Source organism: Mus musculus, chromosome 1, assembly GCF_000001635.26.
Source record: "Mus musculus strain C57BL/6J chromosome 1, GRCm38.p6 C57BL/6J".
NCBI lineage: Eukaryota > Metazoa > Chordata > Mammalia > Rodentia > Muridae > Mus > Mus musculus.
The window spans coordinates 91,601,477-91,673,565 of NC_000067.6; the positions used below are offsets into that span (position 1 = coordinate 91,601,477).

The 72,089-nt window shown below is 48.1% G+C and overlaps 1 long non-coding RNA gene across 2 annotated transcripts; it reads left to right on the forward strand.

Annotated features, from left to right (window-relative positions):
• Positions 1-9,734: 9,734 nt before the first annotated feature.
• Positions 9,735-23,037, forward strand: Gm28380. 2 transcript variants are annotated; one of them, XR_001779202.2, is made up of 3 exons: positions 9,735-9,759; positions 10,281-10,346; positions 22,846-23,037. It is a non-coding gene; the product is annotated as a predicted gene 28380 (long non-coding RNA). The 2 variants fall into 2 exon arrangements; XR_001779198.2 differs by lacking the exon at positions 9,735-9,759 and adding an exon at positions 9,838-10,069.
• Positions 23,038-72,089: the final 49,052 nt, after the last annotated feature.

The window sequence follows — 72,089 nt, forward strand, 5'->3', positions numbered from 1 at the left end:
TTACCAGGGGCCTGAGGAAAGCCAGTTTATAGAGCCCTGTGGGCTTGCCTTGCTGACAGACAATAGGGCTTCCTCCTGGGGCAAGGGTGTTATACACAGGGCACCACACCTGGGCCCTGAGTCAGAGTGTGGGCCTCATAAGGACTGACTTCAGTGAACTTAGCCCACCTGCTAGTTTGTCCTGGGGTTAGGACTTTCAGAGGACTTTACCCAGCATCAGGGCTGAAGCATTCTCTGCAGAAGTGGGGAGAGCTGGGGTTTCTTGTCTATACGCCATAGTTTGGATCACTCAGAAGTCAGCCAGCATGACTATGGAGGACATCCAGGTGGCAGCTGACACTCACACATTGCTGTCACTGACAAGAGACTTGGCTTCCAGGCCTGGCACACCTGGTTCCATCCCATGCTTGGCCCAGGTGGGTTTTCTGTCCTTGTCAGAAACAGCTGGGGTTGGGAGCTGATGAATGGGTTGTCTGAGGTCACACAGCTGGCCAATAAGAGCTTCGAATCTAAGCCTCCTGACAACCAACTGTGGCACTTTCCAGAATCCTTGTCTCCTGAGACCTCAAGCAGTCCAAGCCCTTTCTCAGAAAGCCATCTTTCTAAAATGCTGTTTGGGTCCCATCACTTTGCACTTTAAAAGCTGGCAGTAGCCCTGGTCTTTAGAGGTTCTTTTGGAGACTGGGTGACAGTCGACCAGGGTTCTGTAGAAGTTCATGGATCAGCCCTCAGTGAGACATGGCAGAGGCAGGCTGTTCATTGGCCATGTGTGTCTTGTCAGCTGTCCGGGGTCCTGGGTGTGTCTCCTTAGGGCTCAGGCACTGGGTGGACCCTGATTGTACGATATTCTAGCCAGACCACCAGTAGGAGGCGCTGCTGTGGGGGTGAGGGTGGGTGGGTGGGTGGAGAGAGGTGGGGCTTCTCTGACGCTGTTTCAACTATTGCTGGTGAGGATAAGACTGGGCAGGATAAAGCTGCAAGTCAGGCAAGTGGAGGGAGCACTTGCTGAGATTTCTAGGGACACCTGTTTCAGACCCAGACTGCATCCTGCCTCCCTCCCTTAGGTTGGATCTGGCATTCTGAGGCCTCCTTAAGCCTCTATTTTCAGAGCTTTGGGAAGTAGAGCCTCATTTCCTGGTTTATTTTCTCATTTTAGCGGGATTTGCATCAGGGGTTATACACTCCTTAGTCTGCCACAGTGAAACAGAAGTCAACTGACTGTTAATGTCAGGGGAAAGATGCAGTGTAAGTGAGCACCCGTTCAGATGCATTTACACAGTGACTTTTTTAATGGCAAGACAGTGAGGCTGAGTCCGTCTGCTCTGTGGTTCCTGTTGATGCTTGCACGACGGACTTTCTCACTGCAGCAGGGAGAGCCAGGGGGTTAGCAAGAGAGCGGGTGCATCTGATCTGGGAAAGTGGAGCTCTCTGTACAGCAATGGGCACTGGCTTGGGGCTTCCTGTGCAGTAGTTGACTGTAGTGGCATTTGCCCTTCCCCTGCCCAGCATCCTTGGTGGACCATGGTCAGAATCTGGTCAGGGCCTGGAGCTGGGCTGGGGTTTTCCAGTGTAATGTCCCCAGTGTTGCTGTGGCTGGAAGGATATTGTTTCTTGGTCTGGTGCTTGGATTCCTAGGTGCTGATGGTGACGGGCTTCTGCCTAAGATGTAGAGGCTTCCCTCCCACAATGCTCATCTTCTCTCCAGTCTTGTTCCTTATATGGGGTTGGCCTTTCTCAGGAACCCTTTGTTCCCCGTGAGTCCTGACGCTTGGTGTTTGCTTGTCGTAGGCTTCCAGACCTTCTGGAACACACTGATTTGGAACAAGCTTCCTATCCATCGGGATAATGGAATGACCAGACAAAACCTCCTTCAGATGTGCTGACCCTCTCAGCATCTCAAATCCAATGAATGCAGCCATCAAGGAAGCACAGTTCACAGGGGCTGGCATGGATGGGGATACACGCTTGCCTAAAGGTTAACGTTCCTCTGCCATTCCACACCTATAGCAGCCAGCAGAGTAAAGTCTAAGAAAGGCAGACTGAGGAATTCCGGAGGGGTATGTGGGGAAATGTTTTCATCCTTTTTTTTTTTTTTAAATATAGAATAGAGCTTATTCAGGGCATGGGGAGGGGAGTTAAGAGTTAAGAGGCTAGTAGAGGCAGAGAAAGGCAGAGAGAGGGAGAGAGTAGAAAAGTAGAGGTTGGCCATGAACTCGTGGAGAGAGGGGGAAGAGAATCAGAAAGGGAGGGGGGAAGGGAAGAGCCCAAGAGGCAAGAGAGAAACAAGGGAGCAAGAGTAAGAGCTGTTTTCGTCTTCTTGAGGAGCAGAAGATATTTTGATATCTTGGGCCTTGCTTCTGGCCCAGAAGCAGTTGATATTAGGAATGAACCAAAACATGGGATCTCAGAGCTTACTTTGAGTTAGGTCTATTTCTTGTGCTGTGTGCTCCATGCAGGGAAGCACAGACTCTATGTAGACACACAGGGCCCCACATTGACTGAATCTCTACTGTTTATGATGGCCCAGTTGGGGAAGAGACATGTGGAGGGTCACATGCTAACTTTCTTATGTCTTGACTCCTATAGAATCTGTATCTCTTCCACCCATTGGTTAGAACTAGAACTGGTCATGTAACTCAACTGTATGGCAAGGGGATGGGGCAATGTAGGAATCCAGTTGAAAATTTATGAACACTATAGTTCCTATTACAAATTCTATGTCAGGGCACTAAAACACATAAAAGTAAGATGGAATGAATGGCTTTCTTGGAAGTGTAAATCAGCATAACTGACCTGAGTTGCAAATTAAGATGCAGAAGGAACTATGGGGGAAGAGTAAAAATCGTGTACCTGTGAGGACTGGATCACCTGGAACACCTCATGGTATTCTTGGATGGATTCTCTCTCTCTCTCTCTCTCTCTCTCTCTCTCTCTCTGTGTGTGTGTGTGTGTGTGTGTGTGTGTGTGTGTGTGTGTGTGTGTGATACCCAGCTCTAGAGGTCAGGGAGGGGTAGTACTGTAGGGAAGGCATGATACCCTGTGCTGTTCTCCAGGTCTATCAAATCTAGTAAACATATACTCAGTTCTGGTCCTTCTGGCCAGGAATCTCATTCCCTGGGATTGTCTTCTTAACACAAGAATGCAACAGGGAGGAGGCAATGCCTCACTCAGGAAGTAGGGTGCTGTTACAGTGGGGGAAAGACATGCCTGCAAACCAAGAGGAACCCCCAATGGCCACCAGACTGTGGAAACTGTTGGAGAATGTGACAAAGAGCCACAATCAGCTCATTTGTCATTGTAAGAGGCTGAGGGCATCGCAGGACAATAGATGTTATGATTTAGGCCTGGCAAGTGCATGCCAGTGGTCCCAGGTACTTGAGAGACTGAGGCAGGAGGATTGCAAAGCCATCCTGGGCTACATAGCAAATCAATCGCTGTCACACCGTCTTTAAAAAGGAAGTAAATGCTATGTAGGAACAAATATCTTTAGTTCCAGAGTTTATGATCAGGAGTCCATTACTACGTGTATTGGGCAGGGGGGTGGCATGGCCATATTTGTTTACATAATCACAGTGTTGAAGAAGCTCACCTTCATAGCAGGGGTCCTCGGCCCTGAGCCTAGTAGCCATGTCTGACTATGTGGGAGTAGAGAGGTGACTTAAGCATCTTCCAGATACAGAAATAGACAGAACGACATCTTAAAGGGGCAGGTGAGGTCAGCCTGCCAGGGAATCTGGAGCAAATGGTGTGTCACAGGATCTAGACTGACAGAGAGCAGAGAGCAGAGGTTTGAAGAGTAAGAGGTGCATTTCAGCTCTTCTTTAGAGGGGCCGGCAGCATCTTCTTTAACACCAGTCTCAGAAGGGCCTGGCTGGTAGACAGGTCTCTCTCTTGGAGCTTGCTGTTAGCTAGGCTTATACAGAAGCCCTGGGATCTTCATGATGAAACACACTCCTCACTTCCTCCCATGTTTCTGTTCTCAGAGGCTCCACCACCTCTGTACTATTCTACCAAAAGCAGAGAGAGATGACATCTAAAAATAAGTCTCCATCGAGCTGGTTGACTGGGGATAACAGAAAGGCCTGGAGAGGCGGGCAGGTGACCGTGGAGACTGATCTATGTCAATTCAGTCAGCAGCAACTGGGAACCAGAGGCTGTCCACGAGTTCTGTGCTGGAGTGGCTAAACACACGGCCACTTCTTGTTTGTCTGGAGACCTAGCTGTCTGCAAAACACGGTGGGGGCCCACAGCAAAGAGCATTCCAAATGCACGCGGTGCCTCTGAGTTGATTTGTCTCAATTGATTCCAGTTATACGCGAGCACGGCGTGCTTATACATCTCCTGCTGGCTGAAGCCCACAGCCCACGTGGTGGGGAGAGCGTGGGGGTGGGGAGAAGCATTTCCTAGCTCCATCTAATTTAAAGCACCTTTCGCTGGGTGAGACAGTGGAAAGGATGTGGGTAAAACCAATAAAAGTCCTCGCAGGATCAAAGCGCATGCACAAATGTATTCCTTCTGGAAAAGCAGTGTCTCCTTCTCCTTCTCTTTCTCACTCCCCCGAGTCTTCATCTCTCCAGTCCTAGTGGTTCTTGGTGGCAAACAGCCAGGACGTCTTTGCTCCTCAGAGCCCCAGCACGGTTTTGATTCTGACTAACGGAGCAAGCAAGGGTACTGCACGGGCCGGTTTGAAGGAGATCTGAGGCCTTCCTAATTCCATGGTGGGCGTGAATAAAGAGTGTGAAGTGTCACACTGATTAGAGCTTTTTATGAACAGTTCAAAGACGGACATGCTGGTGAGGGCTTGTTTAAAGGCCAGAGCCCAGGGACTTCAGGACCTGCAGCTGCTACCCTCTGTCTTCAGCACGGGGTGGCATTCAGTGCCTGGCCACTATTAGATGGGATTTTCTGTGAGGGTCTCACTGTAGAGGAAGGTTCTGATGCCACCCCATTCTGATTTCTGGGTTGCCAGCAATGTGACTAACTCATCACCAGGGCTCCCGCAGAGAGCGCACCTCATGGTCTCCAGTGGCTCAGGCCTCTGGTTACTGTGATAGCTCAGGTGGGGCCAGGAATGTTTGTACCTTTGATGAGAAGCCATGGAGTAGACCTTGTTGCAGCTAACATTTTCCCCCTTCCTGCCTTGTGCTTCTGTCCTGACCCTGCCTGCTGGTGACTCTTCTTGCAAAGGCCTCAGGCTGCTCAGGGCCTCAGAGTTATCACTCTCTCTCCGTAGAGAAATAGACATCGTCTCACCAGCCGCTATGTAGTTAATCTTAAGGCAAGACTTGGATTGACCATGCTCAGTCATGTGTCATCTTAGATCAGTACTGTGCTCAGAAACATGGAGTCTATGATTGGCTAGGTTGGATCACATGCTCACCTGGAAGCATACCTAGCAGGGCAGTGGGGAGCCGTGATTGGCGGTGAGCAAGATCATGTGTGTCTGCAGTGGGAACTGTGGTCTAGTTACAGGAAGGGCTGTGGGCTGCATATTGGCAGTGGTCAAAGGCTTGGAGGTTGTTCCACGGGAGGGCTAAGCCAGCAGTGTCGATGCTCTCTGAAGAAAAGGAACCTGGAGCCAATAGGCTGGGGTTTGCCTCTCTGAACTCCTCAGTGTATCACCCAGGGTTTTAGTCCATAGTCAGTTGGCTCTGTTGCTGTGGGCCTGCAATGAGGCAGGAGCCACTTTTTAAGGGGCGTGATGGGGCTCACACTGTGGTAGCCAGGATGTAGAAGGATGGGGAGGAGAGGCCTACAAACAGGACACATTCCTCTTAGCCCCATCCCTAGTGATCCACTTCCTCTGCCAGAGCTTCATTGTCTAATGGTCCATTCAGCTATAACCTCATCAAAACTGACTTCATTGATAAAGCTAGGGCCCTCATGACCGATCACGCCCTTTACCCTGCGTGTGTCTTGGGAGGGGTGAGCATTTCCTGCACTTCTTGAGGCTCTTTGTCTTTCTAAGCACTGGGAGGGAAAACGAGCCTCTTAGATACATTTTATTGGATTTGGCTAAACTCGAAAGTTGCCTGACTTGGAGGATTCAGGAGAGCCTATTCCAAGGCTGGGTACTCCTACCCCATGTCCCAGTCTGACCCAGTGTCCCATGTCCCAGTCTGACCCAGTGTCCTATGTCCCAGTCTGACCCAGCGCGTGGACTCCCTGAGGCTGGGATGGGTTTGTTCCGGCTCTGGTGCCTGAACTCCTGCCTCTCCATGCACACTGACCATTCATCCTGTCTGTCCCAGCCTGAGCATACAAATGATGGAGAGGTACGTGCTGTGGACAGGCATCCTGGTGTGTTCCTGAGAACCTCTGTTCACAGAGCACCGCCTGTGTGGAATGTGTTACCTTAGCCTGTCTCTTTCCTTCTAGACTCTTCGATGACAAGGGGCATGTTTTCTTTTTTCTTTCTTTTTCTTTTTGTGTGTGTATTGATGTCTGCTACCAGCAGCAACAGAGCCCGGAACTCAGAAAATCATCAATAAATATCAGAAAACATCTCTGCAATAAGGGTCGATCATTTTAGCAGGCTAAAAATCATAACAGCTTAACTAGAGTGACCAAAATTATTTTCAGAGCACACTGATCAAAAATAGGGAGATAATGGGGCTAGAGAGATGGCTCAGTGGTTAAGAGCATTTGCTGTTTATCCAGAGGACGGGGGGTTCAGTTCCCAGCATCCACATGGGAGTTCTCAACCGTGTGTAATTCCAGCCCCAGAGGATCTAGCCTCCTCTTTTGACTTCTGCTGGCACCAGGCATGCATGTGGTATCGAGACAAATACACAGGCAAAAAAATTCATACACACAAAATAAAAATGGACACATCTTTAAAAAGCAGGCAGATGAGGGAAATCATTCATGCTTTTAAAAAAATTTTAGAACAGCATTCATTCAAAACAGACAATCTATTGAAGATATGAAATATGTATAGTTAAAGCAACAATGACGGTGTCCTTTCAGTGTATGCGGGAGGAGAGAAAGCAGACAGCCTAGTAAGGCACAAGTCGCAATGCAGAGGGAACCCCAGGAAATGTGGGCATAAGAAGGCCAGATGAGATCACGGGAGGGAAGCCCAGTGTGCCAAGGATAGTAACCCGGATCCCACCGTCCCTGTTGCTTTCCCTGTGCTTTGGCTTGTCCCACAGACTGCGTCTACACTGCCGTTCTTCTGCTCAGGACTCAACAGCAGGAGCAGACACAGGGACGTCTGCCCAGATGCCCCTCGCTCCCCAGCCACTGGGAGTGCGAAGCCTGTGGCTTCCATCCGATGGTTCTTTGGGGGTCTACTCAACGAAGAGATCCACCTGCAGAACTCATGGCCCATTACGCGTGACCATCTTTGAATTAAGGCAGAAGACGAAGACCAGGTCTCCTCCATCCAAAGTGAACACTGAGACCAGTGTGGCCTGGCCTGGAACTTCATGGGAAGTAGTCAGGGCTTGGCCAGATGGGCATCGATTTGATTTCCATTCTCTCTCTGCTCAGTCCTGCCTTCCTCCCTTCCCAGGATCCCCTAAGAATCCTGTGCCTTGACCTTTAGCTTAGCTTCTGTTTCTCAAGAGCCCCATGTATCAGGATGGCCCTCTCTCTCCAGGTTCTCCACCTGTGAGCCTTCCCCACCCCAGATTCTCCACCTGTGAGGCTGGCTCTCTCTCATAAGGCCCTATACGTGTGAGGCTCTCCTCACTCCATCTCCAGGTCCTCCACCCACACGGCTCTCTCCCCAGATTCCCCACCTGTGAGGCTCCCCCAGGACCCTACCTGTGAAGCCTGGTATGAAACAGAATATGAGCATGAAATGTCTTTCTACATGTTTTCAGAAAGCAATGTGCAGGAGTGGCTGCTTCCTGCTAGAATCTCACTACCCTCTTATAGGGCTAAGTTAAGGACCATGGTCCTGGACAAACCCAGTTCAGGAGTCCCTGTGGAAGAGGGGCCTGCTGGGATGCTGTCCATGTGCATCCCTTGTTGGCTTCCTGGGTTAGTCTTTGGGGGAGGGCAGCAGAGCTCCCCCAAAGGGAGATCCCCATGATATACTTACAAAATACACCCCCAGGATTGTCTGGCTAATACGTTCTGGGTAGACACATGATCAAGGTACCACACCTGGCCCTGTGTGAATAAAGACTTGCTCACGGGGTTCACAGCCTTTCCACAGAGGTAGATGACATTCGCAGCAAGGAGACATAAGGAGAATGGGGTACTGGGCATGAAGAGAAAGCTTTCCCATAGGGTAGTTTGGCCCTAGGTCACAGAAGCCCTTAGGGATACAGCTAGCTTGAAGAAAGGGTGATGGCCCCCATTTCTTGTGGTTTTCCAAGGGTGCTAATGGTTTAAAAGTAGGCCTATATTTTGGGGAGTGGGGACAGAAAAGAGGCAGTAATAGGAAGGAGCTGTGGGCTGGATATGAATGTAGTCAGGGCTAGGCAGTGTCCCTAGAAACAGGCCATTGTGGAAGGGCAGGTCAGGGTGGTCCTGGCCAGCTTCCTGACTCAATCAGAGTTCATTACAGGTCAAAGAAATCAGGTTAGTGTCTTTATTTACCTTGGCGAAGGGTGAAGAGTCAGCAGTGAGCTGAGTATACTCATGGTTCCCACTTCTCACTTTCCTGCCTCCTCTGGCCTCCGGCAGATTGGCCTACTGAGAGAAACGTTTCTGTTTTGGGGTGCAGAAGCCAGACGTATGGCCTGCCCAGCCTCACTCCCTATGAGAACTGGGCTGTGCTTTCTGTATCTTGTAAAATGGATACTCTCCAAGGCTCCAAGCAGACTAGCACTTCTTACCCATAATTCTAGATTACCTGTCGGGCTCAGGCGGGGATCACACCACCCATACCTGCTTCTTGCCAGGCTCCATGGCTATGACAGGGCTTCACTGTAGTGGGGGGTGGGGAGCTAGGGCCTCAGTTTGTGGTTGGACCTGGTATAGACAGCCTGGGGGCCAGCTCTGGCTGCATTCTTTGGGTTAGACCTGCTCCTTTGACTTTCCTTCAGGGAAATGTTTTCTATACTTGTCCCTTGTCAGGGAGTGAGAGCCCTGCACCATTCCAGCCGCTTGGATAGGACCCTTGCTTTGTACCTGGCTGAGGTTGACCACTTTGCAGGGTCAGCAGACCCCTTGAACGTGGGACCACAGTGTTTCTAGCCCCCAGCACAGTGATCGGTCTTCTCTGTGGCCTGAAGTAGCCTCAGGTGAGTTGACCACATTTTCTGTGAGAGCCATTAAACTGTAGTGAAAATAATGTGGATGTGAACTTGGGATTCCCCCACACCTTTAGAGGCGGTCTTAAGCTGAGGACAAGAAACTGAAATCAATCTCAAATTTTACCCACTGGTTGAGGCTTCTTCTGGGAGATGGAAGTTTAAGACTATCTGCTCTGCCCCACCTGGATCTATGTAAATTAGGGTCCCCGGGTACATTAGTGACCTTTTTCATCACTGCCTGCCCTAAAATACCTGGCACGCAAAATACCTGGCACAAGCCACTCAGGAAAGGAAGTGTTTGAGGGTACAAAGGCAGCTTTGGCTGCGTGGTGGTGGTGGTGGTGGGCAGCTGGCCACACTGCACCTACAGTCCAAGCAGAGAAAAAGGAGCAGCGAATGCTAGGGTCAGCTTGCTTTCTCCAGTTTTCTTTCTCTTTCAGTCTGGCATGCCTGTGTGGGGGTGGGGGATTGTGCCACCCACGCTCAGGGTGTGTCTTCTTTCCTCAGTTAAAGCTCTATGGAAACACCTTGGCAGACGCGGGAGAAGGTATTGTCTCCTTCATCCTAGGGGATTTTGAATTTCATCGTTACCAAGGAAGATTCACCATCCATGCATGCTCAAGTGCTTTAGGCTGAGCTGAGGAGAGAGTCTGATAGGGAGGGGCCTCAGAGCTCACCACTCCAACCCCAGCTCAGCCAAGGGCAGGGGGGCCCGGCGAGTGGCTTCAGCCTCAAGCCCAAGTGTGGTTTCTCAAGGTCTACAGTGAGGCCCACCGACGCGCTGGGGATCTGTTCTCGTGGAGAAGGGGGAAGGGTCTAATCTGGGCTGCTGAGACGCAAACCAGAACGGGCCCCCGGTAGGAGCTGCTGCTTGCTTAACCTTGGGGAGACTGAGGCGTGGGACTTGCCTCACGGTGCTTAAATTTGTTGCACTAAGTGGTTTGGGCTTTATATGCTCTGGGGCTCTCGGTCCGGGAAGAAACCTTTTAATAAGTCATTACTAAGACCATTTGCCTTTCGACTGTTTGCGTGCGCGATTCTTGAAATATCTCCTTCTTAATTCTCCAGGATATTGATCTTTAGCAGTGCTCTTGCTCCGTTGAGGCCCATCACCCGCGTCGTAAAGCTGCCGTGGTGAGTTGAAGGCTCGAGCAGGCACGGAGGGCTGCGGACCCCTCCTCCACCATCCGGGCCCACCCTGGAGGAAGGGGAGAGGCATTCCTGTCTCTCTGCCAAGCCTGGAGGGCCGGGAGCTGTAAAGTATCCACGTAAAGTTGGAGAGAGAGTTCTTGGAATGTCAGAACTTCCCATGGCAGTGTGGGGTGGGGCTGCGGGGCTTCTCTGACCATGGCTGGGGCTAAAATCCATGAGCTTCTGATGCCTTGATAGGGGATACCTGGTACAGATACCTGGCCTGACCTAGGGTTGGGTAATGGTCCCTTGTGATGTTTCTCGGCCCCGGGCAGAGTGTTTGTGAGCCCCAGGGGAAAATGCACGAGTGTGGCCCCATCACAAGGTTGCTGATCTCTCCGGATGGTAGAGTGGCTTTTAGTCAAGTTCAGATCCTGTCTGGCCATCCAGGTAGCACATTCTGGTCACTGTCCTAGCATACCTGTGCCCTATCTTTTGTTGATGTTGTTAAGGCATCACAAACTAGGCTTGGAACCAGGTGACCCCAAAGTAGATACTGACCCTGAGAGTGTTCTTGGGAAGTCTGGGAGAGTCTGGTGGCTTGCTGCTGTCCTAGCATTAGAAGCCCAAAGGAGTCCTGTGCCTTTTGGGGCACATTTTGGGGCCCTGGCTTATCTGGGATGAGCATTCTCCATTGCTGGCACTGGGCATTGGTAGTCCCAGGACAGGAGGCAATAAGGTACCCACTGTGGTTACATGTTAGGTGCTTTTTTAGTGTAAGCCATGGCTGGAAGCTGGGCACAGTAAAAGAGGTAGAGGTGGTTGGTTCCTGTTCCAGGGAGCACCTGTCTCACATATTAACCATATATTCTTTAGAACTCTGTGTGTGTGTGTCTTTCTTTTGCACAGCTGGCCTTTTGATCTACTTCCAATCTGTTATGGAACATGGTTTGGTCAGAGTTAAATTTAAAAGGTGGTGTGAGTGTGAGTGTGAGTGTGTGTGTGTTGTTCCAGGGGCACATGCATGCATATGTGTGTGTGTGTGTGTGTGTGTGTGTGTGTGTGTGTGTGTGTGTGTGTGTGTGTATGTGTATGTGGGTAGGTGTGTGTGGATATCTGAGGAGACTACAAGACAACCTTGAGTGTCAGTTTTTAAAGGGGATATCTGCTTTGTTTTTTTTAAAAGACAGGGTCTCTCATTGGCTAAGTAGGCTAGGCTGACTAACCAGGGAGCCCTAGGAATGTAGTGCACTGTTGCCATGCCTGGCTTTTTATGTGGGTTCTGAGGATTGAATTCAGTGTCCTCATGTGTGCAAACATGACTCACTGAGCCGTTCCCCAGCCCTGTGTTAGTTTTTTTTTTTTTTTTGCCCTGAGAGGCCCATGTGGCACTTGGTAGGTTCCTGGTTGCTCATTCCTTTTTCGCATGTTTCTATGCTGAAAGTGTAGCATGACTAGAAACGTCTGGAGGCTTAATACTCCCCCTGTGGTGAGAGAATCTTTGGGGCTCAGGAGTCTAGGTGCCATGCTATCATCTGGAGCTTGGGGGATGTTTGGCCTGCTGAGAGGTGAGAGGGGTCTTCTCCGTTGAGGGAAGGAAGGGGCCTCCAGAATCCGTCAGCAATGTTTGTGAGTTCAGCCTAAGAGCAGAAGCAACCTTCAGAGGTCAGATGGAGCCTCAGCTCCAGGAATGGAGGTATTTGAAGTCTGGGAATTTTGTTTTCTGGCAACTTTAGCTTCCTAATATGTGGGTGGCCTTCCTATACACTTACACATAAAACCCAAGCCACCCTTAGGTCTCTTAAAGGGGAAGGGGTGTGAGGTGAGAGGAACTGCCTGTGGAGTGTCTCTTTCTTCTGGAACATTCCTTCTAACAGTCTCGGTGTTTTTTAAGGAAGAAGGTGGGAGGAAGCAATGGTGGATGGAAGGTCTAGACACTGAGGCTGCCCAGGATCTGTGGTTGACGTAGAGGGAGAATGGCCTTCACGATTCTGGAAAGAACAGAGGATTTGAGGTGTCCATTTTGCTCTTACTGTTTTGAGGCAAGGTTCTGCGGTGTGGCTCAAACTCACAGCAGTCCTCCTGCCTCATGTTCTCAGTTGCTGATGTTACAGGCATGCACCACCATGCCTGGCTGGAGTGTCTTCCTTCTCATAGCCTTAAAGAGTCCTGAAGTACCCGCATCCTGCTGAAAGATCACCCCAGGATTGGCTCCCTGTACATGCAGCTGAGTTTCCTCTTGTGTCTTCTACTGGGGCCAAGTGTGTCTCAAAGAACTCATGAGCTATGGGATTGGCAGCCCACAGTCTTCTGATGGGTCTTGCTGCTGATGGAAACATAGCTTTTTTCCTTCTGGTTCTCTGCCCACACTGATAGTAATTGACTGTTACCCGTTATGATTCCCCGCAGAAATGGGAATAGCAGCCCAGAGTCTTAAAACAATGTCCTTTGATCTGAAAATTCCAGGAAATAAAACACCTTTGCAATTGTGGAGTCCAGACGGGACCTTGTTTCCAGAGGGCCTGGGGCTGCTGCCCTGAACCTGCAGGACTTGGGTATAGTCTGGCTCCTTCCTGCTTGGTTGCCTGGCAGTCAGGCTGTGAACGAGGCAGGCCCTCATGACAGTGACTTGGTAGTCTTAACAGGACCCAGGATTAAGAAATAGGCTCTAGGGTCCCCTTTCCCCACCTCTCCCAGGGCTAAGCCACCTTCCCTACATGGTAGGCATCTGTGTGATGTGTGAATTGTCTGCTAGAATCAGCCATGCAGGGACCTAGGGTGCAGGAAATCTGCTCACGCGCACTGTCAGTTGGGGAGTACCCTGCACTAAGTACCCTGACCCAGCCTGGCAGCTGACCAAATGGCCAGTTGGGTGGATGAATTGGAACCTGTGGGCTAAGTTAGGTCCCTACCCACTTTCATATATTCAAAATCAACTTCAAAATTGTATGGATTTTAAGTCAAAATGAGGTTATCAGGGTACCCCAATCTGATGTGACTGGTGCCCTTATAAAAAGGTAGAGACTGAGACAGAAATGCAGTGAAATTCATACGAGGACAGGGAGAAGATGGGGTCTACAAGCCAAACAGGGAAGTGACAACCGTGGGGACACCATGGCTGTGGACTTCTGGCCTCCAGACTGGGGCTCCTTTTTGTTGATTGGAGGAAGCTGCTGTGGTGTTTGAGGGGCCTTGCCTTAGCAGCCATGCTGAGCGCTGGCCAGGGAGCCCATCGTCCCCCCACCCCAGACTCCTAAACTGATCACAACACAAAGCGCCAGCGGAGACTGAACCCCAGAAAAGCAGGACCTAGATGTGAGCATTTAGAACAGTGGAATTCAGAGCACCCTCTAGTTTGGAGGCCCTGACCCCGCCCTGGAGTCTTCTGGATGCTATAATAAACATGACCCCTAGGTATGGCCTTGGAGGGGTTGACAAGTGGTCCTGGCTGGGACACAGATGATAACAAGACATTCTGCATGCTGGGCGTCTGCTCCAGGTCTCCACTGTGGAGCCTGCTAGGTTTACCCTTTGGATGCCATGGAGTCTTGCCCTGATGAGAATCTTTTTTGGGGCTCAGCAAGTGGATTGCCTGTTGGTGGGCAGGCTCATTTCCTGTGCAGCGGGAACAATATTCTCCTACTGGGTTTCTCCACGGAGGAAGCATTTTGAAGTTGAACTTGGATATATGAAAGTGGGTAGGGACCTAACTTAGTCCATAAGTCACAATTCAATCAGCTGGCTGGCCGTTTGGTCAGCTGCCAGGCTGGGGCAGGGTACTTTGCACCTGGCAATGCACGTGAGCAACTTCCAGGCTCCCAGAGTCCTGCATGGCTGATTCTAGCAGATGGTTCACATATCACACACACGGCACACTTTCTGTTTCTTGCTCTTCCAAGTATGTATAGTATTTTCTCATGCCCAGGCTTCCTTATGAATCAAGGCTCTGTAGATCCTGAAAACACAAACACACTCCAGTGTCCAGAAGATAGACCCAGTCAGAAACTGTGGCTGGTCAGGGCTCGTTTCCACCTGTCTGGGTTAGGTTGAGAAGCCACTGCGCTGCTGAGCTGCTTGGGCTCTGTCTGGCATAGGTGGTGAAATGTCAAACCCAGCTCCCCAGGTCTCTTTTGGTCTCTGTGAACAGCTGGTGTTGACCAGGCTGGGTTACAGTACTGTGGGTGCTTGGAGGGCTGGAAGCCTAGGTGTCCAGACTCTGTGCATCCCCACCAGGACCAAGACAGTGAGCAGTAGGACGAAGACACAGCTGAGCCCAGGTGGCTTGAAAGCATCAATCAAGGTGAAGGCAGAGAGGGTGGAGGGCCACAGCATCAGGAGCATCAGCTGGGTGGGTGGTGCCAGCTGTGTATATGGGAACAGGCAGTGTCTGGCTCATTATGGAAAGAGTGCAGGCAAACGACTCCCCGGCTACAACCCTAGGGAGTGCCAGTCCCAGGCAGCCACTGCAGCTGCAGAGATTGGGTAAAGGGTGGGCACAGCGCCATACCCTCTGTTCTGCCCTGCTCTGAATCCATCCCTAACTCTAACCCTGCTGGGTGAGGACTCTGGCCTGAGGTGGGCTGGGAGAAGGCCTCACTGCCTGAGAAATTCAAGTTGCTACTTAGAGAACCCACTCCTCAGGAGTGAGGAGAGCCTGGGAGAGGGTAGCGGGGCTGTTCTCTGCCCTCACAGTTCAGGGCTCTCAGGATCTAGTGGCTCCTGAAACTCCATGGCTGGTGACCTCTCAGACTACCCATCTCTGGAAGCATAGAGTCTCTAGGCATCCCTGGGATTCCTGGGGCTTGCTTTTCCCAGCATGCTCTTGTCCCTGCAGGTGCAGATGTGGACCAAGCACCTCCTCATGCCCCAGAATGCATCACAGCATGGTATGTAAATGTGGAGCTCATGCTCACAGAGGGGCCTTACAATGTCCCCTCCTGGGCAGTAGTGTGTAATAGGCCATGGAGAAAATCCTCTGATCACAGACACTCATGGCAAAGAGAGGCTGTGGCTGCTTTGGGCGATATCCGACCAATGGCAGGAGAGGGAGGCACTTAACGTTTTTTTCCCTCCCCAGACTACATGGTCCCAAAGTCTCAAGTGTACAGTGCTTAGGTGACCTCACAGTGCTGACAGCCAAGGTCAGCCAGGAGATGGAACGGCCCCAGGCTGTTCTTCCCCTCTGGTCCTCCTCTCCAATCTGACTTCTTCCTTCCATCCCCATGAGCTCTGCCTCAGGCTGTGATTACAGTGGGACACTGGGGCGGTGGTCCTAGTCCTGTAGGCTACCATCCCGGTGTCCTATCAGCATGGAGGTCCTGGAGTTCACCTGTTCATTAGTGACAGCCACAACCTTTCTGGGTTCATGGTAGCTCTACTGGCAGCTACCATGGGGCTGAGAAACTCTGCCACTCATTTCTGTACCTATAATTCTTTTCTTTTGCTTTTCACCATCATTAAATTACTTACAAATCACACTGTGCTTCATTTTCACAAAGTGGTGAAGTAAAAACAAACAAACAAACAAACAAAAAACTCATATTCAAGTGTACACATGTATCCACATGTATCTGTATACACACAAATTCATGCATATCTGTCCACACATGTATCTATGCATATCTGCACACACATGTATGCATGCATGTCTGTATACACTTGTATCCACACATATGTGTACACGCATGTATCTACACATATGTGCATACACAAATAAAAAATAGGCTCATGGAAGCCAGGTGACTTATATCGTACCACATAGCGATGAGTCTGTGGAGGTTACATGTCAATCCTTGTGGCTCCAAAGTCTGATTTATCTATATCTATCTATCTATCTATCTATCTATCTATCTATCTGGGTACTGGCTCCCCTGGGACTAGTGTTTTAGATAGTTGTGAGCTACTGTGTGGATGCTGGGTGCTGGGAATCAAACCTGGGACTTTTGCAAGAGCAATAAGTGGTCCTAGCTGCTGAGCCATCTCTCTAGCCCTTTCTGTGCATATGTATGTATGTATGTATGTATGTATGTATGTATGTATATTTGTGTGTATTTTTTTTTGAGACAGGTTTTCTCTGTGTCACAGCCCTGGCTGTCCTGGAGCTCTCTTTGTAGATCAGGCTGGCCTTGAACCCACAGAGCCCTTTCTGCCTCTGCTTCCCTAGTGCTGGGATTAAAATCATGTACCACAAAGCCTGGCATTTCGGTGCATTTTAAAAGGAGGTAAAATTACCTGCCCATTGGCACAGCCATAAGGACTAAATTGGATAAGATGCTCCAGGTGCCTGGTCCAGAATGTGACAATCCAATTGAGACAGTTATGGGGATGGCAGAGGTGCCAGGAATACTAAGCCAGAAGAAAGCACTGGGAAAGTAGGCACCAGTACTTGGGTCCCATCTGAGTCTTTAAGGAATGCTGCCAGGTGAGAGCCTTTAAGTCCCTTGGGTGATTTCTTCTGAGGACAAACAATGTATGAAATGGGAGAAAGAACCCTCCAGAAACAGCCATAGAGGCCGGTTCCTTCCACGCTGGCACAGGCCGGTGCCCGCTTCTGAGCTGACTTGGCCCTCACTCCTCCGGCCGCTCACACTCCAGCCCACTGAGAGGAAGGCAGTGTAGTTGTAAAACTTGCTTTTTGGAAAGCTAAGAATTATGGGGAATGACATTAATTTAAAACCTTTTAAGGAGCCAGTTCACCTGTGAAAGTGCTCCCCTGGCGACGGCCTTCCTGTGTGGAAAGCTGCCCGGCCTTTAAAAGGATTTTAATTAATGTTGCTGAGAAACACACGGATGGCATTTCAGGCTGAAGAGAAGGAGCAGAGGCAGCAGCCAGGAGTTTTACGGTGTGAAGCTCGTTTGCTTAAAGGTGGCTAAACCGATCCCACGTATTTAGCCCCTGGCCACAGCCAAGAATAAGGTGTATGTGTGTGCGTGTGTGTGCTCGTGTGGGTGCGCTGTTGACCTTACCCTCACCCTCACCCTCAGGATGGAGTGGCTGCCTCCACCAGGACCTTCACCGTTGGATCTTAGTGACCTTTCAGGAACTCCTTGCACACCTTACTGGGTGGCAACCCTCTCACTGCTTGCCCAGTGTGCTGTGACCTGAACTTGAACTCCCCTCTCCTTGAACAGATGCCCAAACCTGAGGGGTGTGTGGGAAAGTGGGTGGAGGCCAACTGGGCAGGTGCCATGGGCATTGCTGCTTCAACAGTAAGCCCAGACTGCTGCTGATGGCTGAGCCAGCTAAGGACGGATGCATTGTGGCTTACTGTCTCCTGCTGCCTTAGACACGCTTAATGAACACTCTTTACCAAACCACTCACATTTGGCAGTGCCATGGAGGTCACACCACCATCTTTCTATCACTGTATTTTGGATCCCCTTGTCCAGTCTTGCAACATCCTGACCTTGCCCAGCACAGCTGTCAGATCTTCCAGCAATATGCTGCCTGGTATCACAGGAGGCCCTGCGCATGTGGCTGGGCCTGGAGCAGGAGCCATTGGTACCTACAGCCCCTCAGGCTGACAAGGGGACTGCTGGTTTCTGTATCAACATCTGCCTTCATTGTCCTTTCAAATGCAGGTCAGGAAAAGGCCTGTACTCCTACCCTCTGAGTTGGTGCCCCCACATAGTTTTAGACAATCTAGATGTTTCTCTCATGGACTATCTCCTTATCTTGGAGGTTCCGGGCCTTACAACTTGGAGAAGGGTATGTGTGACTAGACACCAGCCTCCAAACTGTAGTCCTTCTTGTTTCCTCATACCACCATTGTTTGAGGCTAGTTGCCCAGGGACCCAATAGGTACCCAAAGACCCAGGGTCTCCTGAGCCTGGCTCCCTGAACAGGTAGCCTCCTTCCTGGGGAGGCAACTTCTCCCTCCCTCTGCCAATCTGGCCAAGGCTTCCTCCTTAACATTCCCAAGGCCCCTCCTCTTGGTTCTCTTAAAGTCACACCACACCTTTTCCAAGCCTGGTTGTCTGGGAAGCAACCCAGTTGGGAGTCTTTTTCCCTGATGACTTTCACTGTAGTGCGGCAGAGAAGGCCCTTTCCTGTGAAAAGTCTGTCTTTTATTCAGAAAACCTTCAAGCCAGGGTGAAGTTCGAAAGTTGACAATAACCAAGACTTAGCCAGCAGGATGAGCCTTCGGCAAGGCTTTCCCATCTCATAGCAAAGATGTGCAGTATAGTTTTTCCTGTAATGTGGTCTCTCTCTCTCACCCTCCTCAGTGTCTATGTCCAGCTGTTGAGGAGGCACTATCACCAAGTCTTTGCATGTCTGAGGGGACAGAAGGTGACTGTGGGCCATGCCTGTGCCAGTTAAGAAGATAGAGTGAGCCCACTGGCCTCTCTTCCTGTGTGTGCATCAAAGTAGGGAAGTCCTTGCTATTTGGACACCATAACCATTGTTGATGTCCTTTGTCTATACGCTCTGCCAAAGGTCAGCCTGGGGACGTTTTCTGCATGTTAGTTGAAGATTTTCAATGTTTGAAATACCCAAATGAGGCAGAATATGGAGGAAACATTATCACCATGTTCAGAAGCTAAATTTCTGCAGCCAGTGTCTGTCTACACACACTTATACCACAGAAAGCAGATTGGGGAAGAGCAGGCTGTGTATGAGAGGCAGATCCTGCCCTTCCAGCGTGATAAACACTGTGTGGGATGGGAGACAGGGAAGGGATCTGGCAAAAACCAAGTTACCAGGGTGGTAAACAGGACACAGCTCTACCCAAAGCGTCCATGACAGGGAGTCTTCTAGAAGGGCTAGAAGAAAGGCACTGTGAAAGACTTCATAGGATGCAGAAACCAGTGTAGGACCCCCAGTAGACCCCCATGAGCAGCCTACAGAGTGGTGGGAAGGATGGCTGGATGCCAGAGGGACTACTGTGGAGAACACTGTGCTCAGAATAGCACTCCTGAGGACTCTTGGGAACCCTGGCCTCTCTGTGATAGCGATAGGGTGGGAATCCTGGGACAGCATTTGAGAAATGCTGTATTCCCAGAATGCTTTGGGGCAGACAAAGAGACCCTGAGCTGTGGAGAGGACCAGCTTGAGGCCAAATAAGACCTGATGGACCACTTCAGCAGAAGGGAGTTAGATGTGGAGCCATCAGCCTAGGGCTGAGGTGAGAGGACATGCCACACCTTTGAGGACATCCTTTATGCCCTCGTCCTGGCCAACAGTGGGACTTAGCTCTTTACCTCCAGCGTGCAGGTTCTGGGGATCGAACTCAGATTCTTAGGCTTAGCTGCAAACACCTCTACTTACTGAACCATCACAGCAGCCCTTAGTTTTTTGAGATAGGATGTGACTCCATTCTCCACAAGGCAAACGTTTGTCAGGTTTTTTGTTTTTTGTTTTGTCTGTCACTTGACAAAATAACTGCCTCGTTGCTTTCATCCATGGCCACTTGGCTCTGTTGCCCCGGAGTTCATGTGTGGTAAGGCAATTCAAACATCATAGTGAAAGGCATGATGGGGGAGCTTCTAACCTCACCCCAGACTAGAAGCAAAGGCAGAGAGGAAGTGTCTCAGTGCCTTTCAAAGGCATGCCCAGTCCCACTTCCCCCAACTAGGCCCCACCTCCTACTAATCCCCCATTTAAAAAATAGATTTGTTTTCAAACAGTTTAAGGTTCATGCAGTACTGAAGAGAAGCGCCCAGGAAGTCCATGTACTTCTTGCTCTCCTCCTGCCGACCTCCTCTGGTCTTGTCCCTTTTCTCAGATCATCTTTATGCCACTTGGTGTAGGATTCGAGGTGGTATTGAATTCTCAGACCCAAGGGGAGCTGATTTATTTACACAGTAGTTTCTCAGAGGCTGTCGTCTCTCTTCTCCTCTGAGTGAACCTTAGCCTTCTGTTTGGCTGGCAGGTCTCTTCCTGGAGGGTTGTCAGTACATCAGGTGCAAAGGCAAGGTCGTGGTAGATATTTATTTATTTATTTATTTATTTATTTTTTTTCCATTTTTTATTAGGTATTTAGCTCATTTACATTTCCAATGCTATACCAAAAGTCCCCCTTACCCACCCACCCCCACTCCCCTACCCACCCACTCCCCCCCTTTGGCCCTGGCGTTCCCCTGTACCGGGGCACACAAAGTCTGCGTGTCCAATGGGCCTCTCTTTCCAGTGATGGCCGACTAGGCCATCTTTTGATACATATGCAGCTAGAGTCAAGAGCTCAGGGGTACTGGTTAGTTCATAATGTTGTTCCACCTATAGGGTTGAAGATCCCTTTAGCTCCTTGGGTACTTTCTCTAGCTCCTCCATTGGGAGCCCTGTGATCCATCCATTAGCTGACTGTGAGCATCCACTTCTGTGTTTGCTAGGCCCCGGCATAGTCTCACAAGAGACAGCTACATCTGGGTCCTTTCGATAAAATCTTGCTAGTATATGCAATGGTGTCAGCGTTTGGATGCTGATTATGGGGTGGATCCCTGGATATGGCAGTCTCTACATGGTCCATCCTTTCATCTCAGCTCCAAACTTTGTTTCTGTAACTCCTTCCATGGGTGTTTTGTTCCCACTTCTAAGGAGGGGCATAGTGTCCACACTTCAGTCTTCATTTTTCTTGAGTTTCATGTGTTTAGGAAATTGTATCTTATATCGTGGGTATCCTAGGTTTTGGGCTAGTATCCACTTATCAGTGAGTACATATTGTGTGAGTTCCTTTGTGATTGTGTTACCTCACTCAGGATGATGCTCTCCAGGTCCATCCATTTGGCTAGGAATTTCATAAATTCATTCTTTTTAATAGCTGAGTAGTACTCCATTGTGTAGATGTACCACATTTTCTGTATCCATTCCTCTGTTGAGGGGCATCTGGGTTCTTTCCAGTTTCTGGCTATTATAAATAAGGCTGCTATGAACATAGTGGAGCATGTGTCCTTCTTACCAGTTGGGGCTTCTTCTGGATATATGCCCAGGAGAGGTATTGCTGGATCCTCCGGTAGTACTATGTCCAATTTTCTGAGGAACCGCCAAGGTCGTGGTAGATATTTAAATTCATTCTTTAATATTATTATTGTGTTCGTGAGCTCAGTCTGTTGGGCTTGCTACCTTCCCAGGCCACCTTTGTTTGCTAAGAACAGGCAGTCTGACATGCAGCTCCTGGAGTGAGGGAATCCTTCTCTGGCATTTTCCGTGAGAAACTGTTGGATAAAACCTCACAAAACTGTCAGGGCTAGGGCTGCAGAGATGGCTCAGCAGTCAGGAGAGTTGGCTGCGCTTGTCGGAGACCCAGATTTGATTCAAGCTGCCGTGCTGAGGCTCACAACCATCTGTAACCCTAGCTTCAGGAGATCCAATACCATCTTCTGAACTCCATGACTACTGCACACACACACAGTGCACTTATGTATACATAGGCATAGCACTTGTACACAGAAAATAAAGATGAATCAAATGCTTTTAAAATGTCAGGGCGCCTGATGAATGGGCTCAAGCTTCTGCTCTGAGGCTTGCTCACACAGATCCTCTAGCAGTTTGCCAGCTCTGGGGTAGGTTTCCCTAGCCTCGGACCAGTTCTGAGGTTGGCATTTGAGTCCCTCCTTCCCACCATTTGTCTCTCTAGTTTTGGAGGCAGAAACTTGCTTCGCTGAACATTTGCTGTTTATCTGTTTGATCAGGTTTTTACTTCATAGAATAAAGTTGACTTCCAAGTTCTTGCTATATGTAAATGGAAGTCTGAATTCTGACACAGTTTTAAAATTTAAGTTCCTTTAGGGGCTGGAGAGATGGCTCAGTGGTTAAGAGCACTGATTGGTCTTCCAGAGGTCCTGAGTTCAAATCCCAGCAACCGCATGATGGCTCACAACCATCTGTCATGGGATCCGATGTCCTCTTTTGGTGTGTCTGAAGAAGGCAACAGGGCACTCACATAAATAAATTAAATAAATAAATTTAAAAATGAAAACAAATAAGTTCCCTTTCTATGTGGGTTGTGTTATTCTTGTAGCAAAACAGTTACTTTAATATTGAATACTCAAGGGGGCAGATAGGACTTACACTCTATGTAAAGGGAGATGAGCTTTATGGGCCAAGATGCCCATGGCAGTGGTGTAGAATGATCTGGAAGGAGCAAGGGTGTCTGATGGAAGGAGGAAGTGTGCATGCATTAGGCTCAGGGAAGACAGCTTAAAGGGGTTGAAACAGGCACAAAGGGTGTGGCTTGAGCTTATAAACAGTGCTTCCAAAATTTTATTGATTCCAAATTTTCCGTAATATAAATATTTGTTCCGTTTATGCTTTGAATGCATGCTATGCAGTGCCACTAAGCAGAAGGTCCGCTGACTCTTCCTGCTTTTCTCTCAGGTCCCCACTTGCTGTTTCTTGTGACCAGACTTGGCTCAGAGGTCTCTGCTGGGCTGCACTCCCCAGGGGAGGGCTCTCTGGATTCCTGTCGCAGCCATCTGTGCTTGGTGGTCCATTTCCCAGTCAAGTCTGCTTTTCTGAGTCCTACTGGCCTCCGTGGCTGCCAGGTCTAACTTCTGTCTTATTTAGTTTAGCAGGCTTCCTCATTTCCTGCTGCTGTCCCTTCGGCCCAGACTTCTCATGGATCCAGGGCATTCGCCCTCTTCCTACATGGTCCAGGAACCTCAAGAGGTCGGATTTCAGAACAAATAGGAAGCCACAAGAATCTTGCAGGCAAGACAAACAGGCGTCAGAGACGCTGATCTTCCAGTGACTCCCCAGGGCAGGATCAAGCACAGGGTGGGTGGGTGCATTGGGGGAAGCCTCCACCTTGAGTTCACTGATTGACACAGTCTTCTCCCTCATGTGTATCCAAGGCACTGCAACAATGTTTCTGTTGCCACAGCATGCAATCGCAGCTGGAGTGGAGTCAATGGTGGATTCCCTTCTGCGGATGCCTCTTTTCAGCCCAAGTACGGTCAATTCCGCACAGCTTGGATCTTGGAGCCTCGAGAGCTGTCCACACAAATCCCTTCAAACATGAAAAGCCAGCATGCTGGCCTCTGGCTTGCATCTCAGAGCTTTGAACTAGCAGTTTGCCCGCCAAGAACGTGTTCCGAATGGCTGTTTTGCGTGGCAGGGGAGAGCTCTTGCAGACTCAGAATCTACATCACTACCAGAAAATGGGAAGCGCCTGGTGATTTTGGAAGTAAATCCTTCCAGACTTAATTTTTTAGGACCATGTGACATCCCACACTACAAAGAGCACATTTTAGCTGTTGAGTGTGGAGCAGGCAGCAAGAACCACTTCTACCAGCTTCAGCTGCCCTGAAAGCAGGCATTGCTGTGGGAGGAGGGCCAGGGCAGGAGGTTTGCTTGGAAAGAGGAAGGTTCCTGTGGGGAAAGAGGATGGAGAGACAGGGCCTGGGCTGGGTCTTGTGACTGGAGCTCTGGAGCTCTTGGAGGAGCAGTGGTTTCCGAGGGACTTGAGGGCAGGGGTGGGGTGTCTATCCTTTGACTACATCTTTCAGTGTCCCTGGCTGCAAATCTCTGGTACTTTCTGAGCTATTCAAGCGAGAACTAAATAGCCTCCTACAGTGAGCAAATACCCATAGGAAAGGAGGGAGCGAGGGTGTCAGAGGTGGACATGCACAAGTACTATCCAAGGACACAGTGTGGGGCACATGTGGGGGCAGTTCTGGGTCTCCAAAATAAAAGGCTGGAGACACACCAGGGAGCAGTTCCGGGCTATCCAATTCCAGACTCATGTCAGGTGTACAGCACCAGTCCGTTTTCACGCTGTGTCCTGGAGGCCTGGGAAACAGTCTGGAGTAAGGCACTGAGGTTCCTCTCTCTTCCATCAGGAGGATAATGAATATGAGACACAGACCTAGAGGTGGCACTGAGACTGACTAGAGAGAAAGAACAGAAAAACCCAGGCGGCTGCAGGTCAGAAAGTGGGGGGAGGGCTTTTGAGCCAGGACTTCACAGTCTTATCACAAGCCCATTTGAGGGGCTCTTGGTAGCAGCTGTTGATCATGAGGTGGGGTCTCCTGGGTAGCTCAACACTACCTGTCTGTGGAGACCTACAGAGGGTGACTTCTCTCTGTTTGAAGATTCACTCCTGAGTGCAGGAGACAAAAACTGGCTTCTGCAGGGCTGTCCTCCTTTGGCCTCTGGAGATTAGCCTGACTCCCTACACTTAGCCCTACTGCACACTACACATCACGAAACCCAGGCCTGGATTCCTTCTATGGGCTCTGATCTTCCTGGAACCTAGAGTTTGGAAAGCAGCCTTTCTTCATCCATGGAGGGGAAAGAAATGGATAGGAGCAAAGCCACGCTCCTCAGCTCCAGTGAGCGCATCTCCACCTCCCTCTTGGCGCCTCGATTTCCCTGTCTGCCCATGGAAGGAATGAACAGTCTCTGCTTTCCCCACTGTGCCTACATCAAAGATGCAATAAAACTACAGGCAGAAAGCTTTGGAAGTCACGAGGAGCTTTCAAAGCCTCCCCGAGCCTTGCTGGAACTGAGGCCGCTTAGACAGGAAGTGGGAGGCATCTGCTTCACCTAATTCTTTGATGATTAAACATGACAGCCCGCGTGACAGAAGTGACACAGCACAGGTGCTCAGTTATAACAACGCTTCGAATGCTGTCACATCTCCAAGACAGCGTTTGGTGTGTAAAACTTTCTCATATACACATAGGAAGAAAAAGTATAAAACACACACTTAAGCAAAAAAAATTTAAAACTATGTTAAACACGAGATAATCTATCCTTGACATCTTGTCTTAGCTCATTTTAGAGATTATTTATAAAATATCACATACTTATTTGTACGAAAATCAGATCAACACATATTTTGCACCATTATTTTTAGCAAATGCCCAGAATTTAACTCTTATACTTTTGGTTGTGAGCCTAGCCTTTAGTAGCTGAGCCATCTCTCCAGCCTTAGAATCTAACTCTTTATTATTAAATACTTAATTTTTTTAAAGTTCTTTTCTGGCCTGGTGTGGGGACACACCCTATATTCTTAGCATACACTCTAAGCCAGGAGTAGCAAGAGTTCCAGGGCAGTCTGAGCTACAAAACCAAGTCTGAACAACAAAAACACTTCTCAAAAATAAACAAAGGATAACAAGTCTTTTGTTTCAGCTTTAATTCTGATAGGTACAGGTGCAGCCAAGTCCCTATAGTTTAATCAGGTGAAACAACCAGCAGGAGGCAGAGAGGATGTGTTATACCAAGTGTTTCTTTTATATGTTGCAAAACCCCAAGACATCAAATCTACCCCATGCCTATTTTTAAGTACATGGCCCAGAGATGTTAGGTTTCCATCCCCCAAGGAGCATCCACCTCCCCTAACCCTCCATCGACAGAGTTCTTTGTCCCAACATTTGGAGGCTTTGAACTTGTTGGGCAATGCCCCCTTCCTGCCTTACCCTCCCCAGCTACCCTTTGGCGATCTTTGTGGATTGACTTGCACTGCAGACCCAGCTTGAGGGGCATCTTGCAGCGATCGCCTGTGTGGATGGCTTCATTGAGCACAACGCCCTCTAGATCCTGTTAGAGGTTGTCACCATGTCCTCCTTTTCAAGGTTGAGTGACTGTCCACAATGCATGCCTACTACACAGTGTATCCATTCACTGGACAGGTAGCTTATCCCTCATTCTGCTGTTGGTGATAACGCTGTTGAGCTGGGTGTGCCGGGCTCAAAGCCCTGTTCTGTTCTTTGGGTGAATGTCCAGATGCAGGGTTGCTGGAACACAGTGACACTCACTATATTTAACTCTGGGGACTGACCTGCTGTTCTCAGTAGCTACTCTGATGTTCATTCCTGGAGTAGCGCACACGCCTTTGTTATCTCCCCATCCTGGTCAACACTGGATGTTTTCTGTGTTTGGATAAGTAGCCCCCTAGTGTGCACAGTGGCATTTTTTTAAAATAAAAATAAACCATCAAGCAATACATCAGACCCCCACCCCCCAGAGCTCCCAGGGACTAAACCACCAATCAGAGAGTACACATTTATTAACCCATGGCTCCAGCTGCATATGTAGCAGAGGATGGCATTGTTGGGCATCAAGGCCCTTGGTCTTGTGAAGGCTCGATGACCCAGTGTAGGGGAATGCCAGGATGGGGAAGCAGGAGTGGGTGGATGGGTGGGGATCATCCTCATAGAAGTAGGGGAAGAGGGGAGGAGATAGGGGGTTTTCAGAGGTGAAACCAGGAAAGAGGATAACATTTGAAATGCAAATAAAGAAAATAATTTAAAAAAAGAAATGTCATACTGTGCACTGTTACTAGCAAGTGTCAGAATTTATTATTATTATTATGTGCATGTGAGAATTTTCCCTATATCTCTGTGTACCATGTGTGTACCCTGTGCCTGGGGGATCCCCAGTTTCCTGCAGTTTCAGATAGTTTTGAGCTGCCACGAGGGTGCGGGGAACCGAATTCAGGTCTTCTGGAAGACCAGCCAGTGCTCTTAACTGCTGAGTCCATGTGTTTCATACCACAGGCATGAGCTTGAAGTGCAGGCAGGCAGGCAGAGAGAAGGGGGAGATGGCACCTTCTCAAGGCAAGTAGACAATAACTGTGTTTTGATTTTGAGCCTGAGTTATATTACTCAAAGGACTTAATTTACGAGGGTTAAAGATTAAACAAAGTTCGGAAATTAAATAAAAATGTATGAGCCGATTTATTTGGTTTTCTTATCTTAAAGAATTTCCTTTTGCAAATGACGTTGTCAGGTGGTTTTACGAGGTGCGCTCTCTAATGTAGGGGTGGGAGGAGCGCTAACATGGCCAAGTTCAAGGCTCCAGCCACTCTGGTCCTCAGGCAGCACAGCTTGTTTTTAATACCCATGCTGACATGCGAAAAGACCCTGGCGAGACAAGGCCTCTCTGCACTGTGACTGTGACTCACAGTACTTCCCTGTGATGTGCCCCCCCCCCCCCCAAGAACAGTCTTTTTTTTTTTTTTTTACATATTTTATTTTTAATTAGCATACAAAGTGACAGGCTCACTCACAGCATTTTCACATGTATGCTAGGGTTTCCTCTGCCTGGTCCTCAGGGCTCCCTCTCTGCCTGTAGTCTCTTCCCCAGCTCTCTTCCCTGACCATTTTCTCATCACGCACGAAGAACAGCAATTGTTTAAGTTACTGAGAGTCTAATATAATCGCATCTTATCTTAATACCTTGATTTTTCACCCACACCCCCTCCCTCACCACCTTTTCCATCTTGCTTTATGACCAGAGGCTTGTAGGGACATCAAATTGTCTGTCAGTCTACTGTGGGCTCTGTCTTCCCCAGGTCAGCACCCAGTGACTTTATGAACCGTTGACTCCAGAACCAGGCGTTGCTTTGTTGGGACCGATGCTTGTGCGGTCGAAGAGTGTGGAGGAAGTGTTTCACGGTTGGGTGGTGTGATGGTTGATGGTGGTTGTCAGATTGACACAAGCTAGAATCATCGGGAATGAGAGTCTCAGTGAGGGATCCTGTAGATCAGATGAGCCTGCAGGCATCTCTCTCTGTGTGTGTGTGTGTGTGTGTGTGTGTGTGTGTGTGTGTGTATGTGTGACTGTCTTGATTGCCTTAAGGCAAAGGGTCAAGACCCCCCCCCCGGGGGGGGGGGATTGAACCACCCTTTCACAGGGCCGCCTAAGACCATTGGAAATATCAGATATTTACATTGTGATTCATAGCAGTAGCAGAATTACAGTTATGAAGTGGCAACGAAAATAATTTTATGGATGGGGGGTCACCACAACATGAGGAACTGTAATAAAGGAAGGCTGAAAATGCTGCTCTAGATGGCCGTGGTATGTGCTGCAGCCCCAGATGACATCAGTTGGGCTCTTGCAGGGGACTCCTGTTTGGTCTTGCTCACCGTCCTTGCTTCCAGAAAGCATTGGATCCTATTTTAAAGACTCACGACACTTCAATGAAATGTTGCATATATTATACAGCATACAAATAACTATTTTACTACAGTTAGAAGAATTCAGAAAGTTATAAAAGGTCGGGGAGTTCCACTCTTGGCTGGCACTGGTGATGACTTGACTCCTACTAAGACCAGAGATTTCCTGTTGGAATGAGAGCAACCCCTTCTCCAAAGGGACCACTTGGCTTCGTTCATACCTAGAAAGGCACCGTTGGCCTAGGAGAGCTGCAGCGTCCCCTACAGGACCCTCTCCTCACAAATGTGAGCTAGAGGTTGAGTAGGGGGTGGAAAAGGTGCTGGGTTCACCTGGGGTAAAGTGCGGGTACCTGGGCAAACATCACTCGTTCTTGTCCCCACTCTCAGACTCCTGATTGCCTTCTTCATTAAAATAACAAGGCCAGAAACACAGCACGTGCCTTTGCCCTTCATGGAAACCATATCTTTCTTTTCCCTCCAAAATGCAGATGGGGCTGGAGGAGGCATAGCCTCCCGATCCAGGCCAGGGAGGCAGTACCACTCTTGAAGCAGATGGCTGTCTCCAGGACCTCTGCTGGCTGGGCAGAGTGAGCCCAGTGGAGAGACATTCATGTTCCCTCCTGGCCTGGCATCTCAGACTGTGCACCCCGTGGTGCCTTTTCCCAGGCGGTCCTGGGAGGTTGTTATAAACCCTCCCCGGTGCCAGAGCCCGCGAACGGCCCGTTCCCTCCGTGTGCAGGAATGCATTTGCAGCAAAGCTCATCACTTTGAAGATGAGTCCAAACGTTTATTCACATTTATTGACAGGAAGTTGTTTTTCAAAGCTGCAGGCGGCAGGTGGGCCCTGCGCCAAGTAGCTTCTGCACCTTCTTGAGCTGGCGTGCACTGGGGACCATAAATTGCACCCCCCAACCCTCTTCTTTTTCCTGCAAATTTGTCCAGAGGTTGAACATTACTTTTTCCATTCATAAAGTTTCCCCCCTTTAAAACTTTTTTTTAATAGAGAAAATCATTTATTGGGAGTGTTAAGGTTTCCTTCTTCATTTTTCCTCCAAAATTCTTCAAAATGTCAGCGGATGTTCCCCGCAAGTGTCCCCCTCCCTCCCCCTCCAGCTGAGCAGCTCCCTGAGCTGTCTGCCACAGTTCTCATGGAGTTGTAGCAAGGCTCTGCTGTGCACAGCCTGGGACAGGCTGTGAGACAGGAGCCTTTCTAGCTCATTCTGAGGCCCAGGTTCTCTTTCCTGACGTTTCTTTTGTAATGTCCAAGCTGCTGAGAGTGGGGACCTTTTGCGGTGGTAGTGGTGGTGTGTCCCCAGCCATTTCCTGGTACCTCTTACCTGCACGTGGCCTGTGAGGCCAACCTGGGTGTTCCTGACCATGAGGCCCAGGCAATATGTGTTTGATCCTAGTGAGGCAGATCCTCCCACATGCCTGCCAGGGCACTCCTCTCCTTCAGTAGGATCCCCTTTCTAGCCTTGAGCTTCTCACTACTTTGATGTGGGACTCCAAAGCTCCCTACCCTAAAGGGGGCACTGGTTTCTGAGAGTATGGAGTCCCTCTTCGCCACCTGCTCTGCCGCACCTGTTTTCCAGCGGTTGCTGGGTGAGATCCACTTGCTGGCAGGCAGTGGCCTGTTATGAGCTCTAGGAACTGACTGCAGGATGGTTCTGCTTTCTTAAGTGCCAAGGGCCAGGAAACCACTCACCACTGCAGCTGGTTTCTGGGCCACTGTACTTCACAGGTCCCTGGGACCTCTCCAGGGATGCTCGGTCTACAGCTGGCTGCTCGAAGAATTCACTTTGCTCTTCCCTCCCTTGGCCAAGTCACAATCTCTCTACCCTTCTCAGAATCACCTTGGGGACTTCTGGACTCTCCATTGTCCCCTTTACCCTCCCTGCTCAGCGCCCTTCCCAGGCTTTCTCTGACTCAGACATTGCTGTTTTTCCAGGAGGATATGAGAATGTGAGTTCCTTCTGGGTTTGCAGACTGAATTGTGGCTAGAGCCCACATCAGCACCAGTGTGCAGATGACTGGTCCTGGCATAGCTGGGGTCCTCCAGTGATGGTCACAGGTCTAGGTGCCCCATGGTGGAATCGTTTGGAAAGTTTTGATTCTATCTATTGATGGGTTAATCTTCCATTTTATCTATGTATCTATCTATGTATCTATCTAAGTATCTATCTATGTATCTATCTACCTATCTATCTATCTATCTATCTATCTATCTATCTATCTATCTATCTATCTATCTATCTATCTATCTATTTATCTATTAGCTTTTTTGCTTTGTTTTGTGTGCATATTAAATTTTTTTATGTGCATCTGGGTTGGGTATGTGCCTCTGTGTAAGCAGGTGCTTTCTGAAGCCAGACGGTGTTAAATCTCCAGGAGCTGGAGGTACAGGTGCTTGAGAGCTGTCTGATGTGTGCGTGTGCTCTAGAAACAGAACTTGGGTTCTCTGCATTAGCAACACTTGCTCTTAACCACGGAACCATCTTTCAGGCTAGGTTTCCTGTCCTCCATGAGGACCCAGACTCCCAGATAAACAGCCTGTGTGCTGGCCTACTTCTAACATTTTCACAAGCTAGCTCTGTGCTGGACTGGAGAGGAAGGAGGTGTGTGTGTTTAATGCGTTGGAAGGCGAATGGATCTACTTTGTCGTGGAAGAAGTAGGAAGGGCTGGTATAGAAGAGGGTGGCCAGTTTGGGGGTCCGTGCAAGGGGTCTGGGTAGCTACCTTTCAAGGTCAGTGTGAGAGTTTGCATCATGTACTGCTCTCAAGATGGAGTAGTGAGGCGAGCTCTCGGGTGTTCACACTGGCTCTCCTGGATTCTCAACTCTTCTTGTGGTTCTATGAACTCTGTGCCCACACCTGACCAAGAAGACCACTGAAGGCTCAGGTTGCCTGCAAGTCACATGCCCGAGAGGAAGAGCCACTGAAGATTCTGGCAGCTAGGCATGCTTAACTATCTATTCAAGCTTTGGTGTCTCAACCAGGAATTGGCAGCTGGACCCAGTGGGTTTGTTTGGAGCTCTGGGGGTTCCTGGACAGTCTCAGCACCTACTGAGGCTATGCCACATGGGTGAATCCTTGAACGTGTCACTGAGGGACTGTATGCACATTTTGCTGTCTGGATGAGAGCCAAGGGTCTGAGGCTCTGGCCAGCTCCTAGGGTCATCCTTACCTACGAGAATCCAAATGACAAGATTGTGTAGTGGCCCAGCCATGAGCCCAGCCCTTCAGTTCTGCTGTCCTCCAGTGGACTCTTGTTGCAGGGGGTGGGGGCTCAGGGGGTGGGGACTCTCTGGGCTCAGCAGAGAACTCCTTCTGCACCCCCCCCCCCCAATCAGGGTCTTCTCACTCCCTCCTCCTGGCATGTGCAGGCCCGTTCTCGGGTAGCTTTCATCGCTTTGGGGGGTGTTCCTTCCACATTCTCAGGTGGAAGTGTTTAAGCATAGTCCCAGCCACCACCCCTTTGGATCGGCTACCCCGGCGTGGTGCCCCTGCAAATGGGGCCCACATGTATGGCGGTGCCGGAGGGAGACAGGCCGGCTTGCCAGGAATGTGGCAGGAGCCTCTGGGTGTGGGGACACATTGAAGAAGTGATGCGGTGAGCCCACAGGGAAGCAGCGGCTTCCTCTGCCTAGAAACACTGGGGGAGACCTCCTCGGAGAGGGTGGGTCTGCCAGCTGCCAGCTGCGGAGAGGCGGCCCTGGAAGATGGCGGGTGTTCCTGTCCTGGGGGTAAGGGGGCTTCCCTCTGATGGTCTTGGCTCCAGGAAAGGCTGAGTTGGTATCACCTGACTACTATCTTGTGTTTCTTCTGGAGACATCACAGTGGCTTGTGTGGGAGCTGGGTGTGAGAATGGCTCTCCCTTCCTAACTGCTCAGCTGCCTTGAAGTTCCTTTTGTGAGAAGTTGCCGAGTCCCTTTTACCCCAGCCTTGGACCCGCTCTTGAAAACAAGCCTTATGTCCAAGCATGAGGCCCTTGATGATAAAGTGACTCCTTGTGTTGTGTCAGTGGCCACACCACACCCACTCTCTGCTTGTTACCGTTCCTAAATATGCTGGCATCACGGGCCAATTCATCTACACCAGCGGCTCTTGTTCACTCGTGTGTCTAGATTTGGGGTCAGACGGCCCTGGGGTAGGTGTGAAAATATGCAGAGCTCAGCTTGAAGTTACTGGAATCTGGAAGCTCTGGGACTGGACAGTCTGCTTGTCCCTGATGGTGCTCGGGAGTGGGGGTGGGTGGGGCTGGCTGGAGTCCATCCCACAGTCTGCTCTGAGCAGCACCCCAAGCCCTTTCTACTTGAAGGATACACAGGGGATGAACTATTGCTAGGAATCTGTCATGAGAGATGGGACTTGGCCAAGAGCTGTCATTGTGCCACCTCCTAACCCTTTTTAGAGGCAGGTATTAGACCCAGCAGGAGACTGAAACATACCTCCAGTGCCCTTTCTGGTCTCCCCTCTGCCTGCAGTGCTGTCTGCCTGGCCATCTCTGACCTCTGCAGCAGGTGCTGAAATATTTAATGGCTACAGTCAGTCAGAACCAGTTCTCAGGGTCTCTTGGACCGGACCCTCGTGTATGCCAGCCTCACTTCTCTATAGACACATAGGCCTGTTCCCAAGTGTCATAGTTAATATCAATTACCAATTTGATACAAACCCAGAGTGACCTTGGATGAGAAAAATCTCAACTGAAAAATTGCCCAGCTCAGGTTGGCCTGTGGCCATGTCTGTGAGGCATTTTCTTAATTACTAATTGATGCAGGAGGGTTCATCCTCTTTTTGGGGTTGGGGGTGGTATCCCTGGGCAGGTAGTCCTGGGTTATATAAGAAAACAATAGCTGGGTAAGCCAGAGGGATCAAGCCAGTAAGCCGTGGTCCTCCATGGTCTCTGCATCAGTTCCTCTCTCCAGCTTCCTGCCCTGCCTGTCCCTTCATGATGGACTATAGGACGCAAGATGAAACAAACCCTTTCCTTTTCAAATTATGTTGGTCATGGTGTTCATCACAGCAACAGGAAAACAAATGAGAGTGGCTAACACGTCTGTCACAGTCTCAGCTGTCCTGCAGGACCTGCCTTGCTGATCTGCTTGTAGTGGGTCTCTGAGGAGATAGCTTTTCTTCATGGCCATCCAACAACCTGTTTGGGCTGAGACTTCTGGCTTTCCACGAGAACCTAGGAAGCCAAGACTCCAAAGGTGAGACCTCTGTCTTGGGCCCAGTCTTAGTTCCTTCTCCTTGGTAGCCATTTCAACTAATGTAGCAACTCAACTGGTTTGCTGGTACTGAGTTTACAGTTTAGCTAAAGCCAACCTGGCTAAGAGAGCAAAAACAGAAGGAAGGGTAGGTGAGCCACACTCTATCCATGCCCTGGCAGTATTGAGACACTTCTTGCTTTACAAATGGCATCACAGGTGGTAGCTGGAGTACCCAGCATGCAACTCGAGGAGTGCCAGACTATCCAGGTTCCCCGACTGATATCCACTTCTTACCTTGGACATTTGGGGTTCTCTCCCGACATGCTCCTCGAGGGTCTGAGCTTTGTTGGCACTGCTCAAAGTTCACATAGCACCACTTTGAGATGCAACATGAACTCTGTGTAGTTCAGTGTATACAGTGGCTGCAATACCTACCTCATGGCTGCGTCTGGGACAGTGCAGCCAGCTCAGTGCATTCATTACTCTTGTGCTTAGCTAGACCTGATGGTCAGCATTTCCTGCTTCTGGCTCTGCCGGTTGCAGAGGCTGACCCTGGTTCAGTTCCCTGGGCTTCCCTCCATTTGTAACATGGGTACTGAACTTCCATGGGGAGAGTGATGGGGCAGGGCTTTTCCAGAGGTTGGCAGATGCTGGCTAATCTTGAAGATATTGCTCTGACCTTGCTTCTGGGATCTCTGTTCTGAGGCAGTGTATCTCTGAAGGAGCTAAAGCTGGTGCTTTATTTAAATTATTCTGTATATATATATATATATATATATATATATATATATATATATGTTCATATATGTGCAGGTCTCTCACTGAACTCAGAGCTCCCATATTCAGCTAGGATGGCTGGTCAGGGACCCCGAGGGATCCTCCTGTCCCCACCCCCAGCTACCTTGCAGGAATTACAGGTGTGTGTGTGTGTGTGTGTGTGTGTGTGTGTGTGTGTGTGTGCCACACTGGGCTTTTTATGTGAATGCTGGGAGTTGAACTCAGACCCTCATGCTTGCTCGGCAGCTGCTGTGCCAGCTGAGCCATCTTTCCAGCTGGTGTTTTAAAAATGCCTCAAAACTCAGACCATGGGAGAACTGAGCAACTACTACTGTCTTAGGGTCTGTTTCCTATCATTGTTGTTTGCCTTCTAGTTTGTCCATTGATAGGCATAAACAGAGACGTCTCTTTTATGAAAGTCAAAAAGACAGAAAAGTCTTAGTGGCAGGACTACACAGCAGAAGCCTGAAGATGGAGGGGAAAGGCTGCTCAGCGGGCAGGCATGGATGTGTCCCAACCCTGGAGCAAGCTCTGCAGGGTTTAAAGGAGCCCAGTGTCAGAATACACTTCATACTTGTTTTCCATGGTCTGATAAACGAGATACGCTCAAGAAGCCCTTTTCTCGATGCCTCGGAATGTTGGCTAAAACTTAAAAATATAATAAAAGGTACTCATGAAGAGATAAGGGCCCAAGCGAAAGAAAAAAGTAGAAACCAGATACAGAGAAATCACAACTGGGGTGAGGAAGGCTTCTGGGTAGCACACGTCAGCACGATGGGGCGCCGCCCGAGTGTCTGTTCAACTAAGAGGCTCCTGGCTTCATGGTCATGCAGAAACAAGAAAGGAGGGGATGTAACTCCTTGGGTTCGATTCCCAGAACTTCATAAATTGGGTGGGAGTTCTTTGGAGGTGGAGGTGGGAGGGTTGGGAGTAGGACAACCTGGGGTGCAGGAGACCTTGTCTTAAAAATGTGCGTGTGTGGGTGGGTGGGGGGAGGGTAGGCTGTGAGATGACTCAGTGAGTAAAAGGGCTTACTGTGTGTGGTGGTTTGAATAGGAATGTCTCCCTTAGACTCCTGTGTGTGAATGCTTGGCCCATAGGGAGTTGCCACTATTAGGAGGTGTGGCCTTGTTGGAGTAGGTGTGGCCATATTGGAGTAGGTATGGTCTTGTTGGAGGAAGTGTGTCACTGTAGGGACAGGCTTGGAGGTATCCCATGAGTTCAAGCTATGCACCCAGTGTCACGGTCTTCTTCTGCTGCCTTTGGATCAAGATGGAGAACCCTGGGCTTCTCCAGCACTATATCTGCCTGTAGGCTGCCATGATGATAATGGACTAAACCTCTGACACTATAAGCCCCAAAGTAAATGGTTTCCTTTATAAGAGTCACCTTGGTTATGGTGGATATCTCTTCACAGTAGTGAAACCCTAGCTAGGACACTGTGTGAGACTGAATCTGAGCCCTGGGTTCCATGATGGAAGGAGAGGACTGACTCCTGAATGTTGTCCTCTGACCTCCACATCTATGTGATGATAGTTGCACACACACAACACACACACACACACACACACACCCTGAATCAAATAAAAAACCGAATCACATCATTCCTTTGAAGAACAACAAGTGGAGTTGAAGGAACAGATCAACCAATTAAGCAGACAGACCACCATGGCAAATCCATCATTGGTACAAGGACATCACAGAAAGCCTGTCCACCCTGGCCCAACTCTGAATAGAAGAATCTAAGCTGAATAGAATACTAAGGACAGTTGCTTACAAGTATTTGTGTCTTCCTCACCTCTGAGTACAGTTGAGACTTGAAATGACACTAAGTGACCAGGAGCCACTAGCCTGAGACATTTGGGTAAGACCAACCCTGTCTGGCCATCTTCCAGAGCACCTGACAAAGAAACAAGGACCTGTAAAACGTCTGTGACCGCCTCAAGGAATCCCCATAGGTAAACCTTGAAGACAGTGTACTCAGAGTCCCAAAGCACCCATGCAAGTTAAACCACACATACGTACATACATACATACATACATACATACATACATCACACACACACACACACACACACACACACACACACACACACACACACACACACACAACTGAGCAAAGAGATTAGATTCCTAAGGGAGAGGGCTGAGGAGATGGTTCAGTGGACAGAGTACTGGCTGTGTAGGGTGAGGACCTTGTAAAACCTGGGTGGTGTGACAATCTGACTAATACCAGTGCGTGGAAGACGTAGACCAGAGATCCCTGGTGAGTGGACTAGCTAGACTAGTCGAATTGGTGAGCTATGGCTGAGAGACCATGCCTCATTATTTAGGATGGTGAATACTAGAGAAAAACACCTTTAGCATCTGTATGCTTGTGCACACATGTGTGCTTAACACATGTGGATACACGCATGTGCATACACTATACATACACATGTAGAAACCTGAATGTTTCAGGTAATGTTATCAAATATTATTAAATATTATTAAAGGAAAAGTAAAAACACAGGAAAGATTAAACAAACAAACCAAAACCCCAAATCAACTGAAAAAAATATCAAGAAGATTTAAAAGGATCAAGAGGGAATGTCGCCGGGCATGGTGGCACATGCCTTTGATCCCAGCACTCGGGAGGCAGAGGCAGGTGGATTTCAGAGTTCGAGGCCAGCCTGGTCTACAAAGTGAGTTCCAGGACAGCCAGGGCTACACAGAGAAACCCTGTCTCGAAAAAAAAAGGGGGGGGGATGTCCAGGAATTAAAAAAAGTAGTGATAGAATTTTGCCCTCATTCCTTAGGTTAAACAGTAAAGCAGACACAAGTAATTGGGGCATTCATGAAGCAGAGGGAGGAGTGGAGTGGACATGTGGGACCCGAGATGACGTCAGAAGCATGCCCTAGAGGAGCCTGGCACAGCACAAGCTCAGTGGGAGCCCTAGGTGGGAAACGAGAACAGGATGGGCTCAGTGTTGGAATGGAGGCTCTCCTAGTTAGCTCTCCGTTGCTGTGCTAAAGACTATGGCCAGAAGCAACCTGGAGAGGGAGGGGTTTATTTCAGCTTACAGCACCCAGGCCACACTCCACCACTGAGGGCAGTCGGGGCAGGAGCTCAAGGCATGGAACCTGGAGGCAAGAACTGAAGCAGAGACCACAGGGGGCTCTGCCTCCTGGCTTGCTTCCCACGGATTGCTCAGCCTGATTCCTTACAGAACCCAGAACCGGGGTGGCACCACCCACATCAATCAAGGAAATGGCCCACAGACTTGCCTATGGGCCAGTCTGATGGAGACATTGTCTCAGTTCACGTTCCCTTTCCCCAGATGACTCCAGCTTATGTCAAGCTGACAAAATCTAAGCAGCATAGTGGGTGACAAGAATTTTCTAAAGTCAAGGACAGTCCAGAACCTCTCTCTCTCTCTCTGTTAAAAATTTTTATTGAATTTTTGTGAGTTTCCCATCATGCACCCTAGTCCCACTCATCTCTGCATCCCTTCATATCTTCCCTCTGACCTTGCAACCACAAAACAAAACAAAACAAAACAAAACAAAACAAAATCTCACCCCCCCCCCACCCAACAAGTGGCAACAACTTGCCACAGTGTGTCAGTGTGGCTTCTGCTACACTATCAATCCTGGATCCTTGCCCACGGGGACTCCTCTGGGACTTCCCGTTGGTTGTTGCCCTGTTTTATGGAAATCTTGCAGCGTTGGTTTTGGAGAACCAGCCCCTTCATGAGTTCCGGCAGCTCACAGATGGGGTAGCTGTTGGGGTGCACCATCTCAAAGCTCTGGATGCTCAAAGCCTGGGTGCTAGCTGAGTTGGTCAGCCCGACAGCTTCCCATGCTCGTCCCATCAGGACCAGCTCCCCAGCACTGCCTAGGCTAGGGGTGGGTCCAGCTATCCGACCAACATCAGGGACACTGAAGGTGACGTGGGCCACGGACACTGACACAGACCCCTGTTGCTGCAGGGCCACAGGCCTAGACATGGCCATCAGCGGCAGCGCAGCCTGACGTCACGTTGGCCTCAGGTGGTTTTGCAGGCTACTCATGTCAGGCTGATCCTTACTACCCCAGTCTCCAGTTCCCCCTCTCTTCATTGTGTCCACATCCTTCTGCTTCTCTTTCTCTTCCATCTCTCCACCACTTACTTGCTCATCTTTGTGGCACTGGGGGGCCTCTGGGTATCATCTGAGTGGGGCTGGATAGGGGTCCTGATTTTATTTTTCAAACTGCCAATTTAAAAACACATACTTTTGCAAGGTACATAAAGATCTGCCCTCACCGGGCGGTGGTAGCACACACCTTTAATCTCAGCACTCAGGAGACAGAGGCAGGTGGATTTCTGAGTTCAAGGCCAGCCTGGTCTACAAAGTGAGTTCCAGGACAGCCAGGGCTATACAGAGAAACCCTGTCTCAAAAAAAAAAAAAAATCTGTCCTTATCTTCCTTCCTTCTTTCCTTCCTTCCTTCCTTCCTTCCTTCCTTCCTTCCTTCCTTCCTTCCTTCCTTCCTCCCTCCCTCCCTTCCTTCCCTCCCTCTTTCCCCTCTCTCTTTTTTTAATTCTCTCATATATTACATCCTGACCACAATTTCCTCTCCCTCCCTCCCTCCCTCCCTCCCTCCCTCCCTCCCTCCCTCCCTCCCTCCCTCCTTCTGTCCCTCCCTTCATTCCTCCCTCCCTCCCTCCCTCCCTCCCTCCCTCCCTCCCTCCCTCCCACCCTCCCCATCCAGTGTCTCCAGTCCTGAATTTCCTAATTCTGGGGGAAATAGTCCTACAGTCCTGGGAAGAGGAATTAAGAAGTTCCCACCTAGACATACCATGGTCAGTCCTATGAGGACAACTGAGTCAAAGGCAATCCCTGGGGTGGCCAGAAATGGCAGACTGCCTGTGGCATCTTTAAAACCTCATAGAGGTCCCTGTGGAACTGAGTGGGGGTGGTGGGGAGGGTGGAAAACAAAGCCTCAGGGAATTTATCCTTAACAAAGCGTACAGGAACAGGTAGGCAGGAAGCTGGGTGAAGGAGTGTGCTGAGCAGAGAATTAGTCACAGACAGACAAGTGAAGACTCTCTCCCACCAAGGACACAGGCTAAAATGCCACCCATTTGTCATCCTGGCCACGATTGCCTGGCTGTCAGAATCCCTTTAGGAAAGTCGTGTCTCATGACTCTGTCTGGGCATGTGCTTCTCAATTTCAAAGTTCCAGGTCTTACTTTGAGGTCGTTGGTTTCTTTTGAGTTGATTTTTTTTGTCCAGAGTGAGTGATAGGGACCGGGCTCTTCATGTAGATATGTAGTTCACGGAGCACCATTTGACAAAGAGGCCAACTTTCCTCTAATGTCTGTCCCAGGCCCCCTAGTTGAAGGTCAGATGGATGTAGTGTACGAGTTTATTTTGGGTCCTCTCTTCTATGCCAGGGGTCTCTGTGTGTCTGGTTTTGTAAGCACCATGATGTTTCGGTAACAGTGTCTGGCCTCTAGGCCATTCTTGCTTCTCAGGATGGCTGCTGTGACTATTGGGGGTGTCTTGTGTTTCAGTGGGAACCAGGAGTGCTTTCCTGGTTCTGAGAAGGAATCTCGGTGGGGATTGCACTGGATCTGTAGATCTTCTTCAGCTTCTTGGTTGTTTTTAATGATATTAATTCATCTGATCCATGAGCATGGAGCTCTTTAACTTCCAGCATCTTCTGAACCTCATTTAGTGTTTTATTTATTTGTGTTCTTTTATTTATTATTATAGTGCATACGTGTTTGTGTGTGCTATAGCAAACTCACAGAGGCCGGAGAACAACTTTTGGGAGTTGGTTCTCTCCTTGCACTGTGGGTTCTGGGGACAGAACTCGCCGAACATTCTCACTCAATCCTTGGCATAGTTCTTGTGGGATTCTGGTAGTTACTGTGAGAGAAATGCCTGTCAAAGAGTGAGCCTCCCTTTCCTCATGGTGGCCAGGTGATCTCTCTCCCTCCCCCTCCCTTCCCATCTTTCTCCTTCTCCCTCTCTTTCCCCTTTTCCCCTCTCCCTCTCCCCTCCTCTCTCTCACCCAGTGACCATGTGATCACTCCCTCAGTAGCCATGTGAGCACTCCTCACATCCTCTGACCTCAAGTCCCTCTGCCAAGGAGTGATGCAGCCAGAAGGACCTCACCCAGGCTTTGTAGATGTTGGTGCTTCACTCCTGGGCCTTCATTCAACTCTGGGCTAAATTATACATATTTTCTTTACATTACTCAGTCTCTGATATTTTGCTATGGAAACGATAAATGGATGAATGAATGAATGAATTGAATGAATGAAGCAAGCTTCAACATAGGCATTCTAGATTTAGCAAACAAAAATATAGGACACTATGAATAAATTTCAGATTAATAATAGTTAGTTTAGAGTATATCTCATTCAGTATGGGATATAAGTATGGTTACATAACATTAAAAGTGAAATGTCTGTCCTGTGTTGTATCTGTCAGTTTTACTTCCTTCTTTGCTCTTTTGAGTAAGTTCTCCTGTGGGTGAATCTCAGCAAGATGGCTTCTGAGCTGGGCAGGTTGTGTTTCTACCTTCCCCTGTCCACTGTTACATACTTTCCCAGGTTCCCTGTCAAGTGTGAGGAAATAAACTGTGGCCCTCCCTGCTTGCAGATCAGTCTTGGAGTGTGTGTGTTAGTGTGTATGTTAGTGTGTGTGTTTGTGTGTGTGTGTGTTTGTGTGTGTTAGTGTGTTAGTGTATATGTTAGTGTGTTTGTGTGTATGTTAGTGTGTGTGTGTTTGTGTGTATGTTAGTGTGTGTGTTTGTGTTGTGTTTGTGTTTGTGTGTGTTAGTGTGTTAGTGTATATGTTAGTGTGTGTGTGTTTGTGTGTATGTTAGTGTGTGTGTGTGTGTTTGTGTGTGCTAGTGTATATGTTAGTGTGTGTGTGTTTGTGTGTATGTTAGTGTGTGTGTGTGTTTGTGAGACTGACATGATTTCTATTCCCGGACTTCCTGTGCCGAGGTCCTGGCGTAAACTCACACAGTGCCGATGGTGTAGGTTTCCTCTGCAGACCTCCCTTCTAGCTGTGCACAGAAGACTTTGGTATTCAGGTTGTAAGAAATCTGGGGGAAAGATTGTGTCGGTTTCTAAAATGGACTATTCCCATTTCATTGTTAATTAATCTTTAAAATTTTTTATTATTACTATTTTATTGCTAGGTGTTGTAAGACCTTATTTAGCACCAGTATCTCGTGGTCTTACATAGCTTGAAGTGCTTTGCCAGCACATGGTGCCCTTTGTGGAGGTGGATTTCTTCCTCTGTGGCTCCACCCAGAGCCCCCAAGGGAACTGACTCCTTTCCTTGGGCTCCCATCTGTCTGGAGCCGGATACGTTCCCTGCCATTCTTCCTTCCTCATGATGGAGGAGAGTGTTATTGTCAAGGAGGAGTGATATCTACTTCTTACTGCTAAGCTCCAAGCTCTGGGGGTGTGGTCCTTTTTCTTGTTCTCCATCTGGGTGACAGACCCCTCAGTGTGCTGGCTTTGATGTGTGACAGACAGATGGAGAGGGTGCTGGAAGCCACACAACCACATAGTCAATATTGAGAATAGGTCATGTGGTGATCTCTCTCTCTCTCTCTCTCTCTCTCTCTTGCACTGAACTCAGGACAAAGATGGTGGCATCTATATTAAGCTCCGAATCTTCATAAGAGCAGCTCACATAACCGATGCTACCAGCTTGTCGCTGGGAAAACGTTTCTGCTCTGAGATTCTCTTCTCCAAGTTTGGTCATGGAAGAGGCTCTTACTACACTTGTCTGCGTTTTAAAATCATACCCCCCGTGGCAAATCCCAGTGGCATGCATTTGCTGTTTATTTCTGACCAGTTCGGTTCTCAGTGGTTGGCCGTTCTGCAGAAGCAGCTCAGAGACTCATCCATCCCTTCTTGGTTTCCATCTTAATCATCCCCTTTAAAACTTGATGTGTTTTCCTTGTGGATGTGTGGGTTTTTTTTTTTTTTAAATCTAGATCCTTGTCTTGAAGGCCCCTCTCTTCACCCATATGTTAGTGGTTTGATATCTGCGTGGGGCTGATGAGGAAGCCTTTGAGTTTGTAATGGTCAGTGCACGGCATTGCTGGGAGCACAGTCAGCACTGTGCCAATCATGACTACAAAGGGAGCGGGGTGACGGCAAGGTGCTGTGCTTTGGACGTTAGTTCTTCTAGGGCTTCTCCAAGGCTGGTTCCCAGGCGGGCTCTGCTGGAAGGTGGTGGACCCTGAAGAATGTGGGACCCACATGGGAAGAGTGAAGCCACAGTGACTTTCCTTCAGAGGAGAGTGCAGCGTGCTTCCTTTGCTTCCTGGCCACAAGATTATCAGCTTTGCTTTGGGCAGCATCATGGATCCAAAAGCAATGTGATTGGGGACAGGAATCCAGCTATGCAAAGGACAGGCTTGGGCTGTTCTCTGGAATCCTCATACAGTCAAAGATGTAGTAGTGTATGTTGGTTATAATTTTTTATAGTTTGGATATTTTCTATTTTAATTTTTAATTGAGTTTATCATCTTATATTAATTCTATAAAATAATGGGTTTGATTTGGTATTTTCATACATACACATGAGATCATATTTAGCTGTTACCCTTCTTGTTTTCTTCCCCCTTCCTCTTCCTAAGTAGTGTACCCCCCTCCCCCATATATATCACATACATCTCGATTCCACATGTGAGAAAATGAGTATTTGTCCAGCCATTGTGACATTTCCTCAGGAATTTCAAGCTAGAACTTCCATCTAATGCTAGGTGTGCACCTGGAGACATGGAGTAGAGCCTTCAAGCTTGCGACGGTGTGTGTGTGCCCCATGATAGCCAAGTCATGGAATTGTTAGGTGCCCACCAAAGAAAGAAAGGGAGAGCTATTTTTCAAGAATGTAGAAACCTATGAGTCAGTTTGACTTTTAGGAAGAAACGTAAACAACTTCAAGTTCTCCCTAAACCACTCACTGAATTAGATAATAAACTTAACAGTATTTATGTACCTGTCTGTAACAAACACACTGGGTGTGATGTGCTGTCCCTTTAAGCAATTACCTTTCCCTTGCTGATAGTCTGCACACGAGTCTTACATTACACTCACGAATGCAGACAACGCGGACCCTAATTTTTATTCCTCATATTTCCCTCGTGTGGATTTTAATATCAGGCGATGTTATTGCTTTAAAACAAGAACAGATGAAATTCAAAGACAGAAAATGTGTTATTTCAGAAAGCAGTAAACATTTCGTGACTGACGTGACTCTCGTAAATCTCTCCTGGTCGTCAATGGTGGCGTGTTCAGTGCTGCCTTCTCTGTAATTACATCCCTTTGCATTCCTGCTATTAATTTTGAATTTTGTCTTCTCCTCACTAGACACTCAGGTTTATTGTGTGAGTCTGCTTTTATTTGCCATTTTTTATTGTATGTTTGTCTTCCCTGCGCTTTTGAATGTAACCTTTCTCCTGGCTTTCTTTGAATTGATTCCAATTTATTCTATTTTTAAAGAAATCTGACCTTGGTTGGGTAACTTGTTCATTAATTTCCAATCTGTCATTTCTATAAATTCCTAGAGAACCATTTTGACTGCCTCCCAGCTAATGGTATTTTATCACTGTTTAAAGCATTTCTGTTCCCAGCATGATTTATTCTTTGACGTGACTATTTTCAAATTTATTTTCTCTTAATGGGTGGGCCTTCACGAACATAGCCAACTCTCATTCAGTTTCATTATGTGTCAATAATATGGCCTACATAATAATGTTCCTTGAAACTGGTTGAAGTTTGCTTTATAGCCTAAGAGGGAAGCTCACAGATTTAGACATAAGGTTCCCTCATGTGTAGGACATGAGTCCAGTTCCCGGCACCCTTATGGGGTGGCTTATAACTGCCTGGAACGCCAGCTCACACTGGAGGCAATCACACGCATGCACATGTGTGCATGCACACACATAAAAACTTAAATATAAATATATATAAAGAACACACACATACACTTGAATTGTTGCAGGCTGCTGTCTATCTGAGCTCATTAACTTATGCTTGCTAGTTACGTTCTGGGCCCTCCTTTGTTTTTATCTACTTTCTGGAGGGATGTAATGCATTAATTAATATTGTTTATTACTTCCAAATTGTTGTGGGTTTGTCTGATCTTACTTCATATTGTGAGGCTGTTTCGTTAGACTTGTCTGTTTTTATCCTAGTGTGACAATTTCTATCCACAAAGACACGTACAGTCTTGTTGGCGTTGTTGGCCTCCTGGTTCTTGGCCTTGCGGCCACATCTGCCTTTGATGTCCCAGTCCTTCTTTCCTCCACAGACCTTCTCCAACCCACTGTGGGGACAGTCATCTGCTGTCTCTCAAGGTTGGAACTTTCTTCTGCATGCCCCTTGGTCAACCAGCACTCTGTTAATTCCACTCAAGCATCATTTGAGCTGGGAACCCCTCTGAGGCTCTGGATGGGAGAGTCATGGTGTGGCTTGGGTTTCTCCATTCCTGAGGTTGATTCAGATCTATCTCCCCCATTTAGATTGTCCATTACCTAAAAGGCTTGAAGATATGTGCATTTTAGAGATGACCAAGGCTGGTTAGAGAGTGGACAGAAGGTCAGGGAGGGATACAGGACATCAGGGTCCAGTTAGGAGGGTTCAGAAGAGAGCCACCAACAGCTAGAAATAGGAGAGCTGTGGGTAGATTCAAAAGCACGGAAGCAGTGGGTGAAACTTTCAGTTCTGGCCAATATGTTCTGTGCAAGTGCTCATGATCAACACAGGCCATCAACACAATACAGCTGTCTGTATTGCAGGGTACAGTCCGGGAGGCCTTGGCAGAGCAGGTCTCGGTGCATTGTGAGGACCATGACCTGATTTTTCAGTGGACACAGGAGGTAGAGCTGGGAAGCATTGGGAGGGTTGGGATAGCTTCTACAGGACAGGTTACTGTGGAGCTGCACAGGAGCCCTCTGTGCTCAAAGGCCTGGGTCTGGTCCAGGTCCTGGGGCCTGTGCACCTCCATTCATGCACATCTCTAACGCTGCTTGCCAGAGCTGGACCTGGCTCCTGATGGGAGAGGCTCAGAAGATGTGGATACTGCAGGCTGTGAGATCAACAAGGGCCACCCTTGGGGCACCAGCAGAGGAAGACTTGGGGTGTGTGAAACCTTTACATGCTCTGATGGGAAGCTTCAGGTTCAATTCAGTTGAGGTTCTGGAAGTCCCTACTGGAAGCTGCCAGTCTAGGCAGCTGGGGGTAGTTCATGCAAGTAGGGTACCCTGTGGGACACCCCAGTGTGTCTGGGGCTTTATCTAGCTCTCTCTGGTAAATCCTAAGGTGGAAGTGGAGCAAAATGGAAATGGCTGTCTGTCAGCAAACCTGCCTGACACTCTGGGCCACAGCATACTCTATGCTATTCTTCCTCAGTGAATGCCCATCATCTGCACAGGAAAGGCAATGTGTTCATAAAGTGGACAAATGTGCCCACAGGAAGGGCAATGATGGAGTCACATACCCAGGCTTCTGGCTTGCCCTCCCTTCCTTCTGCCTCGTGCCTGAAGCAGGGAAGTAAGTGTTCCTGCCCGTTCACAGAGAAGGGCATTGAGAAACAGAGAACACCGAACTGAATTGAGCCAGGACTGAAGATGTCCACAACATGCTGCATTTCTTCTCTTCCTAGGCTCCACAGTCAGGGGTTGTGCTTTCCAGAAACTCAGGGTAATAAACTGTGCTAGGAGGGGTGGGGGTGGGGGTTCAATATACAAAAATCCATCAATGTAATCCACCATATAAACAAACTGAAAGAGAAAAACCCCACATGATCATCTCATTAGATGCTGAAAAAGCCTTTGACAAAATCCCCTCCATGATAAAAGTCTTGGAGAGATCAGGGACGCAGGTGCATATTTGAACACGATAAAGACAATAAACAATATCAAGCTAAATGGAGAGAAATTTAAACCAGTCCCATTAAAATCAGGGACAAGACAAAGCTGCTCACTATCTATTCAATATAGTACTTGAAGTTCTAGCTAGAGCAATAAGACAACTAAAAGAGATCAAGGGGATACAAATTGGAAAGAAAGAAGTCAAAGTACGACTATTTGCTGATGGTATGATATACATAAGCATACATATGTGACACAAAAAATTCTATCAGAGAACACCTTTAACAAAATAGCTGGATACAAAATTCACTGAAAAAAAAAGTCAGTAGCCCTCCTTTATACAAAGGATAAATGGGACGAGAAAGAAATCAAGGATACAATACACTTCACAATCACCACAAATAACATAAAATACTTGGAGTAAGTAATACTCTAAGCAAGTCAAAGACCTATATGACAAGAACTTCAAGTCTCTGAAGAAAGAAACTGAAGAAGATATCAGAAGATGGAAAGATCTCCCATGCTCATAGATAAGTAGTATTAACATAGTAAAAATGGACATCTAACCAAAAGCAATCTACAGATTCAAAGCAATTCCCACCAAAATTCCAACACAATTCTTTACAAACCTTAAATGAACAACTCTCAACTTCATAAGGAAAAACAAAAACATCCAGGAAAGCTAGAAGGATCCTGTACAATAAAAGAACTTCTGGAGGTTCACCATCCCTGATTTCAAGCTGTACTACAGAGCAATAGTAATAAAAACTGCATGGTATTGGTATAGAAACAGACAGATAGATTAAGGGAATGGAACTGAAGACCGTGAAATACACCCACACACCTATGGACACTTGATTTTTGACAAAGAAGCCAATGGAATAAAGAAAGCATCTTCGACAAATGGTGTGGGTCGAACTGGATGTCCGCATGTAGAAGAACGCAAATAGATGCATATTTATTACCCTGCACAAAACTCAAGTCCAAGTGGATCATAAAATCAGATATGTTAAATCTAATAGAAAAGAAAGTGGGGGAATAGCAATGCGTACAGGACACGACTTCCTGAACAGAACACTAATAGCTCAGGCACTAAGATCACAGTGAATAAATGGAACCTCTTGAAACTAAAAAGCTTCTGTAAGACAAAGGACATCATCAATAGGATGTCCTTTGTCTTACAGACAAAACAGCAGCCTACAGAATGGGAAAAGATCTTCACCAACCCTACATCCAACAGAGGGCTAATATCATATATATATATATCCAACAGAGGGCTAATATCATATATATATATATATATATATATATATATATATATATATATATATATCCATCCAACAGAGGGCTAATATCGTATATATATCAAGAGTTAGACTCCAACAAACCAAATAACCCAATTAAAATATGGGGTACAGAGCTAAACAGAGAATTCTCAACAGAGCAAAACAGAGAATTCTCAACAGAGCACTGTCTAATAGCTGAGGCGAACTTAAAGAAATGCTCAACGTCATTAGTTATCAGGCAAATGCAAATCAAAACACTCAGAGATCCCACCTTACATCAATCCGAATGGCTAAGGTGACAAACTCAAGTGGCAGCACATGCTGTCGAGGATGTGAAGCACGGTGAACACTCCTCCATGGCTGGTAGTGGTCCAGACTTAGACAACCACTCTGGAAATCAGTTTGGCAGTTGTTCAGAAAATTGGAAATAGTTCTACCAGAAGACCCAGCTATACAACTCCTGGGCATGCTCTACCATCCCACAAAGACACTTGTTCAACAAATAAAGCTTATAGCAGCTTTATTTGTAATAGTCAGAAACTGTAAAAACACAACAACAACAACAACAACAACAACAACAATCTAGCTGTCCCTCAACTGAAGAATGGATAAAGAATGCGTGGTTCATTTGCACAATGGAATACTACTCAGCTATTAAAAAAAAAGATCATTATGAAATTTGCAGGCAAATGGGTGCAACTAGAAAAGCACCATCCCTGACACTATTAATGATAATCTGTTATGCTTGCAGACAGGAGCCTAGCATAACTGTCCTCTGAGAGGCTCCACCCAGTAGCCAACTGAAACAGTTAAAGAGACCCACAGCCAAACACTGACTGAGCTTGGAGAGTCTTATGGAAGACTTGGGGGAGGAATGAGGGACCCAGAGGGATAGAATTTCCACAAGAAGACCAACAGAGTCAACTAACTTGGACTCCCAGAGACTGAATAACCACAGCGCATACATGGGCTGGACGTAGGTCCCCTGCGCATATGTAGCAGATGTGCAGCTTGGTCTTCATGTGGGTCTCCCAACAACCCTAACTTTGTTGTCTGCATGTGGATTCTAACTGGGATCTCCTAATTGGACTGCCTTTTCTGGTCTCAGTGGGAGAGGATGTGCCTACTCCTGCAGTGACTTGATGTGCCAGGGTAGGTGATACCTAGCACTGCCCCCACCCCTTTTTAGAGGAGAAGGGAGGAGGGTTGGGGGGAGGAGCTGTGTGAGGGGAGACTGGGAAGAGAAGGGGGCTATGATCAGGATGTAAAGTGAATAAATAAGTCAATGAAAAAAAATCCCTGCTTGGAGATAGGTGATCTGCAAGGACCAGAGGGCAGGAGTCTGATGAAGGGAAGGGTCGGTCCTTCAGGAAGTTTGATCAGGTCTGGTCAGACGTTCACCTTGCTCCAGAGGCCTGGCTGTGAACTGTGCTTTTGTGTCGGTATGACTGGTCTGTGACACCGGAAGCCAGAGCAGAACTGTCTAGAGGACCCAGACGTGTTCTCCGTGTGGTAAGAGATGCTGAAGATTATTCCACAGAGCGGTAGTGAGAGAGAAAAATAATCCTTAATCCCTGGATCCAGGACTCTCATTGTTTCAAGCACGTTTCTAGAAGGTTCTTGGCCTTGTCGAGATTGGGAGTATGTGCAGCTCACACGCTCCTGAAAGTCCCCCATGTCATCATCTTCTCTGGGGTTCACAGCAGACACACTGAAACATTCCCTCACAAGTGGCGAAGAGCACAACCACACAGAGAGCATGTCCCCATGCTACACATGGGACTCTCACTGAAAGGTGAAGATGCAGCTGGGTGTTTGATCCCAGCACTTGGGAGGCAGAAGCAGGTGGATCTCTGAGTTCCAGGACAGGCTGGTTTACAGAGGGAGTTCTGGGACAGTCAGAGCGTCACAGTGAGATCTTATCTCAAAAAAAAAAGGTGAAGATTCTTTGCGATTGTGACGTCCCCAGCTGCACCCACTGACTCCATAGCAACCTGCAGGACAGGCTCGGTGGCATCTCGAGCAGCACTCTGGCCAGCTGTAACCTGCCTGGCACACCTGGCCCAGGGTTGATGTCTATAAATTAACAGTTTTCTTTTGTATGTGTATGTATGCGTATGCAAAATATGTGTGTGTATATGCTGTGTGTGCACACACACATGTGTGCATGTAGAGGTCAGAGATAGAGATGGAGCATTTCATCTCTCCATCCTTCTTTTGGTTTCCATATTATTTTAACTTTACCTTATTTTTATTAATTCTTTGAGAATTTCACATTTATTTTAATCATTCTCATCCCCACAACTCCTTCCAGACCTCCTTGATTTTATGCCCATATACAACTTTGTGTCCTCACTTAAAACAAACAAAACCCATCCAGTCCACCGTGTGCTGTCTGTGGACTTCGGATGTGTGGTCCTGTTGATGTCAGTTATCAATAGTTCCTCAGTTAGGGGTGTGACTTTGTGCGTCCCTTCCCCATTTATGCTGGAATTTTGCCTGCCTTGACTCTGTCCCTTGTATGTGCTGTCATAATCTCGGTGAGTGTGTATATCTAGCTGCCTTTCTGAGTGAAAACAGTTCTCGAAGACAGTTTTGATGTAGTCAGCTCTGCCTCTGGCTCTTACGCTCTCTCTGTCTCCTCTTCCTGAACCCTGGGGAGGAGGTGCTGTAATATTGCTGTCCAGATTTCGGGCTGAGCACCCCACAGTCTCTTTCCCCACCTTATTTTATGTGACAGGGTCTCTCACTGATCCTGGAGCTTGGCTTTGATTGAGAGCTGGGGGTGTGAACTCAGGTGCCCACGCTCGCGCAGCAAGCACCATAATAATAGAACTGTGCTCCGCACAAATGCAGCCTGTGTAAAGTAGGTCTCACTAGTGCAAAGCCCCGTGCGTGCATTCACACACAATGCTGTCTCATCGTGGCAGCAGCAGAGCTGAGCAGTAAGCACAGACTGTGTAAGAAGGCTGGTTTGACATACCAGATGGACCGGGCCATAGGGTGCCCATATAACTAGCTAGGCCTTCTTCCCTGTTGTGTCTGTAGGTGTTTCTGGAAAGGTGAGCATTTCTGTTGACTGGCTTAGTGGGGGCATCGTCCCATTCTTGAAGGTCCGGAGGGAACAAAAGTCAGGGCGAGGCTGACTGTTGTCTGTCTAACTGGACACACAGCCAGCCCAGCGCTTGTGGCTTTGAGAACTTCAGTCTCAGTCTGGAATTTGCATACTGGCTCTCTGATTCTTACACTTTTCAATCCCACCACGGGCCAGCAGGCAGGGGATCATGGGACTTCTTGTCATCCATGATGGCCGGGGCCAAACCTATTGTATGTACATACATCTTACACACACAAGGCTCTTCACAGAAATCTCCCCCTCGCTCCACACCCAGCTCAACACTGCAGTTACTCTCAGCCCAGGAAATGCAGCAGGGAAGACCAAGAGCTGCAAGAACAAACTCACCGCACACCAGAAAGCAAACACGAAGTGCCCAACAGAGCCGAGGCGCTGTAGAGACTCCGTGCTGGTGTTTCTCCCTCTGCTAGGCTTTTTCCCACATGCACGTGCTGGCGATTAAAGAAGGAAGTGTTTGAAGAGGACGCGGTTTCCATAAACAGTTGCCTTGATGCTCTGGAGCCCGAGCAAACCGAGGACAGCGCCCTGGAACCCTCTTTAATCTGTCTTGTGATCTCATTTCCACATGGACTGAGGACCTCGTTCATGTGACCTTAGAGAGAACTGGGCCTGGAGCCTGAAGTTATCAGTTTCCATCCAGGAAACAGAACAGCCTCCAGGCTATAGATGAGGTCTGTTGTCGATTCTGTACAGCGGACTCTACAGAGAGTAGCATTCGGATGCCCCCACCCCTGCTTCTAGAGGTGGGCACCATGGATCCTTGGGGGCAAAACCTTCTGACTATCTCATGAGAACATGGCGAAATTACAATAAGGATTCTACAAACACTGAATTCCCTAGCCATGATGTCACGAGGAGCTTCTGAAGAAGCAGATATTCGGGATAATCAGCCGAGCGAGTGGACGTGGCTAACATTTGGGACTCACAGATGAAGGCATTTCTGGAAACAGGCCCCCTGGGGCTGGGTGTAGGAGAGCCTGACCTACAAACAGCTTGCGTGTACTAGTGACACAGGACACACAGTATCTCAGGATCTGCATGTGTTTAGCCCAGCACCCTTGGCGAGTAAAGACTTGTGAATCACCCAGGGCAGATGCCTTCCCCTGGGCAGTCTGGAAACAGCATCAGTTCCCAGCACCTCTGTGACCTCCTGGGCAGCTGTGCTGTGAGCTGTGCTGCTATCAGTGTCGCTAATCTCATAGTCCAGAGGCCCTGGGAGTCAGAAATGCAGAGGGCTTGGTGACTGCAAAGTGATTTAGCCCAGCACGGCTCTATTCCTTCTGACTTACTGACTAGGAAAGTCAGCGAGCTCATCCTAACCTTTCAGTAGGGTGGAGCATGTGTAGATCATCAGACCACTGCTGTGGGGTAGGGTGAAACTTTTAGAATCACGTAGACCCAGATATGTGCAGAGAAATCCCCACTGTGAGACCCAGAGAGGGGATGAGACCCACATCTCTGGCCCCACTGCTGCCAGGTGGAGAGAGCAATTCCTGCCCCTCAGAGTTAGCTCCAGAATGAACCGGCATGCTACAACTTTGAACACTGTCAGAATAGGAAAGCTAGCTCACTCACCCAGTTCCCAGGCATCCATATTGCAACCTGGGCTGTCTCCTGATTCCTTGCCTGGCGGCTCAGTTTACCCTTCAGATATAAAACCCTTGAGCCCAGGCATGGGTTACTGTCTCTCCTTTGGGGGTGGGGAGCTATTTAAGGGGTGGCACTGAGCATGGCTGAGAGACTGTGGGAGGAATAAGGTGGACATTCAGAGGTATTGGAGACTTGTGTTGCCTGCATATGGGCTACACTAGGCTGGATGACCGCTTAAGACCATCCAGGGTCTGAACACATGCCCCTCGCTTTCTCTTTTGGGCTGGGATCTAATGGCTTGGAAGTCATTCAGATTTGGGGAATTCAGATTTGACTCCTGGTGTTTGGAGTCACGGATCGCACCATGGCTAGAATGCTGGTGTGTTTTCAGGCGTGCTCTGTCTTGGCACAGGCACTGGCTGCCTTTCTACAGAAAGAATAGAGGAGCCCATTCTTCAGGTGTATAAGGGGCCCTGCCCCACACCAGTGAGTTACAAAGCCCGAGTTTAACCAACCCAGGAAGAACTAAAAACTCAAGCATGATCACTTACTTGCAGTAGGGGTCCTAAGTCCCAACCTCAGAACACTTGGCCTTCCTCTGGACACACTGTGCACACGATGCCCTTCCATGGGAAGTGTGGTACCCAGGTGATATGATGTTGTTTGGGAGGCCTGAGCTGACCCTCAGATGTGCAGGCACTGGAGTTTGACAGGCTCCTCCCAGACCAGCATCAATAATGCTGAGAGCCCTACGTGCTCAGTCAGAGAAGAGCCCCAAGTGGCCAGGGCAGTGTTCCTTGATGAAGAGTGGACCCCTTTCAAATGGGGCCCCGGCAGAGAAGTCTTTCCTCTGGCTTGTGGCAGAGTGTTCCCACTGCTAGACATTTGCAACGTATCTATGGGTACAGAGGGGAAAGATGGGGAGGGTATGGGTTGTCTGGTATGTGTACTATGTGTGATATGTGTTGCATAGCGTGCAGCACATGTGTAGCGTGTGATGTAGGGTATGGAGTGTGGTGTATGGTTACATAACATGTATGTACATGGTGTGTTTTTGATGCATATTATTTGTGTGTTATGTGTGTAGTATGTGGTATATGTAGGTTTGTGGTGTGAGTCTTATATGCATATGTGTATAGGTTTTTTGTGCCATATATAATATGCATGTGGTGTGTGGTGTTTATGTGAGTTTGTGGTTGAATGTGTGTGGACTGTGCACGACTTGTATGTGCTGTGGGTATAGTTTCTGTGCCGGGGAGCATGTGCTCTGAATGTGTGAGTCTGTGCTGTGGCATCTTGTGTGTATTGGGACTCCATGTCATGCAAGCTCTACAGTCAGGTGGCATCTGTAACTGATGTGCCTAGTGGGCATAGATACTTTGCTTTCAACTATGACATTATCTTATTCTACATAGATGTCTTCCCCCCTAGTGTAATACAGAGGGAAGCTATAATTTGCTTGTCCAGGGGAGAGCCTGACTGGCTCCCAGTCCAGGTGTTCTTGACTCTGCCTCCTCGCCTGATGCTCACACTCGTGGCTTTTCCAGATCAGCCAAGTCGCGTTCCTTAGTTTCGGTGAACACCAATTTAACTTACTTTTGTGAATATTTCCATATATACCACTCAATCAGTATTTCAGATATTGGCAAAGACTAATATTACTTGTTTCTCAGATCTGATATCTCCGCATACTCTAGTTATCTTGTGCCTTCAGGGAACCTGCCCATTTGACCCAAGAAAGTCTCTGGGTCCTGCCATCTTTCTACCCCACCTCAGATTCCTGTCTTCTGAATTTTCACCTCTGTCCACAGAAAATATAGTGATATAGAATGCAGGCCTCTGTCCAGGTTGCTCAGGGGAGCGTGAGAACCACATTGGAGTCTTGGCTCCGACCTTCGACTCTGACCAGCCACTGGCCTTGGGAATTTAGATATCATGGTAACTAGGCCTCCAGAGAGGTTACCTCCAGAGAAGTCGCTACCACCCCTTCTGACCTCAGCAGACCCTGGGCTCCTCTTCTCTCTCCTGTCAGCCTCCAGGACTCCAGGGATACTGCATCAGTATCCCAAGGTCAGTCCATCCTTTCAGACCAGTAGCTATCGTCGGGGCTCAAATCCCCCTTGTGGGTTTCGTGGACCATCTTACAAAATACTTCCAAGCACAGGCCTGACTGCCCTTGGCCTTGAGATAGTCTGTAACCATTTAAAATTCACAGAGACTCCTCAGACATCCCCTCTGGGTGAACCAGTAACAGAAGCCTCAGAATTTGTGTCATGGTGCATCAGGAAAGAATTCCCAGGGAACCGTGGCTGTGACTAGGGATGAGGTAGCCCAGCCCACCACTGTACTGAGGGTCTTGTTTCTTGATTGGTTCCATTTCCTCCCACTGGGGGCTGTATTGAGCGCTATGTGTAAACATGGATGTGTCTATCTCATGGAATATAGACTGGGCATATTTTAAAGATCTTACCCCACAGCACAGTTGAGTTACATGGTTGGCTTTTCATGTTGATTTGACTCAGTGTGGATAGGAAGCACATGCATGAGAATGGTTTGTGCTGGAGACAGGATGACAGCAGGCATGGTGGGTAGACCTTGGGATGGGTGAACAGGGAGCATGGGCCAGATGTCTGGAGTCATGTGGCAGGAGGGTCCTGATGGGACTATGAGCTTGGGTTTAAAACATAAGCCCGTCTCTTCCTTCCTCACTCAGGGCAAACCTGCCTCTTGTGGGACGCCTTCTATCCTGGGCATGCAGCTCTGTTTGACCTGCTGTAGAGATAGATGGTGGGCATTTTGGTCAATCCATGGAGCTTGGACACTATGGGGTTTGTAGAATGGGGTTTTCTCAAAGAGGGGCTGCTGGGAGATGACACATTTGCAAAATACATCTTGTGAACTGGACATAAGCTTGGTAGAAATTATTTCTCTTTCTTCTACCCTTCTGCTTCCTCCCAGCTACAGTTTTGACCTGAAAAGCATCAACATCATTTTTGAATAAATTTTTTGGGGGGTGGTGGGTCACAAAAACGAAAGTTCTGAAGTAGAAATTGAAATTTCATACTCCTAAAGGCCGGGATGGCTGCAGAGGTCAGTAGGCAGCCTGCTCCCCCACCTCCTAGTGAGTTAGAGGCCCATACACTAGGAAGGCCACCTGTGTCTCCTGCGCCCCCTGAACACTCTCAAGTCTTTCACGGGGGAGGGGGTGTCCTACTCATCTGGTGAATACATTGGCACAATTCGATTTGCTTTCTAAACAGATTTGCTTTCCTCGGGCAGGAGGGCGGGGTGGGGTGGAGCTCAGCTAATAATGCCTAGAAGTTGCCTGAAGACTTTATGAGGATTTTGACTCAGGGCCGGGGGTGTTCACAGAATTCACTTTCATTGAAACATACCTAATTTGGGCACTCAAGTTAGGTACCCAAAGAGCGTCCAGTCCCCATCTAGAAGGAGGGTTTCTGTTTCCCATCTGTTTGTGGGGATGTCTCAGTCTGCTTTTCTGAAATGACCAAGTAGGAAAGAACTGGGACTGATCTCCTCAGGCCCACAGGCCCCTCTGTGGAGTCTGAAGTCCATCCACACATGTGAGCCCACGGACACATTCTATCTGTCATTCACCTGCTGATTCCAACATGGGGGTTTGTGTCTTGCTTGGAGCACACAGGTATAAAAGCAGCCAGGGCACAAAGGCTCTCTGTGTGGCACTTTCACTTGGGTGGGGCGGGGGTGAGGTGCCAATGACTCCTGACTAACAGCAGCTAGCACTAGAGACGGACTACCTTTCTCTTTTGCTTCGTTACATGAGACCCTGTCTCAGCCAACTGGTGGGAGAGGCACCTTGCTGGTTTGAAAGTGACGAGCCACCGTGTTGTGACATGCTCACTTGAGGGCTGGGTGGAAAGATCTGTGGAATCCCAGGGCCTTCATTAGGACCCCTAAGCCAAGGGACACGAGATAAGGATCACACAGAGCTTAAGCTCAGGTGGGACTAAGGGGAAGCATGGAGGTAAGGAAGTCGTGATAACCTGTAACTCAATGCAGATGCTGACGAAGGAAACCAGAATCTTACTTATGACATTCTCCTCATGGGTCTGTACCCTATCTGATGGAGGCTGTCCCTGTGCATCAGGGTCACTCTCTTTGGTTCACTGTCAGGTGGCTCATGCTGCTCTTACTTAAAAGGATTTTGCTTGATTTCCTACCTCTATGGAGATAGTGCATAAACATAAGATCCAAAGAACGATGGCAGCTATGGGCCATCTACTCCAAAAGACTGGTTCTCATAGGTGCCAGGAGTTTGGACCAAGGTGGGCAGCTCACAGGGCAATGAAGACAGCTAGTTCCTGGATGCAGAGAGCAGCAATAGGGAACCCAGGCTGTAGTGGGTGCTACAGAGCAGCCTGAGAACTCCATATCACCAGCAGGTCAGAGGCATATAAAAGACACCGAAGGGCTATATGCACAGAGACTGCCAGAAGGTACCTGGGCACCAAGATTAGGACAAGAAGATACAATTGCATGAAGTTGGGTAGTCACACATGGTGACTAGTTGATACTTTGAGGCCCCAGGTTCATTCACAAAACCAGGTGTAGACTGGGAATAGGTGTTTTGAAAAGGGGAGCCTCATATGTTACCACCTTACAGGTGACAGCCTGAAGATGTCACTCAAGCCAAAGAGGGTAAGGACAACCGTGGAAAAGTCTACTAATACTTGGCCATAGCACACATTGAAGGAGACTAAGATACAGACATGCTCTTGCTGGTAAACTCTCCACACAGGAGGCTGAGTTATTGGAGAACAACCTATCTAAGTGCCACCCAGGGCCTGCTAGGACCTCAGAGTCTGCTCAGAATCTGGAAGTGTTTGCAGTGAGGGGAAGACAAGAGACAAATCTTTACTTTCATGACCAGAGCATTTTAGACAGACCAACACATGTTTATGAGTAGAGCCTATGTCGCAGAACTCAGCTTGGCACCTGAATCCCATGGGTCCCTGAGTGTCTTCTGTAGGTTTGTCTCTGGCTGGCACAATGTCTCTAGAAACCCTCTAATGTCTAGCTTCAACCTGCCATGCAGATGCTCTACAAACATGGGCCATCAGGCCGGGGCCTTACTTGTCTCGCACAAAGCTTCTAAATGTATGTTAGAAGATTAACAGAAAACAAATAAAGCCCAAAGGCTCTCAAAGTCTTTTTTTTTTTCCCCATGAATAACTCCCCTCTATCACAGGTACTCTCTGACCTGTGAGCTGTGGGTCTGATGTTATCCAAGACAGGAAAGGCGAGGTTATAACAGAACTGACCAGGTTATTAGCAATAGGAGAGGGCAGGTTTAGCTTGGAGCCAAGTCTGCTGGGGTTACTTGCTGGTGGTGGCTCAGGTCTCTGTGGCCTGCGGGAAACGGGTGCAGCGGCCCCTCACTTCCCCAGCAAAGGCTTTGGGAACAGCTCCAAACCTTTGGTCCTGATGATTGTCATGTGCGCATCCAACAGTTGCGTGTGGATGTAAGTGGATATGACTCGAGCCAGCGCTTGACGGAGAAGCTGAATGATCTGCAGCTGGCGCTGGTGCAGCTGCCTTTGAAAGGTCTCCGCTTTAGAGGGCTGACCTCCCACAGAAAAGGAGCAGCCGTGAAACTTGGGGTGACAGCGCTACCCTAGGGGGGATGGGGATGGTGCTTTCCTCCCCCCGCCCCCCCCCCCCCCGAGTGGCTTGTGTGCGGTAGGTAGTGCCATGTGTCACATCTGCTGAGCCAAGGCTGGATCGTTAGGGGTTCCCAGATCTACCAGGTGACATTTGACACATGTGGGGTCCGTGTCTTGGCTCCGTGTTCTTGGCAGAGCTCTCTTCTGCCAGAGAGGGAGGTGCTGTCTGGTAGGCACCAGGACAGAGTCAGGGGCACCTGTCCTTCATGTTGCCTTCACCTTGGGTGGACACATCTGAGAAATGGGTATTGCCATCCAAAGGCCCAGGGGTCATCCATCGGGAGACACTAAGGCACGGATCCGTCAGCACCTGCCTTTGCGGGCTGCCCTTGGGTGGCAGAGCACACCATGCAGCAGGGCTAGCAGGCTGATTGCCACATCTGGTACGTATCCCTGTGAGACACAGAGTCCCGTGTCTCAAAGCCAAGGGAAGTACTTAACCACGTACATCACAAAAACAGCCCACAGACAGTTGGCTTTGGTGGTTTGAGGGGGCTCGGCAGGCAGTGTTGTCTTACAGAGGGGCAAGGACAATCAGAGGATGGGAGGAAACTGCAGGGCCCAGCTGCTTAAGTGGGGAAAGCTGCAGTCACTCCCCCACCAGCTGGGAAAGTTCTTTGGGCTCTTTGGAGAGAAACCAGAAGTGTGCCAGGAGTCTTGACGCTCTCCCCTCTGAGGTTCAGATCCCTGCACGTGGAGACTTTCTTGTTTTTCTGTTAGTCTGATGAGATTATGGGCTAGAGGACACACCCTGGTGGCACCTCCCAGCTCAGCTCTATACCCCACTTTCACAGACTCCAGCTCTGGTTTTATTAGGTCCTGTATTTTTTTTTTTTTTTTTTTTTTTGAGACAGAAGCTTGCTGTGCAGCCTCAGGCTACTCTTGAACTCACTATATGGCCTTAAGGTGGTCTCAAGCTCTGGGCAAATCCTCTTGTCTCAGCCTACAGAATACTTAAATGGTAGGCACCAGCTGGGACACTTGGCTCCACCCTTTTCAGAGTGAGATTTCTTGGTCCGCCTCCATCTCAAGGTGTGTGTCTGTGAAGGATCATCGGCCAACGTTTACGAGGGACCAGAAAACCTTTCAAGTCAGATGTTGAAGACCTTTGCGATATGGGAGGGAAAATTCAGCACATTTATTTTATTTTAGAGAAAGAAGAAAAGCAGAAAGAATTAAAAGTAATCTGGAGTTTTCATGGAAGGAAACGGAAATCCGGCGAACCTGACTGGTGCCTAACTTCCGTGGCTACTGTGTAGCACCTTGGAAATGTTCTGATCCCTCTGGACACATGGCTGCTAAACTTTCAGTGCATTCCTTTGCAAATTAGGGCAGAGAAGTAAACTTAAAATCTAGAATGTCCAATGCCGTAAGTCAGGAGAAGGCTGCCTTGGTGCACACATACAAGTCAGAGGACACCGTGTGGGAGTCAGTTTCTTCTTCCACCAAGTGGGACCTGGGCTCAAACTCAGAGTGTCAGGCGTGGTGACAAGCCCCTTCACCCACTAAGTTATTTTGCCAGCCCTAAGCTTAAATATTTTTTAAAAACTATTTTATTTTATGTGTATGAATATTTTGCTTCCTAGTATGGCCCCTTACCATATGCATGCAATACCTACGAAGACCAGAGGAAGGCATCGGATCTCTTGGAACAAGAGTTACAGACATTTGTGAGCCTTCATTGGAGGCTCTGAGAACTCAAACCAGGGCCTCTGAAAGAGCAGCCAGTGCTCTTAACTGCTGAAGGGGCTCACCAGGCCAGATTTACATATGTTAATGAGAGGTTTGAATGAAGAGTCTATCAAGTGGATCAATATTTTCAGAAACTTCTATCGACCCATCAAATGCATATCCCCTGACATTTTGATTTCTGGCATGTAAAAGTCTGGGCTATTCCTGTCTAGCTCTCAGCTGTGAGACCATGGGTGGGAGAAGGGTGTGTATTGTCCTGCAGTCTCCAGGTCTCTCCAGAGATGCCCACAGTGATTTCTTTGTTCCACTATACCAAACAGGTCTAGCCTCAGGAAGCACTGCCCTGAGATGAGTGTTGAAGAAGATCACAGATGGCTCCCAGGAGCCAACCCTTGTGCCACCTATTAGATGCTCCCATCCCAGCTGAAGTTTCCAAAGAGCCAAGAAGCAGGGCTTCTTCTGCTATCTTCTCCATGTCAACAGGATGCATCATACTAAACAGCAAGCAGAAAGCTCAGTAGCGTTTCCTACACACACACAACCAGGTCAGGAAAGTCTCAGAAAACAAACACACACACGGGAAACCTCAGGATTAATGAATTCACCTCAAATCCTTCGCCTTCAATTCCTACGCAATACTGAGGTCCACTGGGGGGTGGGGTGGGGGAATCAAATGGGCATGTTGAAGATATCAGCCAGTAGGAGACGACTTTGGGGAAGTTTTTAAGTAAATGCCTTCAGATGGTCATGAGATGATGCAGATGCTCAGACTTTCCATGGCTGCGGCCTTGACCACTGCTGTCTGCACACATGTGATAAAGAGTTTGTTTTGTCTTGCTTGTTTATTCTACAGAGCTGGGATTTGCAAATGTGGCTATGCCTCTAGAAAAAGGGGATTTAAGAGATCTATAAATAAGTCCATTTCACAAAAATATGAATGTAATTTGTTTTTGATTTTATAATTCTCATTATAGACAGCAAAGAGCTCATGGACAGTAAGTGTATGTAAGCTGGGAAGTCTTAAGTAATTCTTTGTTGAGAGAAGGAATGAGACACAACTCTGGCTTTAAAGTCTGGGCCTTCTATGATTTCACTGTAGAAGTTGGAGGTTGCCAGTTTCTCCGTCTACAAACCCCTGTCTCTGGGTGTTAGCATTGTGTAATTTATTTCAACTGTGGCTCATATTCAAGGTTCTAACAACTCATTTGGGCCTATTGCACTTTTCTAGAAAAGTACTGATTGATTTAGGTTTTCAAATATATAAATATAAATGTAAGTGTAAACACTCAGGGCAGATACTTTTGTGTTTTGCTTCTCAGCAAGAAGAACAAAATTAAGACATTTGAAGGCAAATAGATGTAACTGTAAACTACCATATGAACCAAATCCAGAAAGACAAATATACTGCCACACCTTCTCCCACATGTGGAATGTATAGGTGTATGTGTATGTGTGTGTGTGTGTGTGTGTGTGTGTGTGTGTGTGTGTGTATGTGCAGGTGCAGGTGCAGGTGCAGGTGCATGTGTATGTGTACACACTGTGGTGCTTTGAATGAGAAGGTCCTCCCCTGTACTCATATAGTTGAATACTTGGTCCTCAGGGGTCAATGGGCATACATATATACATACACACACATATATACATGTCTACATATACACATACACACATACATGCATACACATACATACATACAAATACACACGCACATACAAACATACATATATACATACATACACATACAAATACACACACATACAAACATATATATACACACATTACACACACATACACATATACATACACACATACACACGTACATACATACATACATATATACACACATACATACATACATGCATGCATAATACATTCATACATGCATACATACCTACATACATCCATCTGCCCATCCTTGGAGGTTGTCAAAGATGAAAATAAGGTGAGTTGAAGTACAACCGCAACAGTTCTAAAAGGAATCATGAGCGAAACCAAACTACAGTCAAGAGAAAGAGTAATAATGACCAAAACAGAAAGCCATCAGGAAGGGGAAATGGCAGTGGGACTGATGGGTAAATATAACAGGTAATTTACTAAGAGTCAGTGTAGCATACAATTCACTAAATAGTCTTTTAGTAGTTAAATATTTTAAATATCAGTGTATTTCACAATAAAGTGAAATATTCATAATGAAAAATTTTCTTTAAGCATATAATATACTTAAACAATATTCACTTTTCTCTTCTGTCCCTCAAAGGGCCCCTTCCCCATCCCAAATATTTCCCCTCCTGGATTCATGTCGTTTGTGTGTGTGTGTAATTTTCTATTGTTGTATCAAAAAATACAACCAAAGCAGTTGATAGAAGAAAGTCCTTAGTTGGTCTTATAGTTGCTGTTAGTTGGGCTAACATACCTCTGTGTTCTTGGGTTTTACATATATGGACTCGAGCCAATGTAGTTTGAAGATACTTGAAAAAAGTTGTGTCTGTTCTGGATCTACACAGGCATTCCCTTGACATCACTCCCTGAGCAACAGGCTGCACCATCTGTCTACATACTTGCCTGGTCATAGGAATTTTGAGTCATTGAGAGAGAGATGGGCCAAGGAATGCAGGAAGGTGTGTATAGGTCTTATGCAAATACTGTGCCATAAGCGGCTCAGATGTATATGAGCAGAGTCTGGAGACAACAGGCTGTCTACAGCTTACCTGCTTAACAAACACAAACAGCCCCTCTCTCTCCTTTCTCTCTTACACACATACACTCACATACATATATACAACATACCATCCATTCACACACACACACACACAATATGATGTATGTACGATGTATGTATATGTATACACACACACACACACACACAGCACATGAGACCGCCAAAGTCTTCCTCTCTGTAGTTGGTCAGGAGGCCACAGCCGGTGTCTCCTTTCCTTTCTCCTGTCTGCTCTGTGCTCCACATTCTGTGCTAAGACCCCAGCAGAGGCTTCTCAGTAGTGGAGAGGTGTGGGCCCACTGGTGGAATGTTCGAGACTTTCCTTCAGTGACTGTACTCTTGCTCTTGGCTTTCACAGCTAGGGTGGAAGTACTTGGAAGCATGTGGTGCACCCTACTTTTCAGACATGGCTCCTCACCCAGCTGGAGGATCTGGCTGCTTCCCCAGTGAGGTCAGGCTGGCACCTATGGCTACACATCTGGACACGCAGATGTATGAAGATAGAGTCTCCAGACTTTATATTAATTACTCTGAGCTGGGAAGCCTGGGTACCAAAGCTTAGGTGGGCCTGGGAGTAAGGTGCTAGGCTATTAGAGAGCCCTCCTCAGCTGTCTCTTCCTCTTTTCTCCACAAGGTCATGGACACTGAGGAGATGTGGGCACTAACCTCCTCCAGCCCAGCTATTGCTTCTGGCTATGCCTTATACTCCACCATCCACTGGGGAATTGCCAACTTAGGAAATCTGTTGTCCTCAAGGGGGACTTAGCCCTTTGCCTGTGGGAGAGGACCTCCTCAGATGGCCCTTGGGGTCAGGAAACTGAACTGTCTTATTCTGCTTGTGAGGTGTGTGAGGAGGCCCCTGGCAAGCAGAGGGGACTTGCAAAGAAGGAAACAGGACCTAGAGAGAGATGGGCCTGAGGTCCGTTATGCCTCCAGAAGACAGTGCTGCCTGCTGCATTCCCATCATGGAGAGGGTGGACCTGAGGTAGCTTCTGCAGGGTTAGCAGTACATGAACTTCTCCTGTGGGCGCCTTTCAACTGAACTGTGTGCCTGCATGCTGCAGTCTATCTGCTTTGCAAACACCCACTTCCCTTTCAGTTTGCTTCATTGTGTACAGATGCGCGCGCGCATGCGCGCGCGCGAGCACACACACACACACACACACACACACACACACACACACACGAGGATGAGTCATGCCTTAAGTGTTCTGAAAGTCAAAGAAGAGAAAATGAACAGATGCCTTGCAGGAGGTCCAGGCCCGGTATTGTTTTCATCAAAATGAAGACAAAGGAGGAAACACAGAAACCTAGGGTTTTAAGAGAAAATCTTCATGGCAGGTGACTCCATGACCTTCCTAATCCTCTGGCTCCCACACTGGGAAAGGCCTCCCAAGGGGCCTGGAGGAGGAGCCCAGAAGAGTCAGAGGCCAAGACAGGGGTGTGATTAAATAAAGGTGTGTGTGGAGGTGGGGGGGGGCAGGCAAAGGGTTGGAAGGGCATGGTCTGGAAAGTGAGAAGACCCTCTCACTGAAATTACACGATTCAACTATCACTTTATTGATCAGGAAAAAAAAAGCTACAGATAATTTTTTTTCCATTTTTTATTAGGTATTTATCTCATTTACATTTCCAATGCTATACCAAAAGTCCCCCATACCCACCCACCCCCACTCCCCTACCCACCCACTCCCCCTTTTTGGCCCTGGCGTTCCCCTTTACTGGGGCATATAAAGTTTGCGTGTCCAATGGGCCTCTCTTTCCAGTGATGGCCGACTAGGCCATCTTTTGATACATATGCAGCTAGAGTCAAGAGCTCCGGGGTACTGGTTAGTTCATAATGTTGTTCCACCTATAGGGTTGCAGATCCCTTTAGCTCCTTGGGTACTTTCTCTAGCTCCTCCATTGGGAGCCCTGTGATCCATCCATTAGCTGACTGTGAGCATCCACTTCTGTGTTTGCTAGGCCCCGGCATAGTCTCACAAGAGACAGCTACATCTGGGTCCTTTCGATAAAATCTTGCTAGTATATGCAATGGTGTCAGCGTTTGGATGCTGATTATGGGGTGGATCCCTGGATATGGCAGTCTCTACATGGTCCATCCTTTCATCTCAGCTCCAAACTTTGTCTTTGTAACTCCTTCCATGGGTGTTTTGTTCCCAATTCTAAGGAGGGGCATAGTGTCCACACTTCAGTCTTCATTCTTCTTGAGTTTCATGTGTTTAGCAAATTGTATCTTATATCTTGGGTATCCTAGGTTTGGGGCTAATATCCACTTATCAGTGAGTACATATTGTGTGAGTTCCTTTGTGAATGTGTTACCTCACGCAGGATGATGCCCTCCAGGTCCATCCATTTGCCTAGGAATTTCATAAATTCATTCTTTTTAATAGCTGAGTAGTACTCCATTGTGTAGATGTACCACATTTTCTGTATCCATTCCTCTGTTGAGGGGCATCTGGGTTCTTTCCAGCTTCTGGCTATTATAAATAAGGCTGCTATGAACATAGTGGAGCATGTGTCCTTCTTACCAGTTGGGGCATCTTCTGGATATATGCCCAGGAGAGGTATTGCTGGATCCTCCGGTACTACTATGTCCAATTTTCTGAGGAACCGCCAGACTGATTTCCAGAGTGGTTGTACAAGCCTGCAATCCCACCAACAATGGAGGAGTGTTCCTCTTTCTCCACATCCACGCAAGCATCTGCTGTCACCTGAATTTTTGATCTTAGCCATTCTGACTGGTGTGAGGTGGAATCTCAGGGTTGTTTTGATTTGCATTTCCCTGATGATTAAGGATGTTGAACATTTTTTCAGGTGCTTCTCTGCCATTCGGTATTCCTCAGGTGAGAATTCTTTGTTCAGTTCTGAGCCCCATTTTTTAATGGGGTTATTTGATTTTCTGAAGTCCACCTTCTTGAGTTCTTTATATATGTTGGATATTAGTCCCCTATCTGATTTAGGATAGGTAAAGATCCTTTCCCAATCTGTTGGTGGTCTTTTTGTCTTATTGACGGTGTCTTTTGCCTTGCAGAAACTTTGGAGTTTCATTAGGTCCCATTTGTCAATTCTCGATCTTACAGCACAAGCCATTGCTGTTCTGTTCAGGAATTTTTCCCCTGTGCCCAGCTACAGATAATTTTAAATATCAACTTTCAGGTCTTCATTTAACGCTGTAGGTGGCTACCTTTGTTCCAGACCACCCAATGGCTGAAGAGCAACGCAGGAGAGGACAAACCCGGGGCCTCTAATGTCATGCTTTGTTATGTCCCAACCTGCATGTGGCCCAGAGGAGCGAAGACTTTGATATGATTTAAAAAACCACTGGCTGAGATGAGAGGGTCATGTGACATCAAATAGAGTATACTGTTCAATGGTGGTAAGCACCTTCAGGGTGCTGCCGGGCTGTCCTCCACCCTGTTCACGGCATCTCCCACCAGTGCAAAGCAAATCCACCACCACGGCCACACTCGCATCTGCAGTGGGTCCTGCAGGCTTGTATTTTCAATGTTTGCACAGTTAAGGATGATCTATCCCACCCCCCTTACCACCACCACCACCACCACCACCACACATATTAGTTTCTAGTTTCATCCTGTTGTGATGAACACCGTGACTAAAGGCAATAGAAGGAAGGAAAAGGTTTAGTTCAGTTTGCAGGTTACGTACTATCCTTAACGGGCAGTCAAAGCAGGCTTGCTTGCTGTTGTATACAGTGTTACTTATGCAAGGAGCTCACTCACAGTCAAGAAAGTACAACAGTAACCATGAAGGAAGGAAGCTTGCTGGCTCACTCAAAGACTCATACTTAGCTGGCTTTTATAGCCCAGGACCATTTGCTCAGGGAATGGTGCCGCCTAGAGTGGGCTGGATACTCTTACATCAATTAATAATCACGACAATCCCTTACAGACATGCCCGTGTTGTGTGTGTGTGTGTGTGTGTATGTGGTGGGGGAATCTCAGCTGGGCAATCCCTCGACTGAGACTCCCTTCTCGGGTGAGTCCAGGTGATGTTGACAGTTAAAGCTCACTAGGAGTGCATCTCTGAAGCAATGGCCTGGAACCCTTCAGAACAGTAGGCCTAAGCCAGTCTTTTAAGTCCATAGGCTTCTCGTGTCAGTGGTACAGAAGCAACTGACACACCATTCAAACAGTTTCTCCTCCTCCCTCACCCACTGGGCCTCAATCATTTGCCTTCTGTTCATAGAAACTTTCTTAAAGGATTAAAAACCCCTAATACTCTTGTAATTTTTAAAATAAACCATAGCTCCATTCAGCCTATGAGGAGGCAAACGTAACGTCCCGTTACAGCCCAAGTGTAAGGCAACTTTAGGGGAACCTTTCCATATGCAGATCCTGTGGGCTTGGATCCACTTCTGTCTTGTTGGACTCCAGATTCCTGCAGTCTTGAACTCAGAGTGCTGGTGGGCTGGCCTGGTGGTCCAACCTGGGCCTGGCTGTCTCACGGGATACAGCACTTAGTCTACCAGAAGCCGGTTTCGGTCACATCCTGAGAGCCTCAACACCTGCCTTTCTACTCCAGACTGGTTCCCTTTGGCTTTGAACCCCAGTCAGAGATTTGTAATACGTGAAGGGGTTTTGAGCCAATATATGGTCTTAATGGATAAAATTTGCTGTAAGCATAAGGATCTTCAATAATTTAAAACAATGGACTGGTCAAGCCTTCGATGACCTTAGGAAGGAGGGAAGAGTAACTACTTACTCTACCCTGGGAATTGAGGGGGTGGGGCAGGGAGAAAGACTGAGCGGAGAGAAAGAGAGGGAAGAGGGAGGCTGGCCAGCAGCCATGTGTGAGGCATTAAACCTGATTGCCCTTGGTCTGAAAGGCGGGCAGAGCTACGCCTCTCAAACTTCCCACACAGTAGCCTTGAAACAGCTCAGAGGTTCAGATGGGGTCTATAACTCGATCTTAGGGATAAGAGAGCTTCTGCAGTGCCCTGCTCCACCTCCAAGGTAGCCCTAGAATCTGCTCACATGCAGACTTCCAGGCCGCCTTCCCCTCAACACTGATTGGAGGCTGCGCTTGAGGATGCTGTCCACAGAACTTCACCCACTTCCCCGCTGCTGAGTCACGGAGAAGCCTGTTTTCAATTAATTAGTTACTGTGAGTGGGTGTCTGTCTCTGTCTGTGTGTCTGTGTGTGTACGTGCCACAGCAGGTATGTGGAGGTCATAGGGCAGTATTTCTCAGCCTGGGGTTTACCATCCCCCTTGGAGATTGAAGGACCCTTTCACAGAGGTGGCTTCAGACCATCAGGAAACACAGATATTTATGTTACAATTCCTAACAGTTATGAAGCAGCAACAAAAAGAATTTCATGCTTGGGGGTCACCACAACATGCGGATGACTTTCGGGAGTTGGTTCTGGCCTTCCGCACAGCTTCATCAGCTGGGTTTATCAAAATGTGTGATTGAATCCTAAGTGCCTAGGCATTTAACTATTTTTTATGTTAAAAGAAAAAAGCACTCCTGAGTCACACAGACACACACACACACCACCCCTGCTGCCGCTGTCACCAGAGGATAACAGCAGCGCATTCAAGACCTTATCATAAGCCTGGACTGGCCTTCTTATCTGCCCAGACTTCTTTGTACACTCACCCTTAACCTCCAATGCTGTCTTCTGAGTCTTTATTTCTCAATTAAAAGATAAGGTGGGTGCATATGATGGTACGACATCTTTCACCTCAGCTCCCAGGAAGCAGATCTCTCAGTGTGGAGAACCATTTCCGAGATCAGAATATCAAACACGGAATTAGATCTCACCAGGAGCTGTGACTAGACTCCACCCGGCACACAGTAGTTAGGTACCATGCATGCATGGGTCAGGAAGACTACTCTCTTCCACTGCACAGAGTCAGTGGATTTTTTATTTAGAGACACATGGAAAACAGGGCTGAGATGTTGCTCAGTTGGCTGCGTGCTTGCTTAACATGCAAGGACCCTGGGTTCAGTAAGCACTGAATAAAACGGGTCTTCATGGCCCCACAGTCCCTTACCACTGATAGCTGTCTTGAGTTTACCCAGCTCTTGGCTAAATCAAATTTTCAGTTTGTTATTCTGATCACCTAGCTATTTTCTAACAGTCAAAGCTTCTATGATACCAAAAGCACATCTCTCTTTCTGGTTGGTATTCTTTGTTCTCTCTGAAGTTAATCGCCATCCCATGGTCTATTAAAATTTGTTTATTTTTCTGTTTGCCTGTGTTAAATTCAGCCTTGGGCTTTGTTACAGTCTCTCACCCTGCTCTTTCTTTCCATGTGTCAGTCACATCTAACTCCTCCACGACTGAACTCACCCAGTTGGAGCAGGGTGGAACTCTAAGGGGAACAAAGACTCGCACCACCTAGGAATGAAGAGAAACTCGGCACATTCCACAAAGCTAAAAGGAACCTCAATCTGCAAGTAAAAATAAAGGAAAGGCAGAGGCTTGCCGACTGGTGACTTGTCAGTATAAGCCTGCCTCAGGGTTGGCGCAGCGCAGGTGGGAGTAGACTGGATTTGAAGACATCGGCGGATGTTCAAGCATCAGTGAGGTCAGACCTGGGCTATACAGGAGCTTGTGAGCTCAAGTCCAGAGAGGCATGAAAGCCAATGGGGACCAACTCCTTAGAAAAAGCGTAGAAGAGAAATGGACACTTGGATCTGCACAGGGTGACAGGAGAGCCTTGGCCTTGTTTTTTTGGTCTTTGTTTTTACCATTATATGGGTGTGGCTGGACTTTTCATTGCCTAACATCAGAGTAAAATGGAATTGCATGTCAAGGGGTGCACACTTTGGCGGGGGGCGTGGGGGAGAAGATGGGGCAGGCCCTGAAGGAGGCAGGTGGCAGGTGGCAGGTGCTGTGTGGAATTGTGGTATGCTGGTTAGGTTTGTTGTTGCTCTTTTTAATTTGACATAAGCTAGGGTTATCTGGGAGAGGGAGCTGAAACTAAACACACACACACACACACAAAACAAAGCAAAACAAAAAAATCCCACCTTCAACAAATTGGCCTGTAAGCAAGTCTGTGGGGGAAAATTTTTTAAAATTGTGATTGTTGTGGGAGGGTCAGCCCAGTAAGTATGGGGGCACCCATAGGTGAGTGCTCCTGGTGTCTATAAGGAAAATAATGGGGAGCAAGCTAGTAAGCAGCACACCTCCATGGTATGGCCTCTGCATCAGCTCCTACCTCCAGGTTCTTGCCTGGAGTTCCTGCCCTGCCCTTCCTTCACAATGTACTGTGTGTGACTGGGACATATAGACCAAATAAACCCTTTCTTCCGTAAGCTGTTTTCGGTTATGGTGTTGAATCCAAACTAAGACCCATTATGGTATAGGGAGGTTAGGCTGGGAGGGAAGCTCCAAGCAGCCCGGGAGGCTGTGTGCTCGCTGTCAGAGGCACAGATGCTTCATGGTCAGAGCCTGTCCGGTCTCACACATGAAGAGCAGGCCTGAGGAGTGCAGGTTCTCAAGTGTCACTGGATTTAATACTTCGTTACCCATGGCATGTCGCTGTGCGTGGCTGTGCAGGCTGCTTTCCAGCGTGCGCAGGAAACAAGTCAATCTTGAAGTATTTGTTGATGAGTAGATTTTATTTTTAGCCGAAGCCTTGGCCCAGAAGGAGGCCACATGCAGGAGATTAAGGTTTAACGGGAGCCATCTCAGCAGACAGCTGCGGAAAATAATTATGAATGCTGACGGGAACCCCGGGGGAGCTGGGGATGGGGCTTTCCCTGAAAAACTTGACTGAGGCCATAGCTCTTCGGTGGCAATACTTTGTAAGGGACAAATGTGTCTTTCCACTTCCTGTCCTCTGGCCAGCTCAACTGCTGCCTCCAGAGTCACCAGTCTCTGGCCCTCAGGATCCCATCCTCAGAAGTTAAGTTCTAAGCCGGGCGTGGTGGCACACGCCTTTAATCCCAGCATTCAGGAGGCAGAGGCAGGCGGATTTCTGAGTTCGAGGCCAGCCTGGTCTACAAAGTGAGTTCCAGGACAGTCAGGGCTATACAGAGAAACCCTGTCTCGAAAAAGAAGAAAAAAAAAAAAGAAGTTAAGTTCTGAAAAGTTTTTTCCTGCTATGATCAGACACCCGTCACATGGCCAGAAGTCTTTCCAGAAGAGGACCCAACAGGAGGGCTTGAACTGTCTGCAGGGCAAGATGTGCCTTTGGTGGCCTCTCTTGGCCTGGCACCTTAGGCACTTGGGGGTTAGATATTTTTTCCCAGCACCTATTGTGGGGAGAGAAGCCTGCTAACCCTTAAAGTCAAAGAGCAACTGTGGGAGTTGCTCCTCTCCAGTCACCATGTGATTTCATGGAGTAGACTTAGGTGGACAGGCTGGCCTTTGACTCTACCCTGGCTCCATCCTTTTCATGAGTATTTTGGATATGATTTCAATACATCCATGTATTCACTCTACTTGGTGAGGTGCAGCTAGCAGGGCCCCAAGGTACCCACTCACTATGAGCTGCAGACTTTACATGCCCAAAAGCTTTGGGTCTGACCCAAGTCTGAGGTCAGAGGTTCAATGTCACGAGCATCTATATCAGAACACCAGGGCACATGTTTCTACTTTTCCAAAGCATAAATTCACCAGCTCCGTGGACTACAATTCAGCACACAGCTCTACCTTTCTCCTGATAGCTGCTGATTGACAACCATAGGTTGTATTTCGATCTTTATACATAGATTAGCTCTCGGATGACACTTTATAGCTCATAGATGCAGACACACACACATCTGTCTATATACATATATGTGGGCCATAGAGTGACCTCATAGACTTCAGAGAGTTTATAGAGACCTCACTGGATTAAGAAGGAGAGCGTTAGCAATGGTCATCAGTTCAGATGGCTATCAGATTAGATATTAATGAACTCAGTTGGTGAAGTCCTAGAGGCACCAGGAGCCAGCCCCAGAGGGCCGAGGTATGGGTCTTCATTGGGAGAAGTGAAGGAACCAGTCTTGACAGAAAGATGGATAGATGGATGGGTGAATGAATGAATAGATGGATGGATGGATGGATGGATGGATGGATGGGAAGGCAGTTTGAGTGGATCATGTCAAGTAGTGGGTATCACACTGAGCTGAAGACCTGGGGACAATTGATAGTTTTGTAAGTGTTGGTTCCTTGCGTTCCATGTCAACTGTCAAACGGCAGATTGGTCAGGCCGTTGACACCACAGGGAGGGTTAGATGTTCTTCTTTTTTACAGGGTCCAGGTGAAGGTGTGAATACTCTGTTGGACCTGTGTGTTTGCTAACATGCCTTCTCACATGTATTTTGTATGTGTTCTTCTATGCATGAGTGTTTGTTCATGTGTGCCATGTCTGTGGAGATCAGAGAACAGCTTGTAGGAATCAGTTCTCTCCTTGCACAATGTGGGATCCAGGGACTGGACTCAGGTCCTCAGGTTGTCATCAAGCCGCTCTACCCTCTGAGCCATCTTGTAGGCCATGTCTTGGTCTTCTTGACATGGTTTTAATATACCGAAGTGTCCACATGCTCCCAAGTTCTCCTATGGCCTGTACTTGTTCATGTCTTATGGATGGAGCTAGGCACTCCAGTCATGATATCTACTTGCACAAACAGGCTATACGATAACTTTGCAACTTTGTTTGCACTTAAAATGGTATCAACGGCTGCTTTGTAAAGCAGTCACCCCAGAGGTAGGCATGACCTGAAAGCCACCATTGCATACAGCATAGAGTAACTCAGAACAGGCATGGTCTAACCTCTACACTCAGGCTCGACCACAGACATTGCAGAGCTCAATCCCCTTGGGTCACCAGACTGGCTCTCTAGTATGGCCACTGACTCTCCAATATGGCTGACATTTTTCATCATCAAGCACAATGGCCCTCCCCATTCCATGCTCACCACACTCACACAGACATCATTCCATGGAGCCCA